Source organism: Magnolia sinica, chromosome 2 (genome assembly GCF_029962835.1).
Source record: "Magnolia sinica isolate HGM2019 chromosome 2, MsV1, whole genome shotgun sequence".
Lineage (NCBI taxonomy): Eukaryota > Viridiplantae > Streptophyta > Magnoliopsida > Magnoliales > Magnoliaceae > Magnolia > Magnolia sinica.
Window position 1 is genome coordinate 80533227 of NC_080574.1, and position 72089 is coordinate 80605315.

A 72089-nucleotide genomic window follows, 5' to 3' on the forward strand; every position below is an offset into this window, starting at 1 on the left:
AATATATCGCAGCTGGAAATGCATGTACTCAGCTTGTTTGGATGAATAGAATGTTAAGTGATTACGAAATTGCATAGGAGTCAATGGTTTTATATTGTGATAATTCCAGTGCAATAAATATTTCTAAAAATCCAATTCAGCGTTCACCCAACAAAAGTTATTATTTAGCTTGAGCTTGAAGTTCGCTGGCCGAATTCCAAAGCAAAAACACTGATAAAAACCCATGATAAAGAATTTTTGAAAGCACCTATTCTTAAGGTCTTTATAGGGTTATACAACCTGTGTTTTAGTAAATATCTGAGTCACCTAGTCTTGAACTTAGTCTTTAACTTTAACTTGAATACAGGCGACGATTTCTTTGAGAAGATGTGCTGATTTTGTCTTGACCATAAGCCGATCTTGAGCTGATCTTTACCCGATCTTCAGGCATACAGAATTGTTGTGAATCCATACTTGTGAATTGATCTTAAGATACTTTTCTCTTATGAAATTTGACAATCTATGTGTGTTTGACATAAGAGCACTTACAATCTCTCCCTTTGTCAAATTCGTGACAAAACATAATACTGTACATTAGAAGATCAACCATACACAAATTTGTAATCTTTAGTTGTTCTCAACTAATGCTTCACTGATGCTCAACTGTGCTCCATTGATGCTTCCCCTGAGAAAATACAACATGTAGTATTCTAGCAATATGCACATGCACCACTATTTTCACCCCCATTTTGTCACAAATTGACAAATGAAGGTATGATATATGATTAAAAAGATCATGTAGAAATAACAGCAATATCAACATGTAAAAATAACAATTAACATGTATATCAGGGAAATATTTAAAAGATTAGTGAAATATATTAGCAAGACTAATAACACTGTATAGGACAGTGTAAAAAATATTTAAGATATCCATGTCAAACACATAATCTAGAATATCTAAATATCATCAAAGTATCTAAACAAGCCAAAGGGGAGTTTGGATTCCGGTGCCTTAATCGAAGGTACTTGGACATTGTAATGAAAAGCAAGACTAGACATAAGCTGTTCAAGAATCGACCCATGCTTGGGATGCAAGTGAAATTAACTAATGATGTAGCAAATCGAGTAAGGAAAATAGACGCGAATACCAGATACAACGAAATGGAAAACTCTAAGCTTAAAGGGAGTAAGATCAGTCTTATTCTCAGCTCGAGAATATACATTAGATGTAAAGATCCGATGTAAGACGTGATTTTAAGAAACATTTTGTTAGAGGCAAGGACATTACCAGATCACCATTCAGCATTGAAACCACAATGCTTTAGTAATAGTTTTCTTTTCAGAGTTAGACATTTTCTCTGAAAGTGTGGCAATCAGAATTCCATCATCTGTAATGTCTATGTCTATTAGGGCAAATAGGATGGAAGGCGTAATTGTGAATGTTTTTTCTACAAATTGAATAGAGAATGAGAAATTCTTAAGAGAAACATCACAAATAGAGGCGTACATGCCTTGTACGATGGACTAGTAAGCCGTTCCACCCCAATTCAAAATACGATCCCAACCAACCTCAGAAAGAATAGGAATTAGACCAAACCGAGCGATGTAGTCTAGATTTACAACTTTTTTAATGATAATATCCCTTGTGCAGAAGTCCTGGACATTTTCTGAATCATCCTCTGGTGACCGTAGGGTCTGTATGCCAAGTGGAGTTGATTTAGAAGATGAACCAGTTTGAGCCTTGCGAACAAATTTTTTAGTTGTACATTTTATTATAAATGCACAAGAGACTTACAAGAAAATGTAAGGAAGAAAGTACATTAGATTTTGATGAAAAACCCATGAGAAAAAGGGTTTCAAATAGAGAAAAATTAACTCAACCTTGCAAATCTAACAATAGACAACCTAAAACTTAAAGAAATTTGAAAATAAATCACTTACAAGAGAGTTTGGTTGATGGGTTAGTCGAATGGAGCACCGCCTAGCCGAGAAAGAAGATGTGGAGTGAAAATAAATTGTAATTTTTTTTTCCCTTTTTGAGTAAACCCACGCGATCTTCGGCGAGCCCGAGTACATGCTCAACTGGCCGAAGATGCCAGTCAACTACGGGCTGGCCGAAAAATCCTAACAAATTTGATTTAATAATTTTATTGCAACAATTATATTTATTTTTTAATTTTCTTTTCATGCAAGTCATAATTATAAATAAACATAAAAATAAATGCAAAGAAAATAATTATTATTATAAATACACAATCCAATATCATCCTTCAGATTTGAAAACTTAATATTGTCAAGTGGCTTAGTTAGTATATTTGCAAGCTACTTCTCAGTTTGAATGTATTCCACCATGATAGTTGTATCTTCAACTAATTCTTGAATATAATGATATCGTATGTCAATATGCTTTGTACGAAAATGTTGAATATGATTTTTATAGATATTTATTGCACTAGAATTATCGCAATATAAAGTCATCGTATCTTGCATAATTTCATAATCAACTAGCATTCTTTTCATCCACATTAGTTGAGTGCAAGCATTCCTTGTAGCAATATATTCAGCCTCTACAGTGGATAGAGATACAAAGTTTTATTTCTTGTTAAGATATGATATTAAGCAGTTTCTAACATAAAAACATCCATCGTTGGTAGATTTTCTATCATCAACATTTCCTGCCCATTCTGTATTTGTATAACCTGCGATTTGTATAAACGTATCATGTGGATACCATAAGCCTAACTTTGTAAAACTTGTGACATATCTCTTTATCCGTTTGATGACAGATAAGTGAGATTCTTTAGGATCAGATTGATATCTAGCACAGATTCCAACACAGAATGCAATATCAGGTCTACTAACAGTTAAATACAAAAGACTACCAATCATATTACAATATAGTCTAGAGTCTACACTTTTACCTAATTTATCTTTTGAGAGTTTAAGAATCGTACTCATAGGAGTATTGAAACTCTTACCATTTTCAAAACCAAACTTTTTTATAAGGTTCAAAGTATATTTGGTCTATGAGATGAACATATCATCTTTAAGTTGTTTGACTTGTAATCCAATGAAGTAGTTTAGCTCACTGACCATACTTATTTCAAACTTGGATTTCATAAGATCTACAAACTCAGTAGATAACTTAGCGCACGTAGATCCATAGATAATATCATCAACATAGATTTGAACAATTATGATATTATCATTATATTTTTTGACAAATAAGGTTTTGTCAACATTACCCATAACAAAATTATGACTAAATAATAATTTAGTCAACTTTTCATACAACGCTCTAAGAGCTTGTTTTAAACCATAAAAAGCATTTTTAAGACGGTAAACATGATCGGGAAGTTTGTGATTTTCAATACCCTTTGGTTGTTCAACATAGACTTCCTTATTTAAATCACCATTTAGAAAAGCATTTTTTACATCCATTTGATATATTTTGATATTTTTATGGCATGTAATGAAAATAAATAATCTGATTGATTCAAATCGCGCAACTGGTGCAAAGGTTTCATCATAATTAATACCTTCTATCTGGGTATAACCTTATATAACCAGTCATGCTTTATGTCTGATAATGTTCCCCATTTCATCAGTTTTATTTTTGAAAATTCACTTGGTTCCAATTACATGTTTGTCAATAGGTCTGGAAACCAAATACCATATATCAGTTCTAATAAATTGATTTAATTCATCTTGCATGGCATTTATCCAACTTTTATCAGCGAGTGCTTCATTTACATTACCTGGTTCAATTTGGGAAGTAAAACAGACATGATTACATATATTTTCTAGTTGCCTTCTTGTCTGAATGTCAGTGTGAGGGTTAACAAGTATTTGATTAGTTGAATGGTCTTTGACTAACCTTAACTCAATATTGTCTGATTTAGATGAAGATTCAGGTATATTGATCAAATTGATATCATCATCATCTTGATCAAGACTGGGTGTGATCTGTCGATCATCTATCACAACATTTATAGATTCTTGTATAATTCCAGTTCTTTTGTTAAAAACACTGTATGCCCAAGTATTTAGGGCATAACTTAGAAATATTCCCTCATTGCTTTTGGCTTCAAATTTTTTGAAGTTTTTATGGTCACATAAAATAAAGCATTTACTTCCAAAAGTTCAAAAATATTCATGATCCAGATTCACTCAATATTGTCGCCCACCCGAAGAATGGATGAGATGGAATTTTCTCAGTGTGGGGTATGGTCACGTGATGCCACTCCTAATGTACAGCCTAGGCCTTGCACGTTCGGGTGGATCGTATGTTTGTGTTGAACGTGGACATTGGAAAACCTTCTTTAACCATTATTTTTTATACAAACGCAGCCTACCTGATTACTGGATTGGCCCTTTTTTTAAAATTTAAATTTTATTTATGGCGCATAGATAGTGTGGCCCATTTGATTAAAGGATAGGATCTTGCACTAAAGTACCAAATTGGCAAAATTGCTTGTATGCTAACACAATGCTTATTTTTTTGAACCAAGTTCCTTTAAGGGGTCGTTTAGATGCCTGTAAATGGGCCAAGTTGTAAATGATTTACGCTTGGTGTTTGGATGGCCCTTTTTTGCCTGTAAATCATTTACAAGCTGTAAATGGCTTACAACATTTAACGCCATCTCATTTATGGGTAAAAGTTTGGATTCCATTTACAGGCTCTCCATTTACAGCCTAACGACTATAAATGGAAAGATTGGCTGTCCATTTACAAGACATGCTATCCAAACACAGACAATCATTTACCTGTAAATCATTTACAACTTAAAGACAAAAAAGACAAGTAGTAAATGATTTACACCTATAAATCATCTACAACTTGAACCATTTATAGGCATTCAAACAACCTGAGCTTCTTGAAGTGTTTCATTGATTATTTACAGGTCGAAACTTCCCATGAGGTTGATCTCTGCGAGCCCCACGTTGATCAATGTCCGACATCCACATCGTGCATTTGGCAGGTCCCCTATAGGTTATGGGATATCCCAAAAATCAGCCATATCCAGAACTCAAGTGGGCCATACGGCCCATACCATCTAAAACTATGTGAAATTGTGCCTAAAACACCTAAAAAAACCATGTGGTGGGGCCCACTTGATTTTTCGATATGGCTGAAACTTAGTGTGACCCCTCATCTAAGTGGGACACACACAATGGATAGCTGCATGTCTGAGACTCTGAACTGCATCTCAGTCGGCCCGATAAATGATCGTGAAAGTTTCAATGGTTGGGTATATACTCTCACCTATTGTCTCTGGTGTGGCCAACCAAAGTCATTGATTGGCTTGATTTTTAGGCCCGTTGCCCACCATGGAAGGGTGCATCTAATTGATGGTGTGGATGTCTGACATAGATCACGGTGGGGCCTACAATGCTCAACCTCATGGGAAGCTTCCCATGAGGTCAATCTCATAGTACCTTTTCCCTTTACCACTTTATGCCAAATATTGATGGTTTATTCTGGTGTGCCTGTGAAATGGTTGCACCAAAATTTCTTCCATACGTCATCTTGCTTGCTTCTTAATGTTATAGGTTGGTGTTGAGAGGATTTGGTCAGCAAATGAAGCTGAAAATAGTTTTTAGGAAAGTATACGATTATGTTCGCTATGATCTAAAGGAGATTTCTTTTCCATCGTCTTTGCCTGACCCTCCTCATATTAAGAAGCGAAGAAAGTTGACTTGGAAAGAACGCTTCAATGTAAGTTTTCTATCTTCAGTTTACTCTTTTACTCGAAATATACTCCAAATTGCGGACGGTTTGAATATTTTGGCAGAATGGATCACTATTCACTATGCTATGTTTGTGGCAGTTTTAGATTTAAAAAAAAAAAAGAAAAAGAAAACTACATTTGGTAGCATATTGTTTGTTGATTTCTTTGCCCCAAATTAGAGTTGGTGATTAGTGTTCAGAGTATTGGTATTGTAACATGCATCACCTATGGGGGATATGGAAACATGTGTTGATATTGCCGATATTATCATTGATATTTGGAAAATATTGCTAAGAGCTTGTTTGGATTCATGGAAAGCATAGGAATGGAAATAGTGTTTATTGGGAAACCTTATTTCTAGGAAATTGTGGGAAAGGAAACAATGTTTTCCTTATTTGTTTTAAACAAGGTTTTTTAGAAACTTGGGATCAATTTTCAAATTTGTTGTTTAGCAAAACAAATTTTTTTCTCAAAAACAAGTTCTAGCATGTGCCAATTTAGCACATGTGGCACGTGAGATGCTTGAAGATGGATAGTGACACATGAGGCATACGCTACATATGTGGGCACTTCAAGCTGAATTGCGGCACACGTGGTACATGTGAGGTGCTTGAAGTTGTGCGGTGGCACGTAGCACAAGACATGCATTGACACATCTGACACGCAGTCACTTGAAGCTAGATGGCAACACTTGTGCACATCGGCACCATTGACACATGTGGCATATTTGGAGTGATTGAAGATGGATAGTGGCACAAGTAGTTCACGTGACAAATTGGTGCATGTGGAGGGCTTTGCTCATGTGGGGTGCAAGATAAGATGAATGGTTGTGCACGTGACACATAAGCAGTTTAGCACATGTGGGGTGCAAGAGAAGATGGACGGTGACACGTAGCGCATTAGCACATGGGACACGTTACATGTGTGGCGATGGTTGTGACACAATATCTTCCGCACCGCTTGCATTTCTGTTGGGAAGATATGCACGATTTTGGTAGACAGGGGGAGTAGTGAGAACATTGTCTCGTGAGAAATGATGAATAAATTAAAACTCAAAGAACATAAATATCCATGCCTATGCCAGATGCATTGGTTCAAGAAATGGGTAAAAGTTTTTGTTAACTCTAGTGTTTAGTTTCCTTCTATTTTGGATCCAAGTACAAGGATGAAGTGTGGTGTGACGACATGACGTGTTCCTCCTAGATGCATGCCACATTTTGTTAGGGAGACTTTGGTTATAGGACTGCGAGATGGTGCTCCAGACTTCGACTAACACCTATTCCTTTGTTAGAATGGTGTCAATATCATATTGCCTAATGAAATATATTTTAACACCTAAATATGATAAAGAAGACGCTAAAAAATCACTAAGTGTACAAAAGTTTGAAGAAGAAGGAAGGAGATAGAAATCATCTATGTTTTGTTGTTAAAGAAGAGTAAAACAGTCGGATATTTCACCTTTCATGTAGAAACTCTTCCGTAAATATCAAGACTTAGTGCCTGAAGAACTCCCAACTGGACTTCCTCCCATGAGGAATATTCAACATCATACTGACATGGTGCTTGGTTCAAATGTGTTGAATCTTATGCATTACCGAATGACTCTAGCCAAACAAGTCAAATTCCTACCAATTGAATGATATGACATTAAGAAGTTCAAAAGAAGAAAAAAAGAAGGATATCAAAGAATTCATAACCAAGGTTCAAACGTGTCGAATCTTACGCATTACCGAATGACTCTAGCCAAACAAGTCAAATTCTTGCCAATTGAATGGTCTGACATTAAGAAGTTCAAAAGATGGAAAAAGAGGGATATCAAAGAGTTCATAACCAAGTACCGAGAAGCTATAAATGCACATTGCAATAAGAAAATATATAAAGAAGGTGATTTAGTTATGGTTTATCTTCGTAAAGAAAAGTTTCCAAGGAGAACTTACAACAAACTCACTTTTAAGAAGATTGGTTAATGCCAAGTCAAGAGGAAGTTGGGTGATAATGACTATAAGGGCCTGTTTGGTTTTCCAATTACCTGAGTAATTGGCGGTAAAGTAGGGATGATTACTTTGTGCATGTAGAGACAATGGTTGTCACAGGAATATGACTTTCCTCCCCATTGTTTGTTTTTTACACTCTTTTTAGTAGAACATGCATCAAATCAGTGTGTGGGTGTTTGGGCACAGGGTGTAATTGTCATATCAGACATACATCATACTCGGGTGTAGTTCTAACAGTTGCATGGAAAATTGAGACCGAACGTTGCTGCGGAGTGGTTCACTTCAGATTATGATCCTTGGGGATTTTCTTAACCATATCAATACATGCGAGCAGGTCTCCCGTTCAATAAGTTAGATAAAAAAAAGTTACGGTCCACGTACCGAAATCTTTCTACCAATTAACTTCTTACGAAATCCAATCCATCCAACAGCTTTGCTCCACCATACCTTCATCCCTATGAAGAAAATCAGCTCTACCCATTCATCATGTTGGCCACATTATAGAAAACAATGTATACAAATTAACCACAGAATGAGTTTTTAAGGCTTGCTTAGTGGCGGTGGCCAATTCCGGATCCCATTTGCACAATCATGTAGTGGCTCAAAATTAAAATCATCCATATAAAAGTCCAAAATAGGCCCTTAAAACATTGTCAAACAGTCTCCCCCGACCATGGGGTTCACCAACCAGATCACATGTTCACTAATTCAGCGCAAGGACATGAGCTGAATAGAGAGAACCAAAATTAAGATTTCGAAGATTAACTTTATAATGATCGCCGCATCACTGTTTCGCTTTTCTTTGACACATTCTCTGTGTGAGTCAGTGTCACTAGTGGATGGACAACTACAAGTCAATTTTGAGGATCGGCGTACAGGATGACTGGTGCAACTAGCACTGCAACGCTCACTATATTTTGACCTTGGACTCTCAAAGCTGTCCGGGATATCATCCCCTGGTATATTTGTATCGCCAATTTTCTCATAGAAAGTTGCCCAACCTATAGATGCCTTCGCAACCGAACTGTAACCATGGAAACAGGCCCTGGAATATCCCTCCACCTGTGCACAACACTCCTCCCAATCATAATATATCCCAGGTCGGCAGCCAATGAATACGACATACACCTTCTTACCCATCTGCACAATATGAAATAAAATGTGCAAATATCAGGACAATTTATAACAACTAGATGATGTAAATAGATTTTTGTTCCATATAATGATTGGAACAAATAGTGTATCAGTTTTTCTTCCAATCATTGGAGCACCCTACTTTTCTAATTGTTCAATTAACATACTGACCCTGTTTCCAATAGTAACACCTGCAAAATTTTCCATTACATTACGTAGAAATAAACAGTGAAGTGACCAACTTCACTTCATATCCACTTATAATACATGTTCAAAAGAGGTTTGTAAGTGAGCGAGGATCAACCATCCATACACATCATTATCCAAAATATTAATAGTCCCTCCAAAATTCAAAAAAAGAAAAATAAAGAAAAATAAAGATGTCCCGCATGCCCTGTTTTAAACAGGCACATCCAACCACCTAGCCAACATAGCTAGGCATAGAGCCAAAAATAATAGTCCAAAAAACTCATAGCCAAACCTACTATTCATCCAAAATATGAGCTCAGTCAGACGACTGATTTGGTGAAAGCAATATCAGCACAGAGTCCAGCCTCCTATGATCGGGGAGTGAAAGAAATAAGGCAGATTGTTGTTCATCTTTTGAGAGAATCATTGTTGTGCGAAGGATCTCATGTCCTGTCAGGCCTTCTATCTACTCCAAAGCCGGTACAATTTGTGACATACATACCATGTCTTTCCCTTGGTGAATAGTTATAGCTAGTGACTTTACAGCCTCCACAACGTCGTTCATTCCTTTTCCAATGATGTCGCATGGGCGACTCATTCATGCTCTCTTCCTTGAATTGACCATGCTGCTTGTGTTAACCGAGTTGTTCCCGTTTACATTCGGACTTTAGTATGATCTATTAGTGCTGTCACGACTTTGAAATGACCATAGGAATTCAAGTGATTGCCCCCTACATCGTCACTGGATAACACGAGTGTATTGTCATTCAGATCAACCAACGTTTTTAGTGACATTTTGGGATCGCTGGACCTTCTCGAACGCAAATTGTTGGGTATATTGCCAGTGGAACAATGCCATCCAGTAGCTCGGTCATTGTTGAATAGGTACATCAGGTCATCATACCTTCACACTAGTTTGCCCTGTACATGTTGTGCATATGGATGTGACTATTCACAAGAAGGATGAAAAGACAATATAAGAAAACATCATTTTCATATTTACTATGTCATTAAAAAAAAAAGAAAATAAAGTTATAGGAAAGCAAAAACATTATTAAGTTCACCCGTATGTAGTCCTCCCAAACCTCATCTTAGGCGGTTACAATCTTCAAGTCATCATCCCAACCAAACCCACTAGCATTTAGCGTGTCCTGGACCTCATAATACAACCTCTTCAACGTGCATAACCTCTTAAAGTGATATACCTAGGGCACTCTTCACTGTATCCATAACTGTCTTATAAGTCTCTTTCTTAAACCCATTAGCACTCTTACGACTATTTGTAACAACATCCATCAACGTATCAATGAGGCAGTCATCCATTTCATCGGTCCAATGCATTACACCACTAGACGATGCATTTTCATCATATGATTTTATTTTATATTTCATTGAGGTGGTATTGTACTCCGCAGTAAGGAACCAGGAATCCGAACGAATGTGCGTAACCAGCATCAACTACATAGTACTTACCTACAATTAATTATGATTAGTTATAAGTATAAATTCATGTTATTTATATTGTGAAGAAGTTCTAGCATACCCTTTGGGATTGTGAAGCGATCATGACTGTGTGTCAATGCACTTTGTAAGATGCATGCATCAGAGGTAGATCCCTCCCATCCGGCGAACACATAAACAAACTTTATATCAAATGTACATGCGGTCATTACGTTTTGAGAAATGACCCATTTTCTGTTACGGTAGGTAGCACGTTCCAAAGTAGGGACATATGCGGGTATGCGGGTCCCATCAATTGCACCAATATAGTCCTAATTTGAATAGTATTAATAGATAAAAAATAAATGATCTAGATACAAGGAGGGTGTTAAATACTACCGAATACAATTGATATTACCTGAAAGTACGTGTTCCAATTAGGATTGGCCAGAATCTTGTTAGGGGTTTCCGCACTTGGGAGTTTCACGAACTCTGGATATAGTCCGACAATAGCTCCAAAGCTTCACTGAAATATCAGCTCACTGTTTCTCCTGACATTAAGAAACGACTACCGATGACATGGTTTTGCACATTATGCCCCACTGTATGAAGGAACATGACAAGTTGTCCTTCCATGCATACATGTTTCCCATTAGGAAGGAGATTCCTATCCCTGGGAAATGAGCATAGGTGGAAGAATGTAGCCTTGTTCATTATGAGTTGTGCGACACACTCATTGTCTCCTGCTCTAATTATACCATTTATTATCTTGCTTCTTTCGTAATCCCCACATCTCAAAGGTGTCCTAAATAGTTTACTACTGCAATATTCCCCCACCGCAATAATTATCGTTATTGCAGCAAGTGTAGCTGCAAATGCAGCCATCTCCTCTTCCGTCCATCCAAGTCCTTCCATTTTTTGGATTTTTTTCTTGTACAACACATGGAAGGAAACTGAGTCAGGATCAACTTATCCAATATGAAGCACCAATTCCATATGACCATTCCTATTGATATAATTACTCTTCCAAAATCACGTTCAGCAACTCAATTACTTATGCAAATTGTAATTCCCAAATGTATCACTATTTTCTAATAACAAACAATTGATAGTCAAACATGATGTCTGAAAATGATTGTCTCTAGAAGAGTAAGACAACAGAAAAGGAGATCCATCTCCATAGAAGGCTCCATTTGGTATTTAATAAAGAGGCTTGAGATAACAATTTACCAATGGATGGTATATCAAAATAGCATTTCGAAGCACATTATGTACCTGACCCTACCATATCGTCGTTATAGATGAGCAGAACATGGGTTCCATTTGTACAGACGAGTCCGTCGAATTCGAATGCCTCTAGTCCTTCTTTTTCATCTTCTTCTTCTTCTTCTTCATGCACATCATGGGTGGATGGTGCATAAAAAATTGATCGTGGCCCACTAGTCGGATTAAGTTCATATTTTAGGTTTTGATTATTTATGTTATTTAGAATATCATGAACGATTTAGATTTCTTTGGTTAGTTTTTATTTTGATTTACTTCATCGCCAAGTAATAGGTTGCGCACATGGCGCGAGTTTTGGGGTATAGGGTTTTTCCTATAAATAGGCACCCCTTGTAGTTCTTTTGAGTAATTGAAGTTTAATAAAAATTCCTGTAAGTTTTTTTCTACTCTCTGAGTTTCTGAGTTGTGGAAAAATTCAAGTGGGTGCAAAACACTTCCTTTTCAAAGGGCTAACTACCGTAGTGCGAAGCCACATCTATCCCCATCCACCCCTACCCTCTTTCATCCATATATCTCACCTTTTACAGTCATCATCACCTCAAATCCATTAGTTTTGCAGCGGATCTTCTCCCTACAGCCAGTTTTCAGAATTTGGCCTTACAGGAGGGCTGAAACTTCGATGGAGCACCGCACACAACCCATAGCACTGAACGCCCTGAAACTTTGGGGGTTTGGAGCCCACCCCTGGTCGACCAAGGCCAAAGAATTGGTTTCTGGGTGTGGGACCTACTCGCATGTGCGGCTAGGCTAGTGCGCACTTGCGCCAGGCCCTGGCCCAATGTCCGCTCTGGAGAATTGTCTCTCAGTTCAGGTTTTCTCTTATTTTACCATTTTCATACCTATTTTCATAAACCCTAACCCTAGATTGCATTACCCTTAATTTATTTGCCCTTTTTTCACCATAGGGTTCCTTGAGTTGAAATTAGTGAGTCCCTTGGATTAGGGACTGATTACTGTGCATGTGTGGATGATTATTTCTTATCTTTAAGTATCATTTGGTTCATAAATTTTATTAATCCAGCCTTAACGTGTAGGCCTAGACCCACATAGATTCCCATTAATTGAATGTTTGGACTTTCATATGGGATATGGAATTTGTGTAATTGTTTATGAACTAACGTGATCTTGGGCCTAAAATCTCGCACATCATATTTGAATTTCATGTCCTGCATCAAATTTGGTATCAGAGCCTAGGGTTCTTGTAGGGGAATACATTACATATTTAGGGTTTAGTTTGTTTAAGTCCTTCATGCATCCAGTTCATCACATATAATTGTTTAGAAGACCGTAGTCCCTAATATTAGTTGCTGAAATTTCTGGTAGCAGGAAGTTAGCAATTTACATTGCTGTAACTTTCTGTTATTCCCTTATTTCAACAACTATATTGCTGGATTTTAATAACTCTGCATAGTTCCCTCATATAGAGATCATAGGATCATTTAGTCCTATTTAGTTGCATATAGTCATCGTAGAAAGTCCTTAGGTGGAGTTAGGAAGTGTATGCCCACACGTACGGGTAGCGATTTTGGTTTGCACCCTACAGTAAACATGGAGCAACTGTTAGAGTCACTAAACAAACTATCCCACAAGATCGAGTCTTTAGGTAAGCATTGGGAACAACATATAGACCAACACTTTGATCAATTTGATGTGCGCATTACCCAACTAAAGGCCTCTGCCAGGACAAACCCCACCATTGGGGTATATGTCCAATCTCAGGCAGGTGGCCAGGAGGATAGACCAATGAATGGAGTTGGCCAAGGAATCAGTCATGGGCATGCACCCGTACACCCACTTCATGAGGGACGTCAAGACCACTATTTTGAGGGGTACAATATGTGTGGCCTTATGGCTAGAGAGAGTATACTAGTGGCTAGTGTAGAGTTACCCACTGATGACATTCCGGTAGTGAATGAGTTACATGATGTCTTTCCTGATGATCTACTGGATGAGTCTCCCCCTAGGAGGGATATAGAACATACCAGAATATGGGACGTCGTACCACATATAGCCGAGTTTACGTTTAATAGTTCTGATGATAGGTCCACAGATCCAAGTCTTATGAAGTCGTTACTAGTTATAAACCTGGAAAACTTATTGATCTTGTTCCTATGTCACTGTCTCATAGGCTGTCAGAGCTTGCAGAGTCTTTTGTGCATCACATTCATTCATGGTATCAAGAAATCAGGCAGAAGATTATTACTAGTAATGAGCATTACAAATTTTCTGCAGACCAACATAAATGTTTCAAGGAATTTAGTGCAAGGGACTTTGTGATGGTCTGCATTAGACCCGAGCGGTATCCCCAAGGTGCCATTCGTAATTTAATGCATGTAACGCTGGACCCTTCAAAATTATAAAGTAAAATGGTCTCAATGCGTATGAGGTAGATCTTCCACCTTCCATGGGAATTAGTTTCACATTTAATGTGGAGGATCTAGTTGCATTTCAAGGGGTCATTGATGCATTGTCCAGCCTTTCACCTAACCATCCTGATACCCCGAACCATTCCCTTGTTCCATGGCCCCCTCCCGACCCATCTTCCCTGCCTCTATGTCCCATACCTACCCGTTCTGATCCATTTTTTCAGCCTCTACCTCTCATACCTACCCTTCTCGACCCATTTTCCCAGCCTCTACATCTCATACCTACCCGTCCCGACCCATTTCTCCAGCCTCTACTTCCCATACCTACTCTTCCTGACCTTTCTTCTCAGCTCTACCTCTCATACTTAATCTTCACACACTCAGAGAGGAAATAGAGAATATCTTAGACCATTAGATAGTTTCAACATCAAACGGCGGGTTTCAAAAGTACCTGGTTAAATGGAAGTCATACCCAGCTTCAAACAGTACATGGCTCACTGAAGAGGAGCTTCAAAGACTTGATCCTGACATTCTGAAGCAATTTGGGAGTTTTAATTCACCAGTGGTGAAATCTTTGCAGCTGGAGAGAATTGATAGGGACATCACATGCACGCGCACGCCGCCCCCTACGTACGTACGCGAGAAGAAAGATGGCCCCATCGTCGATTTGGATTGATGATGACGTCCAGGGAGTGCCTCCTAGTTAGAAGATAGAGTTTTGGTTCAAGAGAGTGGGCCCGTTAACCAAGAAAAGCCCATCATAGGATCTCATGATCGTGGCCCACTAGTTGAATTAAGTTTATATTTTAGCTTTTGATTATTTATATTATTTAGAATATCACGAACACTTTAGATTTCTTTAGTTAGTTTTTGTTTTGGTTTACTTCATCGCCAAGTAATAGGTTACGCACATGGTGCGAGTTTTGGGATATATGATTTTTCCTATAAATAGGCACCCCTTGTAGTTCTTTTGAGTCATTGAAGTTTAATAAAAATTCTTGCAAGTTTTTTTTTATTCTCTGAGTTTCTGAGTTGTGGAAAAATTCAAGTGGGTGCGAAACCCTCCCTTTTCAAAGGGCTAACTACCGTGGTGCGAAGCCACATATATCCTCATCCATCCCTACCCTCTTCCATCCATATATCTCACCTTCTACAGCCACCTCACCTCGAATTCATTAGTTTTGCAGCGGATCTTCTCCTTACAGCCAGTTTCCAGAATTTGGCCCTACAAGAGGGCTGAAACTTCGGCGGAGCACCACGCATAGCCTATATCTTGGATCACCTTGAAACTTTGGAGTTTTAGAGCCCACCCCTGGCCAACCAGTGCCAAGGAATCGGTTTCTGGGTGTGGGACCTGCTTGCACGTGCGGCTAGGCTAGTGCGCACTTGCGTCAAGCCTTGACCCACTGTCCACTCACGAGAATTGTCTTCCGGTTCAGGTTTTCTCTTATTTTTCCCTTTTCATACCTATTTTCATAAACCCTAACCCTAGATTTATTTGCATTACCCTTAATTTATTTGCCCTTTTTTCACCATAGGGTTCCTCGAGTTGAAATTAGTGAATCCCTTGGATTAGGGACTGATTACTGCGCATGTGTGGATGATTATTTCTTATCTTTGAGTATTGTTTAGTTCATAACTTTTATTAATCTAGCCTTAACATGTATAGGCCTGGACCCACATAGATTCCCCTTAATTGAATGTTTGGCCTTTCATGTGGGATATGGAATTTGTGTAATTGTTTCTGAACTAATGTGATCTTGGGCCTAAAATCTCGTAATCATATTTGAATTTCATGTCCTGCATCAGAAACCCACATTGGGGGTTTTCACAAATGCACATCTGGACATGGAACGTAAGACGATACCCATGTCAAACGTTATGATACTCATATATGATACCCACAACGGATGAAATCATGATACTCAAATATGACACCCATACCAGGCCCGATCGGTATACATATACAATACCCAATTCTCCACATTTCAGGATATCAAACCAGACATGAATGGTGTGTCATGGCAAGAGGCTTCATCGGTTTGGATCCAACATACATGATACCCATCATGGAAACCTCAAATAGTAAGGTAAACAACTCTATATTTCTTGAAGATGTATGTAACCAGGAAGATCGACACCTACCTGTCGAGGATAACGGGTCCTTGATGTGGGGAGTTTGCAGGGTAGTATCGATCAACCTCCTATTGGATTAAAGATGAAACTATATTACAAGTCGGGCTGATGAATGCATGTTGCAAAATATGGAATGAGACGGAAGAAGAAGAAGGTTCCATTGAAGCAAAAGAAAACTCGCCTTCCAAGAAATCTTCGTATGTCCGACCAAGCAACCAACTCCGATATCGTCCCTGACGTTCGACCTTCGCAGCAGAGAAGAAAGTATAAGCAATCCCACTTTTAAATCTCTACAAGGCACAACAGAGGGTAGGAAACGATAAATCTGATGAAATATATGGAAGGAACCATAAGAACAACACCTGAAGATGGTACTTTGGTAGACTGAAACTTCACAACTCAGTCATAGAAGGGAGTTTGAATAGAAGAAGCAGATCTGATAGTTATGTAGTTGATATGCAAGACAACGAAGTAATTTGTACTCCTACGGACCACCATACCATGAAACAGTCTTATCTACAGATGTCGTTGAGACATCATCTCCATTCGATTACATGCAGGGAAAAAGAGATTTCACACCACGTTTTCATTTTGTTTCCCCCCATTTTCAACCCTCATCGATTGTTTGTATTCAATGGTTTTTTCAAACGCAAGTGGTGTGTAATTATTGCTCACCTACCTTCAATTGCTAGTAACTCAGTAAACCAAATAGGCCCTAAGATCAAGTTGCAAAACGACTTAGATATCTCGTGAACTTCCATATGGTCGATTTGTTGGAGTACCATGGTGAGGTGTTTGACGTGCAAGATGAAGTCATTATCGACATGGATAAATAGCTCTCGAAAGAAAAGAAGGAAGGAGTTGAACTTGTTGCGCATTAAAACACTGGCACTCGACAGGGTCAATACAAGCAATAATTGGTGAAATGGAAGAGCAAATTTTATTTTGAATGCACATGGATCACATGTGACGAATTGAAATGATTGGATGCGAACCTCTACTACTTTATGAAATGTCCAACTCAGTAGAGTCGAGTTCTTTCCAACCCGGGGGGAATTATGCGGGCCCACGACCCACCGTAGGGCCTAACATGTGTTGATTTTGGATTATTTACTTATAGATTTGGGGCCAAAATATCAAGAAATGGAATTTACCATTTGATATGGGGTTGATTTAAAGATGTGATTGAACACGTGATTGAAGATTTTAAGGATTATTTCCTAGATTTTCTTTAACTATTAGGCTTTTACCATCTTAGCCAGATTAAATTGATTTGAAATCAATCTCTTCATTGTGGTCCTTTAGGGGGTTCCTCATTAAAGATTCATTTTGGATCCATAAAAGGGAGTGGTGTAGGAGATCACATTTGAAAACTTTTTAAGTGTGAGTTTGAAGTATTGTAAGAAGAAGTTTGATATCAACAAAGTTATTTCTCATTCTCTACTCAACTATTCTTGTGTGGTGTACCCTTGTTCGTTTATTTGCAATTTGGGTGTCTAGATCTCATTTACACGATAACTGGGTTTGCAAACTATGGCACATACATATGTTTATAAATACATGCATACATTGCATGCATGGCACATCCATACGTGTATAACATATCCATCCACCTATCCACACATTCTTGCAGACATAATTGGGAAACAACATAATTATTATTATTTAAATAAACATAATTTAATTTATTTTCTTAATTCTTAAATCATTCAACAATCTATCTTGGTGGTAATGTTGGCGATATCACTGATATAGGTCAATATTTGTATTGGCGGGTCAATGATATGTCGGCTATATCAATAATCTCAATGATTTTGGCAATATGTGTGATCCGATAGAAGTAAAAAACAAAAAGTTCCCCAGAATGACCTCTATCAATACCTTGAGTCAATAATTCATGAGAGAGGGTGGAGAGGTTGAGAAGGATGTTGCCCATAGAATTCAAGCTAGGTAGAAGAAATGGAGACGTGCCTCTAGAGTTTTATGTGATCGTCGTGTACCACTCAAACTAAAAGGGAGATTTTATGGGATAGCTATAAGACCAGCATGCTTTATGAGATAGAATGTTGGACATTTAGAGAACAACATGTTCATAGGATGAGTGTAGTTGAAATGAGGATGTTGAGATGAATGAGTGACAAGATGAGAAAGGATAGAATTAGAAATGGATGCATTTGAGGGAAACTAGTAGTACCAATAGTTAATAAGACATGTAAAGTAGACTTAGATGGTTTGGTCATGTGCAATGAAAAACCAAGAATTGTGCCGGTTAGTAGGAGAGACTGGGTACAAGTTGAAAACTCTGAAAGGGCAAGTGGAAGGCCTAAAAGGATGTGGATGGAAGTAGTAAGAAAAGACTTGACATAATGTGTTACTGAAGGTCTGGCCCATGACAGAGTGGAATGGTAGAATGGGATTCATTTAGCCGACTCTAACTAATTGGGATAAGGATTAGATGAAGACGACAATGACAACAAGGATGGTTTAGAACACTGTCAAGGATTGATGCTGAGTTCTTTTTTTCTTTTTCTTCTTTTTTTTTTTCGGGGGGGGGGGGGGGGGGTTGGTTTCAGAAAAGAAGAAAATCCCACCAAAGTGGTTTTTTTTTACTTCCATGAAATAGCTATTGATCTTGACAAAATATTCAAACCACATCCAATTTGGGGTCATCCAAACACCCCCACATATGGTTTTCTGATTTTATGCGGCCTCAAATACACTAAAAAATAAATAGCTATCAATTCTAAGAAAACATTAAAACCACTTCCAATTTGGAGAAATCCAAACACACCCAAATCTTGTTTAAGGGTGCATTTAGAAATGCTTGGTTCTCAGAAGGTGGGACAGGCTGACACCAAATCAGGAAGATATGTTTCAGACCTTCCCATGCATTGGCACTTGTGATTCAGGGCGAGGTGGAAAAATGCAATCATAGTTGATTGGAAGTTCCTTCTCCATGCTGCCCGTAGGCATGTACCTTGTTGGTCAAAAGTCCACAAGCTGCTGTTTTGCTACATCCAGTTGCTATTTTATTTTGATCAGTAACATAAATATGTATTGAAATAAGGGGGTAAAAGGAAACCTTACATTAAGACTATGAAATAGGGTTTCCAATACAAAGAAATTTTTCATAGACCCCTTCGCTAAAGAATTGCCTTCTGGAAACACGTTATAAAAAAAACCTAGCAAAAGTAGCCTTAGTTTCGTTTTCAATAGACAAAGGCTCCCATGGAACCAGTTGTCATCGCCTATATCCAAAAGCTGTCATATGTTCTGGATTGCATTATGCCACCAATAGTGATACCCATATGTTTGCATATGTTTAAGTTGGTGGTATTAATACAATAGGATGTGTTTCTAAAATTGTTGTACTAGGGATTGTAGGTATCACTTAGTCTGCAGTTCATTAGGTTGTTATTCTGCTAAGAATTTTCATAGTATCAACGTGTCATATTTGATACCCTCACTTGTATTTGTGTCCTTGATTTTGGGGTAGGTGGAGTCATGTCCACTTCCTGTCTTACGAATGTTTCTCTACCCTTCCATTGTTGATGAAGTACATATGGGCTCACAGTTTCCAATCATTGGATGAAAGAAAAACAAAGCACCATGCTTAGAAAGGGTTCTAACTAGGGTGCAATTTGACAGGGTGGGTTGGGTTGAGAGTCAAACCCAATCCAAGGTATTTTCCAACCCAAACCCAACTTGAAGTCCTCTATACTCACAAGGACCCAACCTGGAATCCAATCCAAGGTACCCAAACCAAACCCAACTGGAAGTCCTCTATACTCGACCCAACCTGCTCTAAGTACATGTGATTATTCCCAACCTGACCTTAACTGACCCAAATTTGCTCGACCTGAACCCAAACTGAATTCAAATCAGGTTGGCATTTTCCAACCTGAACACAAATGATTACGTTGATAGCCCGATCCGACCTGAACTTGGGCTTGATCAATTGGGTTTGAGTTGACCTCAACCCAAGTTGAATACCCTCTTCTAACTGTCCTAATTTATTCATGTCATTCAAAGATAATGTGGGCGCTAGAAGGTGGTCCTATACACTACAGATTCTGAATGACAATTCAGAAGATTCTTAGTAGGATTTATGGCATTTTTTGTTACAGTTTAGGATTATTCTGGATTGTAGTTTCAGTATTGGCAGGTTATCTGAAGGTCAACATGGCCAATCAGGGCTGATTGGCATTAATCTTCCAAGTGAGGTTTGTGCTTCCTTTGCTGATTCATTGTGGTGTAAGGTAGGCTCCCTCTCTACGCTCTATCTGGGTCTCCACTTGTGTATAGGTAAGCCTCCTCTTTTCTTATGGGATAGTATCCTGGAAAGAATGGAGAGAAAACAATCTTCTTGTATGTTGAATGTTTTATCCGTAGGAGGCAGAATCAACTTGGTCAAGGCCTCCCTCTCGGGCATGCTCATTTACTTCCTATTGCTGATTCAATGCCCCAAATTAGTTATCTCCAAAATAGACAGCATTTGCAGGAAGTTTCTTTGGCAAGGAAACAGTGTGAATCTTTCAAGTGGTCAAGTGGGGGGGAGGGGGAATTAAAGATCTTGAGATTGTAAATAGAGCCCTTCTTGAAAAATGGTTATGGAGATTCGGGATTGAGCCAAACAGAATTTGGAGGCAAATTGTAGCCGCTAAATATGGTTCTTCCCCCACTTGTTGGTGGACAAAGGAGTCATTGATGTACAAATCCTCTTTTCTTTGGAAGAATATTGCTAAGCTATTTTCCTCCATCGCAGGAATGTTCGCTTTTCCCTCGAAGACGGAAATAAGATCAAGTTCTAGTTGGACCAATGATGTGGTTCATTCATGATCGCGGAGGCTTTTCCAACCTTGTTTTCTCTTTGTCCTAACCAGTATATCACCGTGAAATATTGCTTTTTCCATAATGGGTTGGGGGGAGTTTTGATTCCTCCCTTTAGAAGAAATTTCTACGAAGAATAGATCAGCAAATTTATTTCGTTGCTCTCTTTTTTGCAGGGAATTCATCCTAATCCCCTATTAGAGGACTCTTATCTTTTGGAAGCGGTCCAGCTCGGGAATCTTCTCTATCAAGTCCTACAATCATCTTTCGTCCCCTCCGTCTGCTGTCACATGGGTGCAATCTAGTCTTTTGGCATCCCTTCGAAGGTGGCGGCCTTCGGCTGGCTAGCAGGAAGAAACAAAATCCTTACAGTTGACAATCTGCGTAAAAGATGAATGATTCTGCCTAAAATATATCTCCTTTGGCTAAAAAACGAAGAGACAGTGGACCATCTCTTCATCCACTGCCCCTTCATTTCAAATATTTGGCGGAGCATTGTCACGCCCCAAATTCGGAACTCGGGAACTATTACTTCCCAAGTCCCAAACTCGGGTCGGAGCAATTTCCTCGCCACTCGTCAGACTTGGTAAATGGTTAGCTAACTTTCCATATACTAAACCCAGCTCATGGTGGAGGAAATTTTTTTTTGAACGGTTAATCTGTTTAGGCGGTCACACATTTTGTACATGGTATCAACGCATATTGAAGAGACGAACTTGTTCGACATGTCACACATAATATGGTGCACCAGCTCAACAGTAATGAAGGAAACAATAACAAACTCCAATAGTTCTTGCATGCATCCTAAAAAAGTGTAAGTCATATGTATGAGCAAACCACAGCTCATGAGTCTACTACGTGTCGGGAGTAAAACACGTCTTATTAGGGCGCTCCCGTAAAGACATCCAAAACAACCATATACATGTTATCAACCAATCATGTTATCATAGGTGAGTAGGTTATCAATCAAGTATGTCATGTAACTATACAGGTTATCATGAACATGACATCAATAATAGGCATGTCACTCAACAAGCGACCATGAATTATTAAAATAGCTAATCATCATGAACAAGATAATCAAATTCCATTTTCTACTATATGACACACGATGGAAGGGCAATGGCAGAGCTGGCATGTCGAGTCGGGATAATAGTGGATGAATGAATGCATGAGTCAAATACTGAACATCCCTCCTTTATACAAGTACATCTCTACAACACATGATACATCTCCACCAGGAATCATGAACATACCACATATGGGTAATCCACATCCTCATATAAGAGTGGGACAAAATCCCCCATCATCCGCTATCAGAGTAAGTGAAAATACTGACAAGTCCATGAATGACAAAATCCACATCCTCATATACCACATGATACATCTCCACCAGGAATCATGAACATACCACATATGGGTAATCCACATCCTCATATAAGAGTGGGACAAAATCCCCCATCATCCGCTATCAAAGTAAGTGAAAATACTGACAAGTCCATAAGTGAAAATACTGACAAGTCCATGAATGAGAAAATGCCGGCAAGTCCATGAATGCTATCAATCGTACCAAGGCTATGCGATGCAAGGCATGAATGTTGTCGGCAATACCAAGGCTATGCGATGCAAGGCATGAATGCTGTCGGCCATTCCAAGGCTATACGATGCAAGGCCTACATAGCAAAATGTCATATACTAAGGATGCATATGCAGAGGATGCAATGTAGTATGCAATGCAAAATAAATGATATGTCATATGTAAAGGATGCAATGCAGTATGTAATGCAAAAGAAATGACAAAGCTGGAGTATGTAGTCGGGATGATAGTACGTGGTATCGTAAGCTGTGGGGTTCATCACAAGGACTTCTATCCAAACTAGTCTCGTACCTAAATTTGGATAGCTAGACTCAATGTGGTAAACTCCTTATCTCAGATTGGTTGTGCGCCCAACCAAAATCCTGGCCATTTTGCAAAGGTACACATAATGATTTGGTTACGCACCACCAGCCTGAGTGGATAGTGAATGAATGAATGAATCAATCAAATACTGAGTACGTAACTCCTGCTCAGTAAGTCCACATATAACCACCACAGTGCTTCTGATGTGGGATAAGGTTCCGCCCCACTGTACGCACAGTAGACTGCCAACCACTGGTAGCTCACCCAGGCCCTTAGGCCCCGCCCACATCAGTGTCTACCCACGTGTGCCCACCCACGTGTGCAACAGTGACGAAGCATCAAAATATCAGTACCATACATCTCTAGGATATCACCGGGGTCTAGGACACTCTACACCAGATTTCCGCCCACTGGACGCGCAACCATGCAGGTGAAAAAGGCCTCACTATCTGCCTGGCCAGTAGTCAGCAAATATTTACCCGGCATGTCGATAGCGGACCCATTTATGAGCTGGTCAAACTCAGCCTAGGTATGCCCCATACCCTCGGGCGGATAAGGCCACACCCCCTTTCAACCGACCACGACATAGTGGGAGACGCGGCCTAATGGTATACGGCCCTCGTGCGCTCATATATCTACTCGGTCTTGACGTTGAAGCAGCCCCTGGCCACGGGGGTTTAGGGACTTTCACCCACGGACATCCAAAGTACCCATATGTTAAATCCCAAACATTTCTGATGTCTCATCTGACTATCCACGATAAGCCTATGGATGCCATAGCCCTGATGTCGCTAGGGCGCCAAATAATCATGTTACAAAATGCGAGATGCATGAGTCATACCATCCAGTCATGCATCAAACCTATACATATCGCGCGATCATGTGCGGCAACTCCATCTCACAAGGAGTCACATAAACATCTCAGCCCAATGGCATATGCTATAACCAATCATCCCTTATAACAGGCATACCAATGATGCATATGAGCATGTATTATGATGTTATATTAAGCATGTTCTCAGTGTGTCGACATGTTGCACAAAATGTGAGATACATGAGTCATACCATCCAGTCATGCATCAAACCTGCGCGTATCACGCGATCATGTGGGGGCAACTCTGTCTCATAAAGAGTCCCATAAACATCTCAGCCCAATGGCATATGCTATGATTAATCATCCCTCATAACAGGCATACCAATGATGCATATGAGCATATATCATGCAATCATGTGCATAGAGTACATAACATATAGGGATTCACATGCATCATCAATATCATGACCATTGTCCAATTCTATCATTATACATGCCCTAGGCATTAGTTGTCTATCATGCATAAGGTTATCCTTACGTCCACTAACATTATTTGTTTATCGTTATCCATGCATCAAGTAAAATATGGTTATCTTATCCACATTATCATTACGACAATCAATACGTGCATTATTATCACTTGGATGTCAAGCATGGTAGTCAACTAGCATGTTTTTCATCATGCATACATATAAAATATCATCATCATTACCATGAGGATCATTTTCTCTTCATGATTACTATAAACAATGTCATAAGTACTATAAATAATTACTCATCCATCATCAATGCATATACTATAATTCACCATCCATTAAGTCATATCTATCATTTCAACCAACAACTCATAATCATCATTATCATGTTACCATACATGTATCATCATCTTACTCATAGATAATGGATGGTATAGATGTCATACATATTAAGGATGGACCTCATGGGGTGAATCATACAATCAAAGGAGTCAAGAGGATGACCCTAAGCACATTATGTGGGCTTCCTCACCCACTCTATCATATAGCAAGCTGGGCTTTCTTATGGGGGCCCAGTAAGTGCAAAAGGTGGGCTCAATGGTTTGGATAATCCCACTAGCATCAATGGGGGCCCAATGATTCGAGACAGCCCAATAAGGATAGATGGGGAATGGGCTTAGCAATGGGCCTTAGGGAGTTTACAACGTGAACATTTAACCACCATTGCTCCTAGAGTGCGGCCCATTTGGGAATGGAATCTAACTTACAATGGGTCTCGTGGCCCTTATACAATCTGGAAAACAGATGGGCAGCATGAATATAATCACATGCACTATGGTGGGCCTTATAAGACAACCCATGGTTGGGCATGGGATCCATAATCAGGATGGGCCTCATTACATGAAAGGTAAGGCCCATACAAGGTAGCCCATACTAGATGGCCCACTTAAGGTTTTAAGCCCAACAACACCTGAGAGTTATTTTTCAAAGTTTAAACGCTGCATTCAATGCTTTGAGAAGGTGGCAGACCCCACTAACATGGCCCCACATAAATTCTATGTTAAACAAACTTTTGGCACAAGGTTAGTTCTAGGCCATTTTTAATTCAGATTTATGATCATATGGGACTCACATCTGGTAAAAGGAAGGATCCATCTGGTAGATCTATGTGTGGGCTTTAAAAGGTACAAGACGGGCCTCATTGGTTGGGTGTATATAATTTACGGTCATGGCCTAAACATGGGAACTTGGAGAAACTGTGCAGGAAATATAGTGCAGAATTAGTTTTGGCCCAATTTTAAGTATATCTCATGATCACAAGGGACCACATTTCAGTGTGCCGTCAGGTGACTTTGGTTGTACCATATATATGCACTTCAAAAATTATAAGTTGGGATCAACTGGTTGTGCACACGTAATATTTGGTATGAGGCCAAACATAGGCATTTTAATTTTTTACACAACCATACCTGGCCCCATTTTGGGATCCACTCCCTAATCATGTGAGGTCTGATTTGGCCCAATTAAAATATTATTTATCTATTCATTAGTGTAGGTTAAAGGTTCCAAGTGGTGGCCTACTCAAACCTCTAGCGTGTGGTCCACTACAGAGGCCCAAAGTTGGTACAAAACATAAATAATCAGACAGTTTTCAGAAATGGGGTCTCTCAAAACTTAGGGCCCAATTTTCAAACACTTAGGGAATCACTCCTAACAAAAAGGTGAGACATCCCAGCTCACTTATATAAGGATTAAACATCCCCCAAAGTGGGACCCTTAACTACAGAGTGTGGAGTCCACTACAAGGTGTCAAAGAGGCCTACATGCAATACAGTTAAGTACTTGAAAATTTTCAGCATACAGAAAGTGCAAAGGAAATGAAATAGATTCAATGGCAAGTGAGACCCACATGCTAGCAAAGCATAAATAAGAGACACATATCAATACACATGGCTGTCCATTTTAAAATGTATAAATCACAAGTGATCCCACACCCAAGTGGGTCAATGAGAGGATAATTGTTATGTATAACATAGATCCAACATATTCATCAAGTAGCACATGAAATATATTGATGAAATCTCTATGATCAGATTCTTTGTTGGAAAATCTGATCCAATGGATGGTTTAGTAATACATCATTTAGGTTGTATATAGATTTCCAATCTTACAGAGCCTTGGATACATCTGGGCCATACAAAACAATTAAAGGTTTATCCTTACGAAAGTATCTGTCGGATCAGAATTTTCTAAATTTTATCATGAAAAAATCTGATCATAGGGACCATGCATAGGATTTTTTACTATCTCAAGTAAGTTAAAAACAAATATCAAATGCATTTGACCATTGGAATCACGGATATCGACCACACAAGAATGGTCATAAGAAGCCCCTAAATGCATCTTTTGTATAAGGCCAAGATCTCAGCCGTTCAAACTCCGATTGAGGCTTATTATATACCGTTGGAAAGCTGGTTCGATTTTCTACGAATCCAATAAAACGTATATTTTTAATACATTCATTAAAGGAGGTAAAAATGTGTCCATTTTAGGCAAATCAGAATCCTGCATGTGCTGCTAGACAACAGCCAAGTAAACTTGATGCTATGGATGATTGGACCATTGGATGGCTACGAAATTTGGCCCAAAGTTAGATCATATTATGGTTCATAATATTCCCGAGTTTTAACTCCGATCTTGTCACGATTGATTTTATATGATTTTTAAAGATTGTTGTCCAGATACAAAAATAGGATTACATTTGAAGGGTGTGAATATGATGTTCATCGTGGTTGACCTTACTATATGTGAGACACCTTGCTAACCACCATAGCCATAAATACATGCACACAAGAACTCCACACCAATGGGGCCCATACATATTAAGAAAATAAAAAGAGGAAGAAAGAGGAGGATGAGGAAGATGGAAGGAGGGGTGTAGACTCACCTCAATGGATAGATGGTTGGATGATGATGTGTGGTCCACTCCCTCTGGGTTTAATGATGGGCCACACCTTGGCCCCACTCTCTCTCACTTTCTCTTAAAATCTCAAAAAATTTCAAGTATAGGAAAATAATAAGTGCAAGAGAGCTCCTGCTTTTATATAGGGAATTGGGGGTTGAGTGGAAAAATGATGTGGCAAATTTATGGGAGCTTATTGGTGCTTAAAGTGAGGTGGAAGGTGATGTATGGTATGGGTAGTGGATGGATGAGGTAGATGGTGCTAAGCATGCATTGGCCAAGGTGGAAGAAATCTAGACATGCATTGGCTAATGGATGGATAAGGGTTATGGTTGTAGGTGATGCATGGTGAATGATGAATTGGAGTGTCGTAATTGGTTGTTTGAAGTGATGTGGCACAAATCAAGACATGCATTGGATGCATGTATAGGATGAGGTGGACATGAGTCATGATTAGTTTCCAAGGCATGGGGAGAGAGCTAATGATGAGTTTTGGAATAGAATCCAATTTTGTCTTATAGTGCTTGTCTCGTATGTGTTAGCTTCTTATTTTGTCATCTAGCAATTGTCCTATTTGTTGGTAATTTTCATGTTCTAAAAGTGGGCTTTAGGCCCACATGGACTCAAGTCCAATGGGCCTAATATAATAAAGGTTGCTTGTATTATAGGATACGTAATTTGGGCCATGGATTCAACAGGTCATATCTCACTAATGGAGCATCTGATTGATGCGCGGTTTTACCATTGCGATCGCAATGACGACATAGTCCACATGATAGAGGTCTCAAGATCATCCAGAACAAATCACTTGAGTGAGTTTTCTAGGTGCACTAGGGTGCAGTGTATGGTCTATCAACGGTGCGAGTTTAGACACGTGTGCATACGAGCGATGTTGCAAAAGACTGGGATCCCACAAGTGTCCTTTGTCTGGTGGGCATGTCATGGGCCATGACCTCCGTTGTTGACCATTTGTTCTGCTCTTGGCATACGGAGGATGGTGGAGCTCTCGACAAGAGGAAGCGGCGCTGCCTATTGCTAGCTGTGCTTTCGGAGGAGAGAAACAACTGCGCGTTCAGGAACCTTAGACTCTCTTACGAGGTTGTGTTCTCTAAGGTATCGATTCTCTTTAGAGATTGGGCACCATAATTGGGTCGGTAGCCGGGGTTGTGGTTGGGGGTGTAGCCTGTGTATTTCTCGTTTCTTTCGTTTTCTGCTTTTGCTGTCGTTTTTCCTGTCTTTCTTTTCCTTTTTTTACTTTTCCCTTCTTTTGTCTCTTTTAGTTTTGTTGCTGTTTTTGGGTGATATTTTCTGCCCTTGCTAATAAATTATCTCATCTTCAAAAAAAGAAGAAGTATGGGCAGGTTACTTAATGATAAAGCATCCGGTTGACATTATTTATCATAGGCCCGATTTAAAATCAAGGGGGGGTAAGGGAAGAGAGAGTTGGCCGTGTTATATCTTATATTTATCAAACCTTTAGAAAACAACTAACTGCTATTCATTTTTTATTCCCCCGTTTGCATTGAGAGAAGACTGGCATACTTGTTTTGTCACCAGCTGCTGAATTTTGTAACTTCGATTTCTGCTTTATTTGTTCGACTGGTCATCTCTTTCAATTCTTGAGTACATCAATTATAAGTGTCACGCCCCAAATTTGGGGACGGACAGCTTCCGTGATGCCCCGAATCCGGCACTCAACTTCCATACACCAAGTCCCGAGTTCGGTGCACCACAAGGAAGATTTCTGATTGAATTTTTTTTATTGTATATACATATAATAATACTGAGCATGAAGATTCATGATCAAAATACCAAGTAACACTCTCCATTATAAATCCTAATGGTTACAAGTACAATGCTTTCCAAAAGGTACACGACGTCAACATTGCCAAATCGAAAAATAGATACAATGCATCGAGAAAGCTAAGTCTTCCAAGCTACTCCTGTCCTAAAAAAATAGGAAATAGGAAGCTTAGGCAAAAAGCCTAGTGAGTACATACGTGTTTGCAGTGTGTCATACATGCAAGCAAGACAAATATACCATAAGGAAATCATGTATGGTGAAAGGTGTGTAGCACGTAAGGTAAGATGTCAATGCCAATGCAATGCGTATGCATCATAGTAATACTCCGAGTCAATACTACCAGCATCACCAAGTCATATTTTCATTTCTCCCGTACCACAGTCATAATCGTATTACATGCATCCGTAAACACATCATTATCATATTGTCATACCATATCATAACTGTATATCTCGGGAAACATTGTGGTCGATACCATGCACCAGACACTAGTAATCGACCTCGCATACCTGCCCTATGGTGGACTTCCAACAACTGTATATTATGGGAAACACCGTGGTCGATACCCATGCACTAGACACTAGTAATTGACCTCACATACCCACCCTGTAGTGGGCTTTCACCCGACATGTCAATAACGGACTTCATTCGTGCTTCTCCTCGCCGGCGAGTCAGACCGGTCCCTGTTTGTACCTCAACCCTTAAGCAGGTTGGACCCACCTCTTCTCAACCTGACCTCGTCAGTGGGAGTCAAATCCATGACCCATGTATCCACTTGGCCTGACAGTGAGGCAACCCTAGCTAGCATAGGGGTTTAGGGACTTTCAACCCAAGGGGCACATCATCCCCTACTAATTCCACACTTCCGGTGTCCCGTTCATTTTCAGGGATAACCCAAGTCATCATCATAGATGTACATTCCATCGTCAAGATCCAACTCATGTTATACGGCACGACTGTGGTATTTCGATCATCATGTATGTCATGATTATATATGAATTCAAGCAATCATGATAAGGCATACATTTAAGTGCATGTGGTATGCATATAACGCCATAAGTTTAGGGTTTGCTTAACCTTTAAGCCAAAAATGACATACAATCATTATATGCCACTATCAACTATATCAATCCATAGTCATGTGACTAAACTGAAGAAGACACATCTTACACATGAACAAATGTATTGAAGTACAGTTGCACATACCATTAATTCCATGGTTCATGAGTATGATCAACATCAACATGGTTAAGTAGATGAATTTAGTATGCTAGGGAGTGGAACAACATTAATCAACTATCAAATCACATGATTCTATTAACCATAATCATTGACATCACTAATATCATATATAACTATCATAATCACAAGCATTAATTGTAATAAGAGTTACACCATATCCTTCGCAAGATAAATATTCCATTAGCGGCTTTGGCCCGACATGATTTTCTTCTATTAAAACCACGTGGTTATACCCTAACTGGGCCTTATGGTTAATGAGTGGTGGTGACGCAAAGTACATGCACCAAGTGGTTATGAGATGAAAGGTATAATTATAACATATAGTAAATGAGCCATAGGATGGATGGTGCTGGTGAAACTCATATAATGTAGTAGACTTCACCTTCACGTGGGTTGTTAGTAGATTGGATTTACAAATAATTATTGTAGTAGTTTTACAATGGTTTAGAATGCATAGGTAAACCTCATAAGTAACAGTGAGTCCCGAGTTGAATGACTTGGTATATAATATACACATAAGAGTTAGTCACGGTTGAATAAGGCGGGTTTGTCTTATATAATGTAGTGGATCCTACTTCCAAGTGGTATTGTGAGTAGATGGGTCCACACAAAAATATTACGGTGACTCCCAATAAGTAGATAATATAGGTATCTCACATAAATTAAGGTAGTACAAGGAAGAACAGTTCAGATGTACAAGGCACACGACAGTGGGCTCCATGATCGAACTCTTTGGTTGGCAAAACAATTGAATAGTGCGAATAAAATATGTACATTGAGTGGGTTCACAAGTGTTCGAAAGTTATACGTTCAATTAACACTACTTCATATCATCTAACTTATTTAGAAATTGGATCTAGGTCATTTTGGAATCATGTTCTAGGATTAGCTAGCCTCATGGATAAATGGTGAAATATGCAATGCTTACATCAAGGTAGGGTCCATAATCAATCTAAAACGCGTCCTAAGTTCATATACAGAAGAGGTTACACCATCAGCATAGTCCACGAGTCTGAGTAATCACACAAGTCTTATATGCTTACATGGTCTCATGGCCACTTCATTATTAGAAGTCCATATGGTTGAGTGGCCACACAAATGTCACTCTACTTACCATAATAAAGGATTTAAGGTCACATGGTTACTTATTTTTTACTATATTACAACTCATATATCTATGGGCAACCACTTTATTAAGCTCCCATATGGGCAGGTTGTCGATGTCATAATTTCACTTGGTTGAGTGGACATACAATTAGTATCATGGTCTAGTGACCGTATCTCAAAGCATCCAAGACACAATCACAAGCATACCCACTATACTAGATTACACTACGTTACACTAACTCTTAAACTATGATCGCCTTATACTTTATACGGAGAATGACTCAGATTTGGTGTCACATAATCAAGAGGCCAAGAACTAGCTTCCATCACATCAGATATAGTTTAGTGGTCCCCGCATCTGTCTCAGCTATGAGAATAATGTAAGGGTTATATTTATGTTGCATGACACCGAATTGAAGGCCACTCCATTATTAAGTTATAAAATACAACTTGACATAACAACCCTTAAGACTAGGGAATTCGATCATAATTCATGTGGCCGCACCTATGCCCTTAAGCATAAGGTCACACTGTTGGATGACCATCATTACCACATAATTTTATACAGTTGGGTGACCTCATGAGCACTTATGGTCAAATGACTACAATTACGCCACATAATTAAGTGGCCATTCATGATCTAAGACTGCATAGGTAGGGACCGCACGATTCACAATAACACATGATAAGTGGGCTTCACACTCCACAAGATTAGGGGTCGTAAAACACATAATCGTAGTTCATACCATCATACACATGAACATTTACTAAAAGAGTTCATTCGTTGGCTTATGTAAGACTACCACTAATGGCTTAAAAAGGGATGCACTCATAGTAAGCCTTATAGCTTGTGGGCCTATAATCCCAATGCCCTTGTGAACACGCCAGTGGGGTCTACAAGTAGGCTCAATATGGTCCATAAGGTGGGCCTAACATTTGGCCTAGCCCTCAACTCAAAATGAGCCAAACCTTAATGCAATTAGGTGTGGTCCTAACATGGTTGATATAATGGAATGATGGTAAAAATGTAGATGGAGGTTCACCAATGGTTGGCGTGGACAAAATACTTATATCTTGGCGAGGTCCTCCAATGGATGAACAATATATACAACGAGGTGGGGTTCACCCATCCAGTTGGATGTCAATTACGAAAATAGTTCAACGGCCCTAGAGAGTTCGATGGCGGGAGCATTTCCCTATGTTGTGGCCTACCACATTTTGGACTCTACTGTACCTTTAGGTGGATTCCACAATGGGCCTGATGAATAGAGAGTCTTGGAGGGAAATCAAACATCACAACCGAGAAGGATTTTCAACAACAGTCATTCAAACAAGGCTACTTTATGTGGCGTGGGTGAGTCAAGACTAGAATCTGTCTCATTGTTGTGAGACCTATCAGAGATTGTGGCCCACTCAAGATTGTGACCCACCTGATCCGTCTAAATGGGAAAATTACAAAGTGCATACATCAAGTTAGGCCCAGCAGTGTGGGGATCAACGGTCTCTAGACAGCGTGCTTTGGCACACTGCTTGGCTCACAAGAGATCTCTTAACTGTGGGAGGTTAATCCCATGGTTCCTATGGATTTTGGCCCACCTAAGGTTTTTCTTCATTTGATTTTTAGTGCCTTGACATGAAATGAGCTGTCATGATGGATGATTAATGGTTAGGATAGAACATATATATAATGGTGGAGCCCAAGGGGACCTCCCATGAGGTCAAGTTGTGTGGGGCCCACCAACCCTCAATACCACCAGTCAGATGCACCAATCCATGATGGGCCTAGGGCTTAAAATCAAGTGCATCTATGGCACATGTGGGCCACACCTCACACACAAGTTGAGAGGGTTACCCTCCATTAAAACATTCATAATCATTGGTTGGGCCACCGAGACGTGGTTCACAAATCCAGCCCATCCATTATGTGTGTCCCACTTAGTTGAGGGGTCAGTCCAAGTTTCAGATGCATCCAAATTTCAGGTGGGCCCCAATGAGTGCTTTTATATGTTTTAACATGTCTTCATATGATTTTAAACGGTGTGGGCCACCTGAATTCCATGTATAGCCAATTTTTGGGGTATCCCATTTTCAAAAGGGGACCCATCAAATACACGGTGTAGATGTCCAACATACATCATGGTGGGACCAGTGGTGGGGCCCACCCTCCCTGCCCGTTCCAAGCCGCCCGCAGCATCCTCTGGACGCTGGACGTCACTAGCCAGGGGCGTCAGCCCCCTAGCTATATATATATATATATATTGTAGTTTTTCATAAGTGGGGCCCACATCAGGACGATCCACCTCGTCTATTGAGTTCTCCAACTCATGAAGGGTCTAACAAGTCCGATATTCTAATGGATAGAAACATTACAGCGGGCCCTACCTGATTTCAATGATAATTGTCACTTATCACTACTATTTTCAATGGTGTGGTCTACCAGAAGTTTGGATTGGCTTCATTTTTTTGTTCAAGGCCTAAAATAATCTGAGAAATTGAATGGACGGTGTGGATTAAAAACATACATTATGGGGGAGGCGTTGTGGGCCCACAGCCCCTGCCCTCTTCAAAAGCAGCAGGGACGCTAGCGGCAACACGTCCAGCCCTCTTTTTTTTTCTCATTAAGGTGGGCCACTTAAGAGATCCAGTCCATCCATTGTGTTGGCTGGATCATTGTACTCAATAAATCCTTTAGAAAAAAAAAGTGGGTTGTGATGGGAAACAAACATTAAATTATGTCTAAAAAGAGTTTCAATGGTAAACACCCTTATTCCGACCTGGAATGGCCCACTTAAGTCTTATATTAATCTGATTTTATATTATTTTTTTTGGACTCATACCATAGAATGAGCTGTTGGAGCGAATGAATGGTGTGGATCTTTCATATGCATATTGGAGTGTCCTGCTATGAACCATGCCCCTTTTTTTCTTTTTTTCTTTTTTTCGAAAGCAACAAGGATGTTGCTGGTCCAGCGCTGCTGACAGTGGCAACCGTCATTCGTGAACAAGCTAATATTTTTGTATTCCATTCATCCAGATCCTTGTGAGACTGTTAACATGTTGGATGGCCAATAAACATCATGGTGGGGCCCATGGTTAGTGGGACCCACACAATCTCCAAATCAAACTTATTTTAGTGTTTTCGTCCCATCCAATCCATTGGATAGTATGAACAGTCTAGATAACATATAATCCTCAATGTGGGGCCAACATTAGTAGATATCATTCCTACATTATAAGAAAGAGAACAAGGAAACAAAGAGGAGGGATGAGGGGGTGTACTCACCTCAATGAATTAGATGGATGGAAGAGATGGAATTGATGGTTGAGATGGATGGAAAGGATGGGATTGATGGAGTTGATGGCCCACCAAGATCACTCCTCTTTCTCTCTCTCTCATCACCAAGATCAGTCTTCTCTCTCTCTCTCTCTCTCTCTCTCTCTCTTTGTGTAGAAAAATGGTGAAATGTTAAGGAATGAAGGGATATATGTAGAGAAATTGTTAAAATGTGGTTAAATTCAATTAATGTGATCTTGGTTAGCTTAGACTAGGATTATGACAATTAACTCATGATTTTAATTAATGGTGGGTTAAAGGAGCATGGTATGGCATGGTGTGATGATGTCATGCTTAAGGTGTGGCATGGAAAAGAGTTAACTTGAGGTGTACATGAGAGAGGGAGGGGAATGGGTGTGTGACATCACACACATGGGTAGAGAGACTCTCACCCATGTGTGGCATGTGCATGTGTGCATGGCATGTGTTATGCACATGTGTGGAATGGAGTACATGGCACCTTGCGCACATGATACACTAATGATTCTTCGCGGCGTATCTCACTAATGGAGTATCGTACCAACGCACGGGTGGTACCTCCACGATCGCTGCGACGGGGCGGTCGATATGAGATAGGTTTCGAGGTCTTGAGGTTCCGGTCAGTTGGGTGTGTACTATGAATGGTCAATCCAGGTCTAGCTAAGGGCATCGATCATTGTGTACATAAGCATAGAAAGTCGTACGGAATAGACGGGGTCTTACAATAAGCCATTGGCTTTAATTTTTGTTATGGACTTATGGAATGCCACACGCATATCATTTATGTATGTTTGTGCACATGTATCGACCATATATCAACCATTTGAATTTGCCTTCAGATTGTAATCGGTTTCTCTATATTATGGACTTCTATAATGCCGCGGATATATCATTTGTGTATGCATGCACACATGGTTTTTTCTTATTTATTATTATTATTATTATTATTATTATTATTATTATTATTATTTGATGACGTCAGGGTGTCCTTGCCCCATTTTGAGGTGAGACTATTCCCTACAAATGCACGCAAACCATATGCATCGGGTAATCCTGGGGAGACAAATCGAACTCACGTTTGTGGGGAGCACACCCATGATGCTTACTGTTTGCCCAAACCCCGTGCATGTTGGTTTTTTCTTTTCTAATATATGTCAACCATGTGAATTTTCCTTCACATTGTAATTGGTTTCTCTATACCCTTACAGGTGTTGAAGAAGGCATGTAGGCTCTATGCAGCAAGCTGGGTACACGACATTGGTCCTGATCTTCGACCAAATGATTACAAGAAGGATGAAGGGAGTGAAGATAAACCTGATGACACAAATGCAACAAACGACAAAAAGGAACCATCAACATTGGAAGATCTTAGTTTGCAACTCTACTTTTGTTGTTTCTGATGAAGTTCTTAACTTGCCATTTATTCTTAGAAGCTCCTTTGTTTCTGAATCCTTTTCTGCCATTGTGGGTATTTTACTTGAAAAAAGGACATGGGGAGATTGGTGGAGGATTCAGTTAATGTAATATGACTGCCATGGCAGCAACAACTTCTGTATGTCTTAAAATTTCATCATATTCAACATATATTATTGTGTACAACTGAGCACATTAAGGCAAAAACAAAACATAAACCATGTCATATTTCCTATACCCGATGTACATAAACCATGTCATATTACAAAAAAATATATACACTGATATATATATAACAAAAAGGACAACTGGAATCTGTCGCCTCTACTCCTGCAGCTCCCTACTCTCACCTGTAATAAAAAAAATAGAAAGGAAAGCTTGAGTTACTAAGCCCAGTGAGTGCGTGTGTGCAGTGACAATGCATGTTTCATGTCAGGCTCCTCTAATGCTCATGCTTTCTGGCTTGATAACAATAAAATAAAGATACAATGCCTACTCTTTCACCGTTTTCACAACTTTCCACATTTCTCAATTGGATCACCAAGGTCTAAAACAGAGGTGGGACTCGCATATGATTACTACCCACTTGTGTAGACTTTTCCACCGTGGTCAACTACAGAGGTGGGACTACATAGTTCATGGGCCGAACTAGTCTAACCCACTTGTGTTAAACCTCACTATCTGTTTAACAGCGAGAAGTAATAAGTCGCCTGGCAAAACAATAGTGGACAATTTACGAGCTCGTCGCACAGAACCTATCTTTGCTTGCCCATAAGCAGGTCAGGTCAAACTTCTCAACCAATTGACACGCGTCGGTGGGAGTCGCTGCCTACTTTGGTATTTCAGCATTCCAGCGCTCTGTTCTTCCACCCGGTCTAAGCATTGGTTTCTCCCAATGGTACCAATCGAGGTTTAGGGACTTTCACCCACGGACCCTCTAATCACGTCCTGTCGAATTACACATTTCCGGTGTGGTGTCCAACTCAAGTTATAACAAAATATGTTTCATCGCATTTACAATTACCATATGCATAAGTCCACATACAAGCACAATATGTCATGGTTTTCAAGGCAAACATAGGATGACCTTCCTCATATGGTCTCCTCATACATTTAAGTTCCACATTTAAATTCCTCATAAGGGTCTCATGTAATACATCATGTATCTAGATGGTTTACATACTCATCATAGACACATCATGTGTCGCACCACAACCCACTATGATCACCATATCATGATATGAATCATTCACTCGCAAGCATACAATGATACAACAACTATGAGTCATGCATATGATATGCACATGACTTAGCCAATCTAATTCCAATCCGGGATTTATTCTGCTATAAGACTTCATGCTACAAGCATGCTTTTTCTCAAGAAGTAACTACATGAAAATGATGTAGGACATTTCTTTGAAATAATTTGTCAAATAGATAGCGGGCGGATGTAAGGGACAAAAAGAGAACTCATTTGTAAGGGACAAAGAGACAACCCGTTAGAAATACATATGACTTTCATCTAATCAGCCATTAATAACCTAGTCAACTAACGTAGAAAATCCACTTTCATCTAATCAGCCATAACCTTAAGAAAGTCCAGCAATAACCTAACGAATTTAAATTAGCAAAGCTAGTCTTCTATAGGGTTTTGAGAGTGAATGATTCATATCATGATATGGTGATCATAGTGGGTTGTGGTGCGACACGCGATGTGTCTATGATGAGTATATAAACCGTCTAGATACATGATGTATTATATGAGACCCTTATGAGGAATTTAAATGTGGAACTTAAATGTATGAGGAGACCATATGAGGAAGGTCGTCCTATATTTTCCTTGAAAACCATGACATATTGTGCTTGTGTGTGGACTTATGCATATGGTAATTGTAAATGCGATGAAACATACTTTGTTATAACTTGAGTTAGACACCACACCAGAAATGTGTAATTCGACAGGACATGATTAGAGGGTCCGTGGGTGAAAGTCCCTAAACCCCGATTAGTACCATTGGGAGTGACCAACGCTTAGACCGGGTGAAAGAACAGAGCGTTGGAATGTCGAAATACCAAAGTAGGCAGCGACTCCCACCGACGCATGTCGATTGGTTGAGAAGTTTGACCTGACCTGCTTATGGGCAAGCAAAGATAGGTTCTGTGTGATGAGCTCGTAAATTGTCCACTATCGTTTTGCCAGACAACTTATTACTTCTCGCTGTTGAGCAGATAGTGAAGTTTAACACAAGTGGGTTAGACTAGTTCGGCCCGTGAACTATGTAGTCCCACCTCTATAGTTGACCACGGTGGAAAAGTCTACACAAGTGGGTAGTAATCACATGGGGTACTAGTATCCTCTATCGGTATAACTGAGTATGATTTGAATTCTCTAGGAGTCTGGGGTGAGGTCACCAGATTCTTGTGCAATGGCACGACGATTTCTAGGTGTAAGGGAAACCGTTTGCACTCTATGCATTTAGAATCAAAATTTAAAGTTTTTCATGATACTTTCAGTACAAATGTGTATCCTTGTGAAGCCAATGGGACTGACATCACTCCAATGGGTAGGGCTAGCTCCATCTACATCAACTACATTTATATCAACGTACACATCTTGTTCCATATATTCCTCTTGGCGTAGGGCACTATCACATCTCTTTCTCGATTGTTTATTTATATACTTAATCTCCCTTCGGATTTTTAGAGTAATTTTGTTACATACTTTCGCATTTGACCATGGTAAATGTGTAAGGTGTTGCGTGTGCCACATAATGTCATCGGAACTGATGCAGGACATGAAAATTAACTATAATATGTAAGATCTCAGGCTTTAGATCAAACTAATTCAGAAACATTCACATAAAATTTCCACATCCTACACAAAAGTTTAAACATTCAAGCAACGGGAATCTGTGTGGGTCCAGGCCTACACATGTTAGGGTTGGATCAATAAAAATTATGAGTCAAACGATACTCAAAGGGAAGTAAACTCATCTACACATGCACAACAATCCGTCCCTAATCCAAGGGATTCACCAGTTTCAGTTTAGAGAACCTTAGGGTAAGAAAAAGGATAAACAAATTGAAAATAATGTAATCTAGGGTTGGGTTATGGAAAATAGGTATGAGAGGGATGAAATAAGTAGGAAATATGAACCTCGCGATAGTCCACGTGTGCGGACAGTGGGCCAAGACTGACGCACGTGCTCAGGGGCCTGGTCGCACGTGTGAGGGGGCGTCAAACGCGGAAAGTGCCTCTTTGGCCTTAGTTGGTCAGGGGAGGGCTTCAAAAATCCCAAGTTTCGTATCGATCGGATGCGCGGTCTGTGCGTGGTGCTTCTCGCCAAAATTTCAGCCCTCTCGCAGGGCTAGATTTTGAAAATCGGCTGTAGGGAGAAGAACTGCTGCAAAAGCTAACGGATTTGAAGCGAGGATGGTTGTAGAAGGTGAGAAGAATGGGTGATAGAAGATAGGGACGGATCGGGATAGATGTGGCTTCGCACCACGGTAGTTAGCCCTTCGATGAAGGGAGGGCTTCACACTCAATTGAATTTTCACAACTCAAGAACTCAAAGAAGTAGGAAAGCGCAGGAATTTTTTTTTTTTAATATTCAATAATTCAAAAGACTACAAGGGGTTCCTATTTATAATAGAACCATATACCCTGAAACTCGCGCCATGTGCGCAACCTATTACTTAGCGATGAAGTAATAAAAAATAACAATTAATCAAAGCAATCTAAATCATCCATGGTACTCTTAATAACAAGAATAAGCAAAACCTAAAATACTAGCTTAATCAGAATAGTTGGCCACGATCATGAGAACCCATGGTGAGCTTTACATGACTATCGGATCCACGCTAACGAACCAAAACACAGCCCTCGAACTAAGAGGCCCTCCATGGACATTATCATCGATCTAGATCGATGGTGGGGCCTTCCTCCTCCTTGCGTACGTGCATAGGCAGAGCGTGCATGTGCGTGAGATGTCCCCATCAAGAACCCACATAACTCACATACTATGCGAGTCTTATCTATAAGACTATGATAGTGCCCATACTTCCAACCCAGGTAATTTGACTTATGTTTTAAAGAGGAAGATTGGGAAGAAGACATGGTGTGGTATATTATGTGTGTGTGTGTGTGTGTGTGTGTGTGTGTGTGTGTGTGTGTTGATTCTTCTTGTTATAACTTGTAAGTTGTAAACTCGTAAAAGCTAAAAACTATAGTAAAGAGTCAAGACTAAGAGATGAGAGAAGGAGAGAGTGAGTGAGAGATAAAGAGGGAGAGAGAGGAGGGAATAGAGATAGAGAGAGGGGGAAAAAGAGAGTTACACTTACACACTTACACTAGTAGTAGTAGAAAGGGAGAGTGAAAAGAAAAGGAGAAAGGGAGTTAAGAGTTCCGCTTGTAGTAGGGGAGAGAGAGAGAGAGAGAGAGAGAGAGAGAGAGAGAGAGAGAGAGAGTTACACAATTACACAGTCTAAAATTCGGAAATATATTCTTGTCTTGACTCTTGAATGTTGTAGACTTGTAGTAGAATGTTGATTCTTGCCTTTTTTGAACTCTTGCTTGATTCTTGAAATTTGAATATTGACTTGTAGCTTGTAAAATGTAAAAATAAAAAAATATCTTGCTTGACTCTTGTCTCTTGATTTAAATGTAGAGAGAGAAAGAAAGAGATATAGATTTCAAATTTCAATAGAAATGATCAAATGAATGTATAGATTGTAGAGAATGAGAATGAATGAATGTAGAATTGTAGATTGAAAAATGAGAATGGATGAATGTAGATCGTAGATTGTAGAAATGAGAATCTAGATGTAGAACTTGAATGTGAAATGAAAGAGAATATGAGATAGATGTAGAATTAGAAAATGAAATGAGAGAATGAATCTAGTTCTAGAAACTTAAAATTTAAAACTAGAAAATAAAACAAGAGAATGGAAGTATGTAACTAATAAGAGAACGTAGAAAATGAAATGAATGAGAATAGATAGATGTAGAAGAACTAGAAAATGAAAGAAACTTAAAAATAGAAAATGAAATGAAATGAAAGAATGTAAATTACTAAATTGTACTAATAACTAATAGTAATTAGTAAGAAATGAAATGAGAGAATGTAAATTACTAAATTGTACTAATAAGTAATGACTAATAGTAATTAGTAAGAGAATGTAGAAAATGAAATGAATGAAATGAGAAAATGAATAAAATGAAATGAGAGAATGTAGAACTGTGTAATGTGAGACTTGGAAATTGATGTCTTCTTACTTCTTCTATCTTGAATATTGATTCTTGATTGAAACTTGAAAGAAGTTGGAATTTGGGCCTTGGAGACTTGGAACTTGAGAGTTGAAATATAGAGAATGTAAGAGAGAATGAGAGATTTGAAAGTATGAGAGTAGAGGAGAGTTTAAATGAATGAAACTTGCATATAGAGGGGACTTGAAGGCCTTTTATAGGCAAAAAGTCCGGATTTCGCAATAAATAAATAAATAATCCCAACAGTCAGATTTTTGACCGTTAGGTGAATATGTGATCGCATATTCTTGTATATGAAATATATGCCATCACATATGCCATGACCGCATATGTGATCAATGCAAAAATATGTGCATTTGCAATCGCATATTTGCATATGCGACCACTCATAACAACACTGCTCACCACTTTTATACTTGGAAACAAGGTACTCATGTGCAATTAACGCACTAACCAAGATTTGCCTCCCCGGGACAAAAGCGCTTTGATTGTCTGAGATGACACTGCCAATGATCTTCTGAAAACGAGTCACTAGAAGCTTTGTCAAGATTTTGTAGGATCCGTCAATAAGACTGATCGGCTGAAAATCCTTTAGCGACTCTGCACCCGAAACTTTGGGAATGATAGCAATGAAGGAAATGGCAAGATCATACGAACTTCATAACATCTTGTTTAATGTCCTCCCAAAAGATTTTGGAAAAAAAAAAAAACATTGGAAAACCATCCGGGCCCGGCGCTTTGTCACTCCCCAACGAGACAACAGCCGCCTTCACTTCCTCTTCTGAAAATAGAGCCTCAAGCGAAGTAGACTCTTCAACCTAAAACTGGTCGAAAGAAAGTACAATGCCTGTAGTTAGTAGTGTAAAATTGAATATGATATCTGGGAGAGATTCCTGTGTTAGTTTTGCAACATTTAGGAAATGATAGTGACACTTCAATTATACACATAGCATAGTTGTGAGGTGTCTGCTATGCGGACTGTCCAAACTGCTGATCCAACTGTGGCTGTAGCTTAACCGATGTATTGTGCCGAGAAGGTCAGTCGTTTTTCTCCCTTTGAATTTGGACCACTTGCTATTTACTTTTAACCATCAATATGGTAGCCATTAATTGGTGGTTAGGATATCTTGATGATTGTTATTTTAGAGGTATGCTCCATCAATAATGGGACCCACAACTTGGATGGTCTGGATAGCTCTACATCAGTGCCACGTGTGAGGAGGATGAGTTCCCACCCTTTTCAAAATGGTGCTAAACTGACATAAGAGTATTGCGCATGTATCCTGGTCCCTTTGTTGATGCTAAACTGACATAGGATTTGTCAGCACTGCATTGTAGATGTTGCTTTTTTGATACTTCTTCTTTGAAGCTTTGGAACTATAGCCCTTGTATATCAATCAGCTGCACATGTGCCATGTGTACGGGAGTATGGTCAAGGCTCAAGCATAGAATGTGGTACTTGAGACCATGGTTTTACGACTTGGCTGAGTCCTGTATGACCTGTATAGGAGGATGGTCAAGGCTCAAAACCACTATTATAGACTATGGACTTGAGACCATGGCTTTAAGACAGCTGAGTCCCTTGTGACTCGTCCAAGTTGACTTGGACTGGTCAGACCCGATCCAGTTCAACAGTAAGTCACCTGTATGAGTTACCCTTGACTCAGCCAAATTGGTTTTGTTCATCCCCAACTGGGGTGAGTCCAGAGCTGAGCTGATGCTGACCTGACACAAGCCTGTCTCATAAGCTGGCATGATTTTTGAGAAATGGGCTTCCTACCTGGACTGGTAATTTCTGTTGGAAGCAATCCATGGTGGGCGAGGCCTTAAGATCTGATGGCTGGCCTGACTCATTGGTACTCTTTATTTGAAGTCGCAATTCAAAACTCCTAGCTGTATAATTGTATTTGTGCCCATCTTTGCTCGCTGATTCCAATTCTGACATGGCTTCTCTATCTTGTATGGCTGTGCAAATAAACAGCGGTGGCAGCGAGAGGTGGAATGGAGACCCTAAGGCCTGCTCTGCAGCGAGTATATATGACAAGAGCATCTGCCTATAGAGATGCACTCAAAAGCTTTATTCAAGGATATCAAGAAGGAATACAGCAGGTCATGGCAAGGAAAGAAGATACTCAATTGAAGCAGAAGGAAGACAGTCCACAAAAGAAGGAAGACAGTCCACAAAAATCAATTTGATTTTCTCTTGTATTCTCAAAGCGATGAGAGTCAACCAAAAACATATTCATATCTTAGATAATTTATAGAAACAACGATTTGCATGTCATTCCTTAGTTTTTGAAAGAGGCTTTTTAGAGGTAAGCTTTTCTTGCAAGTGGAAGCATGAAAACTCTGATTTTCATATACAGGAAAGCTTCGTCTTGTGTCAGTTACCAATCTAGGGTCTTCTCTTCCATTCACGGCATTAAATCTGAGACACCCAAATCAGAAAATCTTACATGGGTTGGTACTGACAGTTGGGAAGTGTCGGATTTGCAGCATCTCTTACAGATATGTGTGAGGAAGAGGTCTGTTGCAGAAGGGAAGAGCTGCCATGCACGTGCAATTCAAGCAGGTCTACAAACAGACACATTGATATCAAACATCCTCATCAACATGTACTCCAAATGTGGGCTCATTGACTCTGCACGTCAGGTCTTCGATAGAATGCTGCAACGAAGCATCATTTCATGGAATACCATGATTGGTGCGCATACTCAGAATGGAGATGAACAAGGGGCATTGACACTCATTAAGCAGATGCAGAATGAGGGGACTCCATCAAGTGAATTCACTCTTTCAAGTATTCTCTGCGCTTGTGCTGAGAAATTGGCCATCGGCGAGAGCAAACAGTTGCATGCGTTTGCTCTCAAAACAGCATTTGGTTCCAATGTGTTTGTGGGAACAGCGGTGCCTGATGTCTATGCCAAATGCAATTTGATTAAAGATGCTTGTAAGGTTTTTGATGGTATGCAAGAAAAAACTGCGGTCACATGGAGTTCGATGGTGGCGGGGTTTGTGCAGAATGATCTCTACGAGGAGGCTCTAGCCTTGTTTCACCATGCCCAAAAGATGGGCTTGGAACAGATCCAGTTTACGCTTTCCGCCGCTCTCAGTGCTTGCGCAAATCTAGCGGCTCAGATTGAAGGGACCCAGGCGCATGCAGTGTTGGTAAGGAAAGGTTTTGGCTCGAATCTTTTCGTGGCCACCTCACTCGTGGACATGTACGCGAAGTGCAGAAGCATCAAGGAAGCTTACTTTGTATTCTCTGGCGCAGAAGAGAAGAATGTGGTGCTGTGGAATGCAATGGTTGCGGGCTTCTCTAAACACGCTCATTCCACCGAGGCCATGATATTATTTGAGAAAATGCAGCAGGCAGGTATGTGCCCAAATGAAGTTACATACATTTCTCTTTTATCTGCTTGCAGTCATGTTGGTTTGGTCAAGGATGGACGGCATTATTTTGATCAGATGATCGGAGACAACAACATAGAGCACAATGTCCATCACTATTCATGCATGGTCAACCTTCTTGGCCATTCTGGTCTGATTTGTGAAGCTCGTGAACTGATTGAACGGATGCCGTTTGAGGCAACAGCTTCCATGTGGGGTTCGCTGTTGGGCTCATGTAGGATCTATGAAAATCTTGAATCGGCGGAGGTTGCATCGGATCGTCTGTTCAAGATTGAGCCAGACAATGCGGGAAACCATGTTTTGCTTTCAAATGCATATGCCGCGAATAAGAAGGGGGAAGTTGTGAAGGCGAGGAAGGCTTTGAAAGACAGCAGAGTGAAGAAGGCGATGGGAATGAGTTGGATAGAAGTTAAGAGCCGGGTCCACACGTTTGTGGTTGGTGAAAGAAGCCATCCAAGAATGGCTGAGATCTATGCGAAGCTTGATGATTTGGAAAAAGAGATGAAGAAGATGGAATATAAGGCTGAGATTGAATACGATCTGCATGATGTGGGGGACAATCAAAAGGAAGAGCTGTTGAGACACCACAGTGAGAAGCTGGCTCTTGCCTTCGGTCTCATCAGCCAACCATTGGACGCACCGATCACTATCAAGAAGAATCTTCGCATTTGTGGGGACTGCCATTCTGTTATGAAGTTTGCATCGAAGATCACAGGGAGGGTCATCATTGTCAGGGATACGAATCGGTTTCACCATTTTAGGGATGGCTCGTGTTCGTGTAGGGATTTCTGCTGATGCAGTTAGGACTCACGTTTGAACTTGCCAAGGAAATCCCAGCATGCGGAGTTCCGAGCCATTCATCGGGTGGGCCAAAAGACAAGTTCATTCTGCTGATTTGGTGGCCACTCGTGCATGTTGAATGTGGATCATTGGTCTAGTCATACGTTTCTTTGGTACTGTGGCCCAACCGGTGAGCAGATTGGTCAGATTTTTGGAGCCAGGGGATCTATGCTATGGGGCCCGTCTAATGGGCGCCTTGAATCTTGCACTCATGCACCATGTTGGCATGGTCTATCCTGGCCCAGGATTGGAATTGAGTCATCTGAACTGTATGGCACTGAGATTTTGGATCGCACTAGTACTGTCGCTAATCAGATTATAGACAGTTCTCATGCTTACCAGACAAGATGCAGACCCACAAACGGATGCAGGTGGCAGATATTGGTGGGCCTGGGAAGAGAGCAGTATCCGCAGATATGCTGATATTTTTTATTATTATTGGTATTCTATGAAAGGTGAAGACAATTACAGTAATCGGGAATGCAATGGTTGTTTGGGGAGAAAATTTGGTGAAACGAGAGCTGTATATATCGATCATGATTACAAGAAGCGGAAGAATGAAGATGGAAATTATATGGATGGTGGTGATTTATTGGCATTGACTGTCCGGCAGTTGATCACCGTGGACTGGTAAGCTCTACATTTCAGTATCCTCTTACAAGGTCAAGTTTAAATACTTATCATGTGCACGAAACTTGCTTTCTACGAAGAACGGTGACAAAATATTGTTCTCAGCAATTGCTCGGGAGATTTTCGGAACTTTTGTTTTTCTTGCAATATTGTTGGGAAATTCTCGCTGAGAATAAAAAAAAATTTAAGTTATGCGGAATCAGGGCGTCACACGTGCGGATGCCTATAAATACCCCATTGACCCTCTCATTTGGGTACTTTTGAGAGTTCAGAGCCCCCTCAGAGATCTTGTCTGAACAAGTGAGAGGTACCAAGGAAGACCCGCGCAACAACTCTTCCCCGAAGTTATGCATTGACCATAGTCAGTGTATCCCGGGGGTGGAAGAAATCAGAGAAGAATTGAAGTAGAAGGAAGCCTTCTGATGAGTTGCGCGACCGCGCAATTCAGCAGTCTTGCGCGGCCACACAACTGCTCTTCAGTAAAAGCTGGGTTGAAAGCATTTACAGACTCAAGATGATTCTATTCCTATTCTGGAGCATGTAAGGAGGGGTTTCAAACCCACGCAAATCTTCTGTTATTTCGACGGACACTCTACAGGGGCCAAAATGCTGCCAAAATTACTATTTTTAATTGTCATTTAATGCTATACAATTAACTGCATACTGTTTTAGAATCAAGGGCAATGTAAGGAATGTAATAAGAACTCAAATTAATAAAATCTTTAACGATGAGCAGTCATTCATTTAAGGTTTCCCTATTATGTACAGATATTCCAATCACCAAAACAACATTTCATTTTAACAAAATGGTGACTCTACTGGGGGATCAAACACAGAATCTCTTATTGGAATATATGTGCCTAATAATAGCATTGAAATAATTGGAAGATGTTCGTCATCAAAAGGCGTCGTGAAGGCACCAAAATGGCTACTCTTGACAGAAACATTCCTCCATCTCTAAAGCAAGATACAGTTTGAATCAATCAGGATAACTAATGTCGGCTTGTTTAATGACAGGTACACTATTCTTGTGAAATCGTAATGGCTTATCTTCTTGCTAACGTGACTGTCTACTTCACGCCCAATTGATTTGTTGTGGCTTATGTGGACAAGGTAGAATGTCACCAAAGAAGGCACTGGAAAGGGTCGAGTTAACCGCGGTTCGATGCAAACAACCTCAATGGCAAGGATGATTTTTGCTTCACCCATGGCGCAAAAGATCGACAAGGAATGGATAGTGGTAACGTCCAGAAGAAGAAAGGCCCAATCTCCTCCTACGAAAAGCCCGGTCCCATTGAGCGCAATGAGAGGGCCGATTACTCGGAACACTACAAGGCACAATCCCGCCTTAGCTCCACCCTCACTTTACCCAGGAAGGACTGAAATGCTCTTCACCCAGCAAGATTTTCCCGCATTACCGACAACGATGCAAAATACATCCATTGCAACCTCATCGAGAGTCCAAAAGGAGAAAGGAAAAGTTGTTTTGATAGGAAAGTCTTCGCCCATGATACCCGTAGCAACGGACGCGATGCTGGTTTCTTCATCGAAAATGTTCCGTTTTGAGCTGTATGGTTACCCGAGACAGTAAAGCGTTAGTTTTGGGTCGAGCAACGGTTCTTTCTTTTTAACGCCACCAATGATGGCGTATTCATCCTCTCCCTCTATGTCAGGAGTCAGGACAATCAACGAGTAAGAAGGCAACGGTCTTTATGGCAAGCACCAGTCAGACCCATCTGTCTTCAACAGATGAACGTCTAGCCAAGATGGTACGCATGCAGGCTCTCTTGATGGAAGAGTGGAGAAACCTTAGAGAAACATTAGCGGCACTAGCCGGCAATGCGACTCAGGCTACTGATCCTCCCATGGCGACTTCTATAAATGACAGCGGACAACAAGCGAAAGGGTCACAACCGCAAAGAGTTGGATCTCATGAGTCCATAGTCGTCGTCATTGGCAACGTAACTCAGGAAGAAGTTCAACAAGTTGTCGTTGAAGTCGTTCACCTAGAAAGGGAGCAAGAACAAAGAGGAAGATTCCAGTTTCAAACATCATATCCTCACAAAATTGAAGAGATACCCAGTTCCTACTAATTTTAAATATCGGGACTTCCAGAAGTTTGACGAAGATGGTTCACCGGAAGAACATTTGATGCACTTTATAACAACCATGGAAAATTTCTCTACAATTCCACAATATTTTTTACGATTTTTTGGGTTATCCATGACGGGAAAGGCCTCTAGATGGTATTCAGCCATGGCCATGGAATCTACACATACATGGGATCAGATGCAAGACGCCTTTATGACAAACATTTTCTCCTTTAACAGAGATGTTGTACTGACCAAATTGGCATATGTCCGCCAAAGAGAAGGTGAACCGGTTGAGAAGTTTATCAATCGATGGAAGAACCTAGGTGCGTCATGACGATAGCTTCCGAGAGAATCGGAACAAGTTAAAATGTGTTTGGGCTCTATGCAGCCAAAAGTAGCGTTCAGCCTAACAAGCGCTGATATACAAACCTTTCATAATCTCGCCACTAAGGCCCACACCCTTGAAGTCATGGCCAAAAACATGGCCGCCTTCTGAACAAAGCCGCCACGTCAAAGCTCCAATAGAACATTAGCAAACATCGTTGATAAAGGGAAAAGGAGATGAGACTCTCGAGGCAGACAAAGAGATGGCGGAAGGGAAAGAAGGAACAATTATGAAGGTAAAGCGGCGGATAAACGGCCTAGACAATATGAAAACCATGAGGGGTATGCATTCGCAAGAGAAGACGTGCTCCCTATAATGAACCAGCTACTGGCCGCAAGGACAATTGAATTACCCTAGCCAAAATGTCCTGAAGAGGCTGAGAAAATAAAAGTATTACTGTTGTTATTATTGTATACTCAGCTATCCGAGTGAAAATTGCTATACTATTAAGAACATACTCCAGAAGATGGTTGATAGAGGTGAAATCAAGCAAGCCAAGAAGGTTGTGGCAAACACAGTGTCTGTGTGGAACATATTTAACATGGCACCTTTTGCCCTCCTTCCGGAAGTACTCAATTTGAAGGTCAAGAGCGAAAGTTCGAAGCAGGATGAAAATTCATCAGTAGCTCATAAGGAAAGAGGGGAGAATTTAGAAAAAGAAAGACCAATGAAAGATCCTATAAAAGAAATCATGATGTAGACTATGACCATATCCACAGTCTTTGATGATTGTCACTAGAAGAGGATAAAAGTGGTTTTGGGGGGTCAAGGCCCATCGCCCACTTAGGCGTCACAGGGCTAAAAACACGCCAAAAGCCGAGGTTATTCTATTCTCTGGAGCGGAGTCTCCCGTAGAGCACTTGCTACAGTATGTCAGACACAACATTCATCATGATTCCAACAAAAGATACTTGATAGAACAGTTTGGCAGGTCCTTAACGGGTCCGACTAGATTGTGGTTTGAGTCAGGAGCTCTAGAAGGAGTCATTAGTTGGAAACAGGTTTGTGATTTATTCCTGCTCTGATTCTTCGTGCCAAAAAGAGCCATGCTACTAACAAAATTGGTAAGATGGGAAGCCAGCGTCGAAGAATGCCCTTACCAATGTGTTAAAATGGAGAAATGTTGTTAACAACTTGTATAAGCTTGTGGAATACTCTAAGACTCAAGTGACAGAATCGTGTGCGAAAAGTGTGAAGTTGTATGAAGCAAGATATGAGCCTCACATGCTCTTCAACCTTACGAAGGAAGCGGCAATTGTGGGGCCAGCCCCTAATAATGCGCCGCCTATGGTACACTTCTTCAGTGAGTCACATGCAAGACAGGTGCAACAATTACTAACTTCAATATCATCTCAACCCTTTGAGACGAGGCAATCTGCAAAAGTGAGACGGATTTCGGAATTTCCGAAGTTTATGTTGTACAAAGAAGAAACAAGGTCACCGTTAGAACATTTGATATCTTATGAGAAGGCAACCTATTTCAAAGGAAACGTCTCGAAGGATTATCTGTTAAGGAATTTTGTATACTCGTTGGCAGTATCAAGTAGGGCAATGGCTTGGTATTTAGCCTTGCCGGAGGAAGCTTTTCGGTCATGGGAAGAAATGAAGGAAGCCTTCATCCTGCAATTTTACAAGTATAACACTCGAATTTTGGGAATGCAATTGAGGCAAACTATCCAGTATCCCCAAGAAGATGTGGAAGATGTGTTAGATTTCATTCGACGATGGTGGAATGTACGTTCCTATTACCTCTCGATACCTGTATCAGAAGCAGCTATGGTGGAAAAATGTATCCAAGCGACCGTCCTCAAACACGAGTTATTCCCAAGGAACAAAGAGTTGTCACATACTCTTTTAGAATTTGTTAGAAGTGTTGGTAACGCAATTCCATGAGGACTGTAATATAGCTACTATAAAGTCAGTGAAAGAGTCGGATAGCTCTCCAGTGAAAAGTGCTAAGGAAATAGTTGTGGTAACTTTGCACTCGGGAAAGAAAATAGTGAGTCCTTAGAGAAAGCATGGTCCAACAGCATCACGAGAAGGAGCTTCAAAAGGCTCCCAAGAAAAGGAACCCCTATGTAGTAAAAGAAATAAGATAGATGAAAGATTACGCACTGCGATACTGTCGGCCTTGGGAGTGACTTATGATGTCATCAGTCACCCAAAAAGGATCCCTGCCTAATTAAGCATATACGATGCTTTACACTTGTCTAAGGACTTCCGACAAATGTTAATTCAAGCTTTGTCAGATGACGGAGTGAGAGAAGCACTACTCGCCAAGATGGAAAACGTGGAAGCGGGAAAAGATGACAGTACACGTTAGAATGCCATATCTAAAAGGATAGAGGAGACCAACTATATGCCCGCTATTACATTTTCTGATGACAACTTAATGATGGGTGAGTTGGAGAATGGTTTTGTAGTAAATCTCCTACCGTTAAGTACGCTGATATTTATGGATATCTCTTGATACATGCCACAAAAAGTCCCTTTCAAGTTTCTCCAATTTTTTAATGACACTTGCCAGAAAATGAAAGATCGAGATTTAGTATATGGCACAACAACCAAAGTGAGCCAACCCGACACCCTAACAGCTCAGTCAATTCCTCTGCCTCTCTATTCTCCATTTTCACAACAAAAAACGCTCACTTTTTGTGAGATCGATTTTCATCCCTTGTATCCTCAAAACACATGAATCATTGAATATACATTTTCAAAGTCATAATCGGTTGAGTATTTGTATCATAAAGATTTTAAGTTTTGTACACGAACTAAAAATGTGCTATTTGGAATTCGATAAATTTGCCCTGAAGCCTCCAATAAGCCCTTAATTATGGGCCTGTTTGGATTGGTGCAGCTCAAGCTAAGAGATCCCTAGCAGGTAACTATACCAAATCACCATCCATAAAGGCAAGTCCTTACCATATGTCCTGAAGGAGCTTGGCAACAGCACATACTTGATAGAGCTTCCACTAGAAATGGAATTCAGCCCTATCTTTAACATGGAAGTCCTTAACCGTTTACTCTGGACGCCATGAAAACAAGAACAGAGAAGAACAGTATCCAAATACTCAAGGTGACGCACCAAGACACCAACTTAATAGGAACATATTTCTTATCAAGCAATGATGTCAGCCAAGATTGAACATCACAAAGATTTTAGTAGAAGATTTAAATGCATCAACCAAGAGCATTATTACGATTACTTTGCCATCAATTCAACAAAGCCAAATGCTTCCACGGACATGCAAAAGAAAGGAGCCACTTAGGGCTCCATTTAATCACACATAGCAGGTGTCCTTATTTGTCTCTAACTAATTTTCCTATTTATTTCCAACTAATTTTAGGAATTTTCCTAATTGGGTCTTTTGCACTCCTGGAAAGTCCATTTTGTGCAAAACTCATAAATAGGCACTCATGGCCACACGTATAACACATCAACGATATTTTCAAAGAATATTGCTGAGAATTTTTCTTTTTTCTCTATGTCAGAAGACTTGATAAAGGGGGTTCATGTGACCTCTAACATCGGGGCTAGAGGACTTTTGAGCTTCTGCCCGGCGGACTTTTATTTATTGTTGTACCTGTTGCTTGTGTTTCTTCTGACAGTACACTCATGTTACTGATTTGAACCTCAATCTTGTATGTAGAATTCAGTTTTTGCAATTAGTTTCATTCTATTTGATCTTGTGTTCAAAACATTGTGATTGTAAGACTGTCGTTCATCATAGGTGGACGCACTTGGGCCCCACAGAAGAAATTCCAAACACAAAATGAAGTGATAAGATATCATCGAGTTGATCAATGCTCCGAGTACCCTTATTCTAAGTACCAGCAGTTAAAGAAGCATAACAGCTAAAAGAGCAACTTTTTTCGTTCTTTCTAGATTTACATATGAAGCTTGAGCTTGGCACAAGAATATCAAGAGACAGATGAACGAAAATCAACAGGGGAACTATGAATTGTGGGAGAGGAACTAGTCGTTTCAAATGCAATAGAGAAACATCGCCATTCGATGGAATTTCAACAGAATATGCGAATAGAACAACTTCTACGTTCTCTACGCATGATCAAAAACCCTAATTCAAATCAGCATGCTTTAAAAATTATTTTTAAAAAAAAAAAAAACGTAAAATTAAGATAGAATTTTTTTTAAAAGGCCAGATCAAACAGAGAATATGAAAAATCCATGGTCTAGATCTCCGCAACCAATGGTAGATGACGAAATAAAGGACATGGAGTGGGGAAATCAGACGAGAAAAATGGATTCAATCGATTTGAATAGCTAGGTTAGATAGAGAGAGAGAGAGAGAGAGAGAGAGAGAGAGAGAGAGAATACGATCTCGACCGCCGCGGACACCTCCTCTGGAAGGATGATACATTTCTCTCTTCCCAGAAAACGATGGACTCCCAGAGGAAAGTAGAAAAATGCCTCGCCTCGTGACGCAGGGGAGGACGTGAGGTTGAGCACCGTCTTCCTCAAGAGGATAACTATTCCGAATCCACGGAACTTCTCTGGACTCCTCACAGAGACTTTCTCGAATCCACGAGGAAAAAAAGCAGAAAATAGAAATAAATTCTAATAAATTCGAAATTGATTGATGAATAATTGATAATCCCTAATGTCTCTCCTTACACCATTAATATAGGAAAAAAAATAAACTAAAATTCGTAATTACCAAAAATAGCAAAATTCTAACTCTAATAAAAATCCTAATTCTAATAAAACTCTTCTAAGGCCTAATTTCTAAAAATAAAAATTGCAAATAAACTTTCTCTAGAAGAGTCCTAGTATAACTAAAAGTTATTTCTAAAAGGAAAGAAAATCTAAAGCTCTAAAAAATATTTAAAAAATCGGAATTACTAAAAATAGTAAAATTTTCCTAAAAATTCGTTTTTGAGCTGAAAGTGCGCCTTTTTTGACGAAACGGACAGATGCGACCCACTATGTGGGTCGGTTCACCTCGGATGGCCCATTTCAGTAAAGATTGATAGGTTGTGCGCCCCGTAACAATACCCGGATCAAAAGTTATAGTCAATTCACGGTCCATCTTCTTTTGGCTCAACCATGCTAGGAACGTGTCTGTGACAGGTTCTACATCAGACCCTTCCACTTGAAAAAAACTCGTCCTCGAGTTATGCAAGAGACTTGACATATGAGTCTGAGATAACTTCTGACGCCGATGTTCATTAGACTTTTTTTTGTACTTGGCATTAAGCTTTTGAGCCGATACGATACATATACTCATGCTTTCCTCGACTTGACTAATATCGATTAATTCCTTCACATCTGTCTTCAAGATTTCATATTTTTTCTGATAATGTGGGCAATTAGGCGAACTTGCCCCTGCGATGGGATCAACGTAATTTTGCATATCTCGTATGGGAGGTAATTTATTAGGGAGTTCATCGAGCACAACCCCCTTGAACTCCTGCAATATTAGTTCCAAATCCTTTAGGATATTCACAAGCTCCACATATTTTTTCTCTTCAACTACTGCATATATGTCTCCCGTTTTCTCAGATTGTTTAACAAAAGGCTGTTCAGTCATGAGAGATTGTCCCTCCACTTTAGAAGTCTTGAGTTGGCTCACCGTTCCCATAGGGGTCACATGTTTTCCACTGATGAATCCTGTGGTTTGTTACAACTCCGTTTTGACTTGGTCACCTCTCACCGACAAATAATAGGATTTCTCTGCATAACCCTTTAATGATTGGTTATCTTGCCAATAATTTTGATTTTGTTGGAATAATACCTGATCGTAATTGGTAGGGAAGAATCGCATGCACAATAACTTCTTCATCCGCGACTACATGCGGATTGGCGCCTTCATCCATCTCATTCGCTCGAGTTGAAGTTGCTCCCACCAATCTGAAGCTCTGCCCGTCAACTTGTAAGCCAAGAGTTTAACTTTCTTTTCTTCCATTATGTTCATGTAGTCGAAGAAACGTTCGACTTTAAGTAACCAATCGAGGAAGTCCTTGAAGTAGAGTTGACCATTAAAACTAGGAAGATCGACTTTCATCTTGAATTCTTGGTCCATCCGATCCATCTGATTAATGGCTCGTCTAGGATGTTGTAAAATCATGTCGCTAGATCCCATTTTATCAGGAGTGATCCTGTGGTTCACTGATAGAGTCGCCCTACAATTAATATGATTATGAATTCTTGCAATTGTTGATGGTGGATCACCACCATGAACACGGAGTTGCCCTAGGGCCTCCGCCAAACGATCCGCCATGCGATCGATGGAAGCCTGCAGCCCTTGCATAGCTTGCCGATTCTCTCGCCATGCTGCTTCGAAAGCTGCCGCCGTTAAAGGTAAATTCCCTGGAGCACCGCCCATGGGATTATTGCCCGACCCGTCGTTAGAAGCCATCAATCTGAGGAGAAACCTCGCTTTGATACCAAATTGACGCAGGGGAGGACGTGAGGTCGAGCACCGTCTTCCTCAAGAGGATAACTATTCTGAATCCACGGAACTTCTCTGGACTCCTCAGAGAGACTTTCTCGAATCCACGAGGAAAAAAAGCAGAAAATAGAAATAAATTCTAATAAATTCAAAATTGATTGATGAATAATTGATAATCCCTAATGTCTCTCCTTACACCATTAATATAGGAAAAAAAATAAACTAAAATTCGTAATTACCAAAAATAGCAAAATTCTAACTCTAATAAAAATTCTAATTCTAATAAAACTCTTCTAAGGCCTAATTTCTAAAAATAAAAATTGCAAATAAACTTTCTCTAGAAGAGTCCTAGTATAACTAAAAGTTATTTCTAAAAGGAAAGAAATTCTAAAGCTCTAAAAAATATTTAAAAAATCGGAATGACTAAAAATAGTAAAATTTTCCTAAAAATTCGTTTTTGAGCTGAAAGCGCGCCTTTTTTGACGAAACGGACAGATGCGACCCACTATGTGGGTCAGTTCACCTCGGATGGCCCATTTCAGTAAAGATTGATAGGTTGTGCGCCCCGTAACGATACCCGGATCAAAAGTTATAGTCAATTCACGGTCCATCTTCTTTTGGCTCAACCATGCTAGGAACGTGTCTGTGACAGGTTCTACATCACCTCGCCTCTATCTCCATCTCTCTCCCGCTCGCTCGTTACCGCTCAGGAACGCGCACTGCCGCGGGTTTACCGTAGGTGCGGAAAAGGGAAACGGATTGGCTACTCCCCTGACACCAGGGACGCGGGTTTACTGCGAAAGGCTTTCGCAGGAAGTTCTTGGAAACCTAGGTGGGGCCCACCGTGATGTTTGTGAGAAATCTACTCCGTCCATCTATGTTTTGAGATAATTTGAAGATTGTGACTAAAATAAAACAAGATACAAGATTCAAGTGGGCCGCACTAAAGGAAAAGGTGGGTGGGGAAACTCCTACTGTTGAAACCTCTCTGGGTCGACAGTGACGTTTAAATGTCATCCATACCGTTCATAACATCATTCCTACTTGGATGAACTAAATATTACCCTGATTCAAAACTTTTGTGGCCCCATGAATATTTCAACTGTGGACGTTCAATCCTCACGTTTTTGGCCCACTTGAATATTGGATCCGGTTCATTTTTAGTCCCATGACTTTAAATGATCTCACAGAAGGGATGGCCGGGGTGGATCTCTAACAAACATCACGGTGGGCCCCAGCTAGGTTTCCAAAGCAGGAACTTACTGCAAAAGGCTTTCCCAGGAAATCCGCGTCCCTGCCACGAGCCTGGTGCCTGGTGGTCGGTGCTATGTGGCCCGCCATGATGTATTTGTTTCATCCATTTTTAAAGATCATTTTACGCCTTACTGCCAAAAATGAGAGGTATATAAATCTCAGGTGGACCACACCACTGGAAAACAATGGTGATTGGGATATCCACCATTAAAATTCTCCTAAGGCCCACTGTACTGTTTATTTGACATCCAATCTGTTGATTGGGTTGTAAAAACACAGATGAAGGGGAAAAAAATATCAGCTTGATCCAAAACTTTTATGCCCCCAAAAAAGTTTTTAATGTTCAACCTTTATTCAATATTGTTTCCCGTAATGTGGTCCACTCGAGATTGGGATATATCTCAACTTTTTGTTTCCCATACCATAAAATGATCTATAAAAATAGATGGACGGAATGTATGAAACACATACATCATGGTTGTCCCACAGAGCACCGACCACCAGCCATTGGTTGGGGAAGCGGATTGCGCACTGAGTAACTCAGTACGTTAGCATACTGAGTAAACTCTGTGGGGCCCACCGTCACTCATACATTTTATCCACTCCTTCCATCCATTTTATCAGAAAAGTTTAGAGCTTTTGGCGCAAAAATAAAGCATATCCAACACTAAAGTCGACCACACCACCCGAAACCGTGTAAATTAAACATCTACCATTGAAAAGTTCTTGGGGTCCACATAAGTTTGAGATTAAGCTAATATTTGTTTTTTTTTCCCTTCATCCATGTCTTTTTAATCTTTTGAACAAGTTAGATGAGAAGAAAATTTCACTGTGGGCCTTAAGAAGGTTTCAACAGTGGAAATTAATATTTCCACTATTTACTGTAGTACGGTCCACTTAAGCTTTGGATACGCTTAAATTTTGGGATCAGCCACTAAAATTATTTGGAAAAAATGGATGGGCGGTGTGGTAGGCTCATAAGAATTTACTCAGTACGATAAGAGTAACTCAATACGCAATCCGATTTCATTGGCCGGTGGAAGGGGAGTAGCCAAGCCGTTTTCGTGGAAAAGAGGGGTTTTTGATCCAAATGGCCCCTCACTATGACCTAATTATGCCATGATCCCATACGGAACAAACTCACGCTTTTTAATTACCCATCTAATCTACCTTTTCATTTTATCGGACGAAATTCCCCTCTAATCATTTTATTTTAAAAGGAACGTGGCGCTCCCAAAAAAACAATTTGGCTCACCCATTCATTTTAATCAGACAATTATAAAGCCACATAAGGAATTTTTCAGTTTTTTGTTTCAAGATGTCTGTGGCCCACAACTATACTAATATTGTGCATTAATTTTGAACTATTTCTTTTAGTGTGGTCCATTTTTGCTGAGTTTTACTCTCAAAATAGGACCGATGGCATGAAATAAAATACTTTACATGTGGACCAATTGGATTTGCTTCCCGACAACCCAGTGGGCCCCACATAAGATGTACATGGGTTCAAAATGTGAGGCCCTTGCTGTATAAGGCCATTTAGTGATTTCTTCTTCATTTTTAATTCTTTCTTTCCACTTATTAGGAACAAATGAAGCCAAAGCTTCTTCGACAGTTGGTTGTTATCTAGCCGATGTATGTAACCTCTGGGCGACGATGAAAAACATCGATCAAGATTGTAACGGATGAATGTAAGGGTTAGTGTAGTAGATGAATGTAAGGATGTCGAAATAGTGTAACAATTGAAATATAAGAATGTTAACATGAGGGAATGGAATAATATTGAAATGAGGGAATGGAGGAATGTTGAAATGGAAGAATATTGACATGAAGGAATGAAAGAATGTTGAAATGAGGGAATGAAGGAAAATTGAAATGGATGAATGTTGTAATGAAAGAATGTTATAATGGAGAAATATTTACATAAGACCATTGATATTCATTATGGATCGCCGATATTAACAGAAGGTTGCTTATATTCACTGTGGATTGCTGATATTAACAAATGACCGCTGATATTATATGCAATCCACGGTGAATATTAGTAAACTTAAATAGCAAATGACCGATCTTAAAATTCGACGACATGAAGAAGAATTGAAGATGAGTAAAATCAAGGCTGATATCGAAGACAACCTGTAAGACCCGTATCCTAGCCTGTACTATTCCATAGGTTTTTGCGGTCCTCCCGGTCGAATTTCGGTGACTTGCGACGCGTAGACAGTAGTTGCGCGTGATCCTGAGTCGTGTCCCGTGTATCAGAGAAGGGTCAACTCGAAATTTGTATCATTGCGACCGCGCCGTCACTGAGGTTCCAACGTCGCGTCTTGCATATCGATCTGATACCCTGGCCAGGAGATGTAGACCTGCATTCAGTTCAAGAAAAACACCCCACATTTGTAATCCCAAGAGAATCTCTACAATATGTCACATCAATCAATCAATCAATTGATCAATCAATCAATCACCTCATGTCAAGTATAAGAGCAACCCCAAAGTCAACACTCTCCCTTTCTCTCTCTTACACACCCATACATGTCAAGTGCAACTATTACCTCACATCCATCACTCACACCCATCACCTCTCTTACAACCACCCCTTCTCTCTCTCCTTCTCAACACAAATTCCAAGCAACACCAAAGAGGTGCACGTCCAAACAATTTCAAGAGAGAAAAGTGTGTTGTGTGGCCCACTTCCTCTCTCAAAACCCATTATCCTAGCCCTTCATTTCTCATCATCTTCCATTAAAGAGGGACACAAGGAGCTCAACGTTCCATCGGACTAAGAAGATCGAACGGTGGGTGCTATATAGGCTAGATTTTCATGTTTTGATGATAGGCCAAGTGAGGCCTACCGATTGATGGTATGGATCTCACTTCGGACCCTATATGTGGCTGATGGCCCACCTTGATTCTCATGATCATTCCATAATGGGGTCATTCTCCATGGACCCCATTATGATATTTATTTTCCTTGTATGAATAGGGTCATCTAGACCTTGTATTTTGGTGGAGAAAGGATCTCCATCATTGATTTTGATCGGTGAGCCCACATGTAATGGGACCCACTTGATATAAGTTGTGATGTATGGAAAGGAGGGCCCATAGTGTCAGGGTCCCTCCATCACTCGGTCTCTCTCTCTTTTTTTTTCTCTCTCTTTCTCTTTCACTTTTGTTGTGTGTGACGATGTGGCAGTGTGGCCCACCCGATGTACTCCACTTGATGTATGTCTTATCTAGGGGTGCACATTTAACCGGTAGAACCGTAGAACCGGACCGGAACCGACCAAACGGTCCGGTTTGGTCCGGTTCTAGAGTGCACCGGTTCCGGTTCCGGTTCCAAAAATTAAAGAACCGGTGACAACGGTTCGGTTCTCGGTTTGGGGGTATGTAGAACCGAACCGAACCGTGAACCGATCCGTAGAACCAAACCATGGATCCGATCCGTAGAACCGAATCGTGGAACCGAACCTTGAACCGAACTGATGTATTTTTGCATATCTTATAATTATTTTCATAAATGTATTTTTGAACACCTTATACAACATCTAAACCATTCATCAAATGGACCACAACATGGATGGACATGGGCTTGCAATTGGGTTGGATTATAAAAAGCCAAGAACCGTGGAACCGATCCGGAACCGAACCGGTTTTAACGGTTCGGTTTCGGTTCGGTTTTAGGGTGCCAACGGTTCGGTTCCGGGGCCACCTGAGCGTGGTATACGGGTGATTTTTAGGGATGCCCCATGTTCAAAGGGGACCCATCAAGTGCCAGGTGTTGATGTTCAACACACAACATGGTGGGACACACGGTCGGGACCCGTGATCCTTGCCCATTTTTTCCCAAGTCACGTCCCTTGGACGTCATGAAGATGTGTCATCGGCAGCAAGCTATTGTATATATGAACACATATATATATATATATATATATATATATATATATATATATATATATATATATGGGAAAAGGTACTATGCGCTCGACCTCACGAGTCTGTCCCATGAGGTCGAGTTGTGTGGGCGCCATCATGATGCGTGTCAACCATCTACCCCATCAGTCAGATGCACCATTCCATCGTGGGCCTAGGTCTTAAAAATTAAGTCAATCCGTGACTTATGTGGGCCACACCACATACAGAAGTGGGGAGGGGTTGTGCACCATTAAAACATTCATAATCATTTTTTGGGCCCACTGAGATTTGTTTTGCAAATCCAGCCCATCCATTATGTGTGTCCCACTTGGATGAGGGTTCAGACCAAGTTTCAACAGCATTCAAAACTCAAGTGGGCCCCACCAAGTGCTTTTATATGTTTTAACGGTGTCTTCACATGATTTTAGATGGTATGGCCCACCTGAGTTCCGTATACGGCTGATTTTTGGGATATCCCATAATTTAGAGGGGACCCATCAAATGCACGGTGTTGATGGTCGACAAGCATCACGGTGGGGCCCACACAGCTCGACCTCATGGGAGCTTATCGTGAGGTCGAGCGCATAGTACCTTTTCCCTATATATATATAAAAGGTTTTTGGGTGGGCCACTTATGTAGGCCCCACCTTGATGTATAAGTCTAATCCATGCCATCCATACCATTCCCCAGCTCATTTTAGGTGTTGAGCCAAAATATGAGGCCAATCCGATTTTCTAGCGGGCTATATCATCGAAAACAGTGATCTTTACCATTAAAAATCCACTAGGACCCACTCTGATGTTTCTATGCACCAAAACACATCGAATATTGGGCTTATTTGGACTGTCTTGAGCCGTAGAATGCAATGGCTGGGCTGAATTCTCTTGATGTGGGCCCTACGTATGAAAAACCATGAAAAAGCTATTTTTCAAAATAAAATAATATATATAACATGCAGCGCCTACTGCTGGATGTCCAGAGGACACTGCTGCGTCTGACGTTGGTGGTCAGGGACCGTGGGTCCCAGCCGTGGCCCCACCGTAATGTGTGAGAACATCAACACCGTGCATTTTGATGGGGGCCCTTAGGGCAGTGGGCCTTCCCAAAATCAGCCGTATACGAGCTCAAATGGCCCATGTCACAGGAAAACAGTGGGATTGAGCGTCTACCATTGAAACCCTTCTGTGGTTACAGAAGTTTTGGATCATTATGAAATATGTTTTTCCTTTTCATGTAGGTCCCTGTGACCTTATTAACAAATTGGACGGTAAATAAACCTCATGGTGGGCCCTACGTGGGACCCACCTCTGTCGTTCTTAAGCAGCAGCCGCTGCCAGCTGCTACTGCACTTGCAGCAGCAGCAGCATGTGGTGCACGTGCCATCCATGGTGTAAATGCACACCGTCCATTTGGTTGATGGGTCACGTGTGTGGACCCTACCATGATGCATGTGTTGCATCCAAACCGTCCAATCATTTTGAAGGATAATTTTAAGGCTTGTGATAGAAGAAAAATGAGACAGATCCAGTTATCAGGAGGACCATATTACAGAAAAATAGTGGATTTGAACGTCCACCATTAAACCCTTGGGCTTCAAAGTTTGGACCAATATGATATTTGTTTTTCCTCTAAATCCAGGTCTTTGTGACCTTATGGATAGGCTGGATGGGAAATAAACCCTATGATGGGGCCCACTGGAATTTTACTGTGGAAATCATTATCAATACGGTTAAATATGATATGGTCCAGATGATCTCTTGATATGGCTCATGTTTTTGCATAATACTCTATATTGATGTCTACAAATAGATGAATTGTGCTCGGCCCATTCAACTTGGCCCATTTAATTCGGCCCATTTGATTAGGCCCGATATGATATATGAGGCCCGTTGTTGAGGCCCACCCTGATGTGATGTATGAGGCCCATTGTTGAGGCCTACCTTGATATAATGAGGCCCATGTTATGCAGCCCATTTGTATATATGAGGCCCATGGGTTGAGGCCCAATGGGATGTACATAAGGTCCATTGCAATGTGTGATTCCACCATGGTTTGTGTAATGATGTTTATGACGGGCTATGCCTTGGGAGCAATGATAGTTTGACGTCCACATTGTGAGGATAATGTTGGTTAAATATCCGTATTGTAACTCTCCCTAGGGCCCATTAATAGGCTCATACTTGTTGTGTGTAGGCCGTCCAGGCCCATCTTCATTGCGAGGATAGTTTATCACCATATAACATGCTTGGTATAATTCCATGACTCATGCCATACGCATCATATGTATGCTTGATATGATTAGTGACTAATCATAGCATGTGCCATTGGGCAGATTATTTATGGGACTCACTGATAGGAGTTACCCACATGAGTGCGCGGTAAGTGTAGGATTGCTACATGACTGGACGGTGTGACTCATGCATCTCGCATATATGTGACATGATCGTTGTACGCTCTAGCGACATCAGGGCCGTGGCCTCCACAGGCATGTCATGGATGGCTAGATGGAACACCGAAAATGTTTAGTTTGAGCATCTGGGCACTTTAAATGTCTGTGGGTGAAAGTCCCTAAATCTCCGAGGTCAGGAGACGCCCTAACGTCTACACCGAGTAGAACATGAGCGCTCGAGTGCCGAATACTAGTAGGCCGCGTCTTCCACTGTGTCGTGGTCGGTTGGGAGGGGGTGTGGCCTTATCCGCCCGACTGAGGGGGCTGTAAGCTAGGCTGAGTTTGACCAGCTCGCAAATGCGTCCGCTATGGATAAGCCGAGTAGGTATTGGCAGACTACTGATCAGGCGGATAGTATGGTCTATTTCGCTCACTGGGCTGTACGGCTAGGGAGGCGCGTAAGACCCGTATCCTACTCCGTATTGTTCCGTAGGCTACTGCGGTCCTCCTAGTTGAATTCCGACAACTCTCGACCTGTATTCGACATTTACGCTCGATCTTAAGCCGAGACCTGCATACTGAAGTCGGCTCAACTCGAAACTTGTACCCTAGTGACCGCGCCGTCGTCGTAGTTCCATCGTTGTGACTCGTGCACCAATCCGATACCCGGGCTAAAAGATGTGGGCTCACGTTCGTTCCGAGAAAAACGCCGCGCGTTGCAAATTTTGAGGGAATCTCTACAACATGTTCCATCAATTAATTAATCAATCAATCAAGTCAAGTACACTCCATACCTCAAGTACAAGCAACCATCACTCTTTTTCCCTAAGTCAACTCTTTCTCTCTCCCTACCCATCCCTCTTTTTCCAAATTTCAAACTAAACCTTACCTCTCCATCCCTTTTCCTTATAACACCCATCTCTAATCAATCTACCACCTCTCCCTCTCTTATTTCTCAAACTCATTTTTCCAAGCCACAAAAATTTCAAACGTCCAACCCTTCTAAGAGCAAGCCAAGTGTGGCCCACTTCTCTACCACCCAATCTCTCATCCCCACCATCAAAACTCCATCATCCACGGTCAAAAGTTGAGCATAGGAGCTAAGGAGGTTAAGGGAGCAAGAAGGAGGCCAATAGGTGGGTGATCCATTGTTGATTTTAAAATTTAGGGCCCACTTGTAAGTGAGACCCATTTTGATGTATGTGTTGTAATCTAGAGGGGCCCATAGTGGCGGGGTCCCTCCGCTACACCGATCTCTCCCTCTCTCTCTTTCTCCTTTTCTTTTGGTGATGTTTATGGTGAGTGTGTGGCCTGCTTATGACGTATATATTATATCCATACCGTCCGTTTTGGGACATATGGATCCCACCATGATGAATGAATTAGATCCACACCGTCCATTTGAGGATCATGTATCAGTGGGGCCACCTCTATACATATATGTGGTTGGTAGGCCACGAGTACGTGGACCCCACCTCTATACATATATGTGGTTGGTGGGCCACGAGTATGTGGACCCCACCTTAATGAAGGCATTGCATCCATACCTTAGATGTTCAGTCCCTACTAGACTGTGTAAAGGAAATCACACAAGCAGCCACAAAAAAAAAAGAAAAAAAAAGAAAAGAGAAAAGGAATAAGAGAAGTTAATATTTAAATTATATATATATATATATATATATATATATAATATTTTATGCAAGCTAGTACGTTGAGGTGGGCCACACGTGTGGACTCACCTTGATATAGTGTGTTAGATCTGCACCGTTTAGAGCATCCATGGGTCTCAGAACGGTGGCTTTTCCTTTATATACCTCATGTTATATTATAATATAATATATTATATTATATTATATGATATGATATGAGATGATATTATATATATATATATATATGATGGAGTACTAGGTGGTGGGCCCTACGTGGGACCTACTCATGTCTTCTTTTTAATTGCTAAAAAGCTGCACTGGTAGCAGATATTATAATATATTAAATATATTATATTATATACTTTATATATGTATATAAGGGTGGGCCATCCCTCTGGCATCCCAGTGGCCCCACACTGATGGGTGTTTCCCATCCAAACCGTTCATCCATCTAACCAGTTTCATGGCCCCACTTTGATGGATGTGATCCATCTAAATCGTCCACCTATTTGGGCCACCTTGTCTCACAGCTTGAGACTAAAAATAAGGCAGATCTAATATCAAGTGGACCACCCTACAGAAAATAGTGGTGTTGAATGCCCACCCTTGAAACCCCTTTGGGTTACAAAAGTTTTGATTCAATATAATAATTGTTTTCCTTCCCTGTTCAGGTCCTTGTGACCTTATGAAGAGTATGGATGGAAAATAAATATTATGGTGGGTCCACTAGAAATTTAACTGTGGAGATCACCATCACCATTGTTAGGTGTGGTATGGTCCAGATGATCTTTTGATCTGATTCATTGTTTGGATAATGCTTTAAAATGATATATATAGATGGATGAATGGTGTGGCCCAAGTTGTGCGGCCTACTTGTTATATTTGGGAGGCCTAATACCATGTATTTGGGGCTCATGGGTTGAGGCCCACTGTGATGTATTTGGAGCCCATGGGTAGAGGCCCATACTGTTGTGTATTAGGCCCATTTATATTCGGCCCATTTGTATCAACCCATTTGATCCGGCCCATTGACTCGGCCCATTTAAATCAGCCCATTCGACTCGGCCTATTCGACTCGGCTCATTCGACTCAGCCCATTCGCCTCGGCATATTTGACTCGGCCCATTCGACTCGGCCCATTTGCCTCGGCATATTTGACTCGACCCATTCGACTAGGTCTATTCAACTCGGCCCATTGATTTGATCCATTTGAATTAGCCCATTTGATTCGGCCCATTGATTTGGCCCATTTAATCGACCCATTTAATTTATATGAGGCCCAATGAGACGTATGAGAGGCCTTTGTGTGGGTCAAATATGATGTATATAAGGCCCATTACGGTGTGAGATTCCACCACGATATATGTAATGATGTTTTTGCGGTCATGCCTTGGGAGCAATGATGGTTTGATGTCCACATTGTAAGAGCAATGATGGTTAAATGTCTACATTATAACTCTCCCTAAGGCCCATTGATAGGCCCATACTTGTAGTGTGTAGGCTGTCTAGGCCCCTCTTCGTTATGATCAGGATCCATCACCACATAACATGTTTAGTATAGTTCCATGATCCATGCTCATATGCGTCATATGTATACTTGATATGAAGAGTAACTGATCATAGCATATGCCTTCGAACAGATTGTTTATGGGCTCCCTGATAGGCGGAGTTGCCCTTCATGAGAGCGCGGTACGCGCAGGATTGTTGCATGACTGGTAGTGTGACTCATGCACTTTGCATTTGTGTGATTGTGATTATTATATGCCCTAGCGACATTAGGGCCATAGCCTCCACAGACACATCGTGAATGGCCGGATTGGATTCCAAAAATACTGTTTCTACCATTGGGGCGCCATAGATGTCCCTAGGTGAAAATCCCTAAACCAGATGGTACCAGAGGATGACTCCAACATCGAGACCGAGTGGATATATGAGCGCACAAGGGCCGAATAGCTGGAGGTCGTATCTCCCACTTGTCGTGGTCGATTGGAAATGGGTGTGGCCTTACTCGCCTGAGGGTAGGGGGTATTACTAGGCTGAGTTTAACCAGCTTGTAAATGGGTCCGCTATCAATGTGCCAGATAGATATTAGTAGACTATTGGCCAGGCAAATAGTGAGGTTTCTTATGCTCACTTGGACTGCGCGCCTAGGAAAGGGGCAGTGCCATTTGGAGTATACTAAACCCTGGTGATTATCCAGAGTGAGAACCATACTGATAATTGATGCTCTAGTGAGGAGTTGCATTAACATGTGGATGAGGATTGGCATTCATGAGTTGCATTTTACATCGCATGGCCTTGATATGGCTGATAGCATTCGTGTTTTGTACCGCATTGCCTTGGTACGGCTAATTACATTCATGTACTCATCAGCATAATTCCACATTACTCAGATATTGCATTCTGAGCACACTCATATTGCGCACACACTTACATCACCCTCTAAGCTTTCTATAAGCTTATGCATGATTAATGCGTGTAGGTGATGCTAGGCCGCAGCCGTAGCTTCACCACAGTAGGAGTGTGCACACGAGCTTTAGGAGTTTTCGTTATTATCATTATCTTGTATTTCCCTTCATACGCATTGTACTCAAAGTTTTTTATCATAGTGGATTTTGTGATGGTGTTCTTATGGTTATTGTTCGTGGGTTATGCTTATGGTTATGCTCATTATAAATCAAAATCATATTAGAAATCCTCCTTGTAGTATCCTAAAATCGGAACATGGTGTATGCGTGCCGGGAGACGAGAATGGAGTACTACGGAGGCTGTCGGCGCCGGATGTAGTAATCGGAAATTTTGTGAGCCCGGTTTTCGAGTTTGGGGCGTGACAAGGCAGTAGTTAGTGTGGAGTGTACTAGACCCAAGTGATGATCCCAGAGAGGAACCGTACTGATATGTGGACTTATTGAGAAGAAATTGCATACTCATTCATTTATTCATTCACTATCCACTTGGGCTGGTGGTGAGCAACTATTTGTTACGTGTACCTTATCATGGTTAGGATTTCGGTTGGGTGCGTGACTAACCTGATATCAAGAGTTTACCACATTGAGTCTGACTATCCAAATTTAGGTATAGGACTAGTTTGGATAGAAGTACCTTGTGATGGACCCCGTAGCCTACGATACTACGCACTATCATCCCGACTTCACACTCTAGCTTGGTCATTTCATTCGCATCGCATATTGCATTACATCCGCAGATATATTACATTTTGGGTTGCATGTTTTTACACTTATATGGCCTGGACAAACTTAGCAGGATTTACATATTGCATTGTACCCTCGACATCTGATATTTGGCCCGCTATGACTCCTCATTTGCATAGCTGATCTGTATTGCATACTCTGATATTGTATGACTCATGGACTTTTCAATATTTTTGCTTACTCTGTTATCGTAAGATTCATGATCTTGCCAGTATTTTTGATATTGTATTGCATTAAATACTTGACACTTATCTTGTGCACACACTTTCACTACCCTCTAAGCTTTTTATAAGCTTATGCATGATAGAAGCATGCAGGTGACGTTAGGTTGTGGCAACATTGAGCATGGAGTGTGCAGCGGTCTTCTGGAGCTTTAATTTCGATACATGTATTTCCCTTTCAGCACTGTATTCAAATGTTTATATTAGTGGATATGTGATGATGATGTTGCCTTTGTGATTTGGGTAAATTTGTGGTTATGCTTATTACAAGACAAATGTACGTTGAAAAAATCCTCCTTCTAAGATCCCAGGATCGGAACCTGGCGTATGCACGTTGGGAGCCGAGAATGGGGTACTACGGAGGCTGTCGGCACCGGATTCAGCGATCAAAAATTTTGTGAGCCCGATTTCTGGGTTTAGGGCATGACAAAAACACATGTATTGCTGAGCTCGAGAAATCAGAACTTTTGAGATATGAAGCTGCAGTTGTTTCCTTAGAACAGGGATTGGCCGATGTTCCTGATCAAGCCAGGCTTATTATCGATGTTGAATTAAACATTGCAGCTACCTAAGTGCAATCCAAGCAAGATCTACAAAAATACATGACTGGCTTGGGAATTTCTGAAGAATTATAATGTTTTCTTAATTGATATGTATTAACATTTCCACATATAAGAAATTTTAGTATCCTTTTCAAAGTGATTTCTAAGTGTGAATGTCACATAATAACAGATGTTTATATTTCAACTCCATGCTCTGATAATTGAAAAGCATAATATAATAAGCATATAAGTCTATGCATGTCAAGTTTTTCATAAATCAAGTCCGGCTTCATTTACATATCTCAATATGCCCTATGACTTGGAAATATAATGTAGTAATAGCATCTTCTTTTGTTAGTATGCCTTATATGGTATTTATATTTTTTAATAGGTAGAATTATCTTAGAGTTCAGTTAGTATCTAAGGTGCCACACAGTTTAAGCTCTTGAGTAGTTGGAGTGATCACAATTTAAGCTCTTGATTAGTTAAAGCAATCATAGTTTAAGTTCTTGATTAGTTGGAGAGAGTAGGGCTTATGCAAATGGCCTTTGTAACTCTCAGGAGTTCATTGAACCACTGCAACCTAGGGAGTTCACAAACCGTAGTCCATCAGAGGGGCCCATTAAAGTTACCGGGGCTGTGAACTCGGTAGGATTTGCATGTAGGGTTGGCCTCAGTAACTCTCTAGAGTTCTCAGGGCTCATAAGGCTACCTGTCGGGGTACCAGATCCAAAGCCCTCAATCCATCAATGAGGGGGAGCTCTCTTGGAGGTCGATCCTTCCTCATAAGTTTCAATTGAAATCAAGTCAGGAACCTGGGGGTCTTACGCATGGTTGGCCTATCTATGGATGAACCAAAGAGCTCACACTGCGATTCTGTGTTTCTTCGCCTGCATAACCTAGACTTATTCATGAAGGGGCATTTTCTCTCACCCATACATATGACGCTATCAAAGAGCGATATTGACGGTATTAGTCTCATGCGTGGTTGGCCTTTATGGGCTTTAAGCAGCTAGCTCTCTCTGCTACCCCCATGGGTCTAAGCATATGATTGCCTTTGTGGATTTTTAGGGCCATTGGCTCTCACTACTGCTTGCATAATATTTGGCGCTTGGCGATATAGTGCAGGTCTTATACGTGGTTGGCCTTCGTAGGCTTTAAGCCATTGGTGCTCTCTGCTGCCTTGCACGAAAAATCGTCGTTGATCTAGGTCTTATGAGTGGTTGGCCTTCGTGGGCTCTCACCGTTGCCTTACATGATAAATTGCCGCTAATATAGGTCTTATGTGTGGTTGGCCTTCATGGGCTCTCACCACCGCCTTACAAGATAAATTGTCACTAATATAGGTCTTATACGTGGTTGGCCTTCGTGGGCTCTCACTGCTGCCTTATAAGATGAATCATCACTAATCTCTAATGCGTGGTTGGCCTTCATGGGCTCTCACTACTGCCTTACATGATAAATTACTATTGATATAGGTCTTATGTGTGGTTGGCCTTTATGGGCTCTTACTGCTACCTTATGAGATGAATCAGTAATATAATCAATCCAACATAATTAACGATAATCAGTAGTTGGTGATATCATTGATGCGGCAATAATATCATTATGGCGATAGTCGGCGATGATATCAACTTGGCGATAATCGATGGGCGATATCATTAATGCGGCGATAATATCAACTTGGCAATAATCTTTTAGTTTTGCTTTAATCATAATTATCTCTTTATCATATTTTCATAATTGCTTGTTGATTCTTTGATTATCATCTCATTATTGATTATCATCCCAGAAGATTGGCGAAGATCGGCGGTCGTTTCTCTTAGGAATGGTAGTATGCTTGTAAAACTTGTTCCTTTGCAATTGTTGCTTGCTCGAGATAGTATACAGAAAATACATGGCATGCCACTTTATGGGGCTCTCTACGATATTATGTTCATTACGTTCATTGTGTGATTGTGCTTGTACGCCCCCTTTTGATTGGGTAAGATTTTCTTCTGATAATCTTCACCATCAAAACCTCTCCTTTTAAGGATAATACTTTTTAATAAAGCAGGCATTGACAGGTATTCTGATTCCTTGCCCATTCTAGTTTATAACTCGATAGGCTCTGTTAGAGTATACTTTAGTTATAATATAAGCCTCATCCAATTTAGGATCAAATATGCCCCCCGTTATGTGAGTAACTGAAAAGGCTAAGCTAAACGTCAGGGGGGGGGGGGGGTGAATAGGACCATGCCAAATTAAAAAATTAAATGTGGAATTGAAAAAAAGATAACACAATCAAATAATAAAGAAGCACAAGTAAATAGCAACCTCAAATGTACTAGTCATGAGAGGTTGATACAAACTTAGTTCTAAGGACAACCTAACACCAAAAACCAAAAGCTTATGGCAAGACAACCTTACTAGAACGTTTGTAAGTATAAAAAACCCAAACCAATAAAGAGGTAAATGAAATAAACTAAGTTATTATAATATTCCCCACAAGTGCATAAAATAAATTACACTATTCACCACAAATGCTTGAAGTAAATTACAACATTCACACACATAAGCACATTCAATCATCCACCACAACTCTAGGAATTATAGTGGTTTCTTTGTGTGTACACCAACTGTTAGAAAATAGCCACACAACTACTCCACTCCTAATATCCACTCCCTCGGGATATTAGCGTTCACCATGAAAAAGGTTTTCAAAGGTTCACCTTAGAACCTTCACAATTGTATTTTTAGATGGGCTTATACAATTACAAAATCCCACATTCTGAGATTTTCTAGATTACCTCAAACAAAACTAAAAAGAGATTTTTCTGGCACAACCTCAAAAACCACAAAAAGGATATACAAAATGTAAATTATACTTATCTGGAAATTCTCCTTTTGAAGAAGTCCGGTAGAACCAATCCGATGTAGACGAAGATGTTTAATGTCCAGTCTCACAGATGAAAACGTTCTAGTTCTAAATGATTTTTAATTAAATCAACCTGGGCTAACTTGATTTGATTTTGATCTCAAGAAAGGGTAAAACACAAATTCCTTCTTAATATAAGATTGGAATAAAGATCACAAAATTAAATTACAAAAGCTAATTAAAGAGAATCTAAAATGAGCACAATATAACTTAATGAATTCACAAACTTATCTCTCAGAGTGGTGTCTTGATTTAGCTTTGAATGAATGAATAAACTCTGAAATTCGTGTTCTATTTATAAGTGTAAATACTGTTCACTCTATTGGTCTAAGGGTCGGTTTGACTAGTCGAAGGATCAACCAAATTTTAAATTTTCTGGCGTAATAAGATGAGGTCATTACTCGACTGGTCGAGTGGCTTGCTCAACTAGTTGAGTGGCCTACTCGGCTGGTCGAGTGGGACCAGAAAAGCTTGCTAGACTTTGAATCAAGCACTGCACGACTGGTCGAGCACTGTTCACTCAACTGGTTAAGCAGTCTCCAGGACTGGTTGAAATCCAATAGAAAATTTTGAAAAATTGCAACAAACCTTGGACTGGTCGAGAAAACTCTTAAACTGGTTAAGCCAGTACTTAGACTAGTCAAATAAGGATGAAGACTAGTCGAGAAAATGACCTATAAACTTATGAAATGAACCACATAAAATATGCAATGAATATGACACAACCTATGGTCAATCTAGAGTCATCCATACCTGTTTGTGAGTTGGAACAATTGAAACATCATTTGCTTCAAAACCTTGAATTCTTGTGATACGTGAAGCTTGAGTTCGAT

The 72089-nt window shown here is 40.4% G+C and overlaps 2 protein-coding genes across 2 annotated transcripts; both read left to right on the forward strand.

Annotated features, from left to right (window-relative positions):
• The first annotated feature begins 5539 nt into the window (after window positions 1-5539).
• On the forward strand, window positions 5540-43722 carry LOC131237220 (uncharacterized). Its single transcript, XM_058234899.1, has 3 exons — window positions 5540-5701; window positions 35914-36076; window positions 43366-43722. Exons 1-3 carry the CDS (start codon window positions 5564-5566, stop codon window positions 43578-43580), a joined length of 516 nt encoding a protein of 171 aa, XP_058090882.1. The 5' UTR covers window positions 5540-5563; the 3' UTR covers window positions 43581-43722.
• Window positions 43593-46394, forward strand: LOC131237219 (pentatricopeptide repeat-containing protein At5g04780, mitochondrial-like). The gene has a single exon (XM_058234898.1). The coding sequence runs from the start codon at window positions 43725-43727 to the stop codon at window positions 45588-45590; it is 1866 nt and encodes a 621-aa protein (XP_058090881.1). The 5' UTR covers window positions 43593-43724; the 3' UTR covers window positions 45591-46394.
• Window positions 46395-72089: the final 25695 nt, after the last annotated feature.

What these genes read in the sequence shown, in the direction of transcription:
- LOC131237219 (XM_058234898.1), top strand. Translation starts at nt 43,725, where the DNA reads ATGAAAACTCTGATTTTCATATACAGGAAAGCTTCGTCTTGTGTCAGT.
- LOC131237220 (XM_058234899.1), top strand. Translation starts at nt 5,564, where the DNA reads ATGAAGCTGAAAATAGTTTTTAGGAAAGTATACGATTATGTTCGCTAT. An exon ending in CTTGGAAAGAACGCTTCAAT is followed by an intron (nt 5,702 to 35,913) that starts GTAAGTTTTCTA and finishes ATACCCTTACAG; the next exon opens with GTGTTGAAGAAGGCATGTAG. An exon ending in ATCAACATTGGAAGATCTTA is followed by an intron (nt 36,077 to 43,365) that starts GTTTGCAACTCT and finishes GCAAATAAACAG; the next exon opens with CGGTGGCAGCGAGAGGTGGA.